Source organism: Capricornis sumatraensis, chromosome 23, assembly GCF_032405125.1.
Source record: "Capricornis sumatraensis isolate serow.1 chromosome 23, serow.2, whole genome shotgun sequence".
Lineage (NCBI taxonomy): Eukaryota > Metazoa > Chordata > Mammalia > Artiodactyla > Bovidae > Capricornis > Capricornis sumatraensis.
In genome coordinates, this window is record NC_091091.1 from 40,274,107 (window position 1) to 40,346,195 (window position 72,089).

A 72,089-nucleotide genomic window follows, 5' to 3' on the forward strand; every position below is an offset into this window, starting at 1 on the left:
CCCTCGTTTTATAAGATCCATCTTCAGCACTCTGAGTGTCAACCAACCTAGCTAGATTATTGTTATTTTAGTTTTTGCTTGCGCTGAGCCTTCGTCGCTGTGCATGAGCTTTATCTAGTTGCAGCAGCACGGCGTCCCTTGTTGGGGAGCATGGGCTCCGGGGCACTTGGGCTTAGTCGTAGTTGTGACGCATGGGCTTAGTTGCTCCGTGGCACATGGGCTGTTCCCAGAGCAGAGATCAAACACGGGTCTCCTGCTTTGGCAGGTGGATTCCCATCCATCGTACCGCCAGGGAAGTCTTCTAGCCAGATTCTTAGCTGAAGAAGTGGTATGGCAATAGGAGATTCTGTGTGTGACGCTACCCTTGGGACTGGTCTATTGCCAGCTACACTCATGGGTTCTCTGCTTTTCTCTGTTGCTCCCCACACTCTCCATCCTTGGAAAGTCTGGAACCAAGAAAGAATCTTCCTTCAATCATAGCTGCAGGATTGTACACTGAGGGGAAGGGAAATGAAGGGTAAGGAAGACTAGCAAGCCCTGGGGCAAACTGATGGGTCTCAAGACAAGTGAGGTGGAGACTGTGGGGCGGTTAGTCTCCCAGGGCTTGTGGAAGTCAGGAAAGTTCTAGTTGACGTGGTACCCTCCCCTTCTCTTTCCTGGATAGAATAAAACATGAAATGTTGGTGAAGGTTGCCTGTTGAGAGGAGGAGGAGGAAGTTTTGATATTTGGCCACTGATAACTCAGCAAAGCCCTCCCTTAAAAGTATGTTAGATTATAGTTTTCGTGAAAAATGGACACTAGGTAAACATCTGGAAACGGAAAAAAATGTAAGTAAACATCTCTTCACCTAAGCATATGTTATCCTGTAGTTTAGATTTCAGAATACTTAGGTGGTCTGATTTTTAAAAATAGTTTATTTATTTACTTGGGTCATGCAAGATCTTTAGTTGCTGCATATGAACTCTTGGTGGCAGCACGCGGGACCTAGTTCCTGGGCCAGGGATCGATCCTAGGCATCCTTCATTGGGAGCATGAAGTCTTAGCTACTGAACCATCAGGGAAGTCCCCTGGGGGTCTGGTTTTCATGAGATTGACCACTCTCTTTCCTCTGCGGTCTGGTTCTCTCTATCTCAGTCTCTCTATCATCTGTCTCTCTGTAAGCTCCTCCTTCCTTTTCCCCCATTCCACTCCTGGGTCATTTCAGAGAGCCTCTGGGATTCCCTGCGTAAGCTTCAGTTTCATAATGTCCAAGGAAAATTTATGTCACTGCATTCTGTGTGTGATATTCTTATTAAGTGGCAGCCCAGGGGGACAGGCAGTAGGGGAAAATGGTTTGGAGGCTGTTACCTTCCCCATTCTCTCCGGTAGAGAGAATGCTGACAGTCATCCATGGAAGCCATCAGAATGAGAGTATCTACAGCCAGCATGTGTGCTAAGTCACTTAGTCGTGTCTGACTCTTTGTGATCTCATGAACTGTAGCCCTCCAGACTCCTCTGTCCATGCGGTTTTCCAGGCAAGGATACTGGAGTGGGTTGTCATGTCCCCCTGCAGGATCCTCCTTACCCAGGGATTGAATCTGTGTCTCCAGCACCTCCTGCATTGGCAGGAGGGTTCCTTACCACTGGGTGCCACCAGGGAAGCCCCATCTACAGCCAGAGAGGAAGTGTTTTCTAAGCAAGTGGCTGCCAGGGTTGCATTTGTGAAGGCAAATGAGAGGAGAGGTCTGATGTAGGGCATGAAACAAAACGGAATAATAAAAGACATTTCACAGTGCTAGTAAGTCTGGGAATGGTTGGTGAAATTATTTTGGTTCTGTAAATTATTTTGAGAACTTATTTTTTGAGATATTTAAAGTTTTTCTTCCTACTTCCTTCCAATTATAATTATCAAATTATTGGGGAAATTGCTTCTACATTGTAATTCATAAAATAAGGCTAGTTTGGTCTCTTTTCTTCGCCTTTATATTTATTTATTTATTTGGCTCAGCCTTGAAGCATGCAGGATCTTAGTTTCCTGACTAGGGATCGAACCCGTGCCCCTGTGTTGAGACCACAGAATGTTAACCTCTGGACTGGCAGGAAGTCCCAGTTTGGTCTCTTGCTGCTGTTGCTAAGTCGCTCCAGCCATGTCTGACTCTGTGTGACCCCATGGAGGGCAGCCCACCAGGCTTCTACATCCCTGGGATTCTCCAGGCAAGAATACTGGAGTGGGTTGCCATTTCCTTCTCCACTGGTCTCGTAAGGAGGTTTTATTTTTTGTGTGTGTGTCTGTGTCACACTTTTCCTCAGGCTTTTTCTTAGGATGGATAGAAAACAAAATCTCTTTTAGGAATAGCAGATGCAAAGAAATGTGTAAAGTTAAATATAACCTATCTTTACGAATTCTGAATGAAAAATCTGACTAATCAGCGTGGGGTTGGTACTTTTAAAACCTCCAAAGGCCTTCAGGCGAGGAAGACATGAGAATCATAGGCTTGAAATATTACCATCAGTAAGTTGGAGTTTAATGAAGTAAAGCTTGATCTTCACGTAATGGTGTCAGTTAATTGAGCTTTGGCATATTCAGTGAATTTAACTACTGCTTAAGTCATGATTTTCTCCTCTGAAAACCAGGACAAAGGTTGACCATCTTGTTCTCTAACTTATCCTTGATTAACAAATACAATCAAGTGGAAAACTTTTATTTTTGCATGTTAGTCATTAATGAAACAGAGGAAGTATTTGCATATGGTAATACACTTATGTATTTAAGAGTTGGTTTGAATGATAACTACTGGTAAAGTGACTGCCAATGTATCATGTAAAGAGTTAACAAGAGTTTTCAATAAAAGTTAAGAGCTACTTTATGTGTTAAAACATGAATCATCAATTCCTTGTAAATGTCAGCTACAGAGTGTAGGGACTGGGCATGTCTTCGTTTCATTACAGGAACTCAGATATAGAGGCATTATTGTCTAAATATTTTTACTCTGAAACTTGTAAAAATTTATAATTTGTCAGATCAGTTCAGTTCAGTCACTCAGTCATGTCTGACTTTGTGCGACCCCATGGACTGCAGCACACCAGGCTTCCCTGTCCGTCACCAACTCCCGGAGCTTACTCAAACTCATGTCCATCGTGTCGGTGATGCCATCCAACCATCTCGTGCTCTGTCGTCCCCTTCTCCTCCTGCCTTCAGTCTTTCCCAGCATCAGAGTCTTTTCCAGTGAGTCAGTTCTTCGAATCAGGTGGCCAAAGTATTGGACTCTCAGCTTCAGCATCAGTCCTTCTAATGACTATACAGGACTGATTTCCTTTAGGATGGACTGGTTGGATCTCCTTGCAGTCCAAGGGACTCTCAAGAGTCTTCTCCAACATCACAGTTAGATAATTTGGGTCTAGCGTACATAATTTGCCTTGGCTTGTTAGAAATGTTTGCTTTTGAAAATCTTCAAATATACAAAATAAAGAAGCCGACCTAAGTTAAAGGGAAGAAAAACAATAAGCAAAAGATGACAAAAAGCTTAAAACTGTTTTTATGTTGTCTGTCTGGTTTCTTTGGACTTTGTCATTTGTCCTCTTCTCCTCTTGCCCTCAATATTTCCCAGCATCAGGGTCTCTTCCAGTGAGTTAGCCTTTGCATCAGTTGGCCGAAGTATTGGAGTTTCAGCTTCCAGTGACTGCTCAGGGTTGATTTCCTTTAGGATTGACTGGTGTTATGGCTGAACTGATTGCTTTCCTAGTGGTAGGAGCGCTCTCTTTGCAGTCTATGCCTCACCTTTTGGATTTCGAGATAGTCTCCTTTGTTCTCTAATCCTCCCCTATGCATTTTGTACCTCAGGAGATTTCTCTGCTTTCCAGAATGCTCTAGGGAGGTTTCTCTCAGCTCTTTCCAGCTAAGAGCCCTATGTGTCTTCCTCAAAGGAATTGCTTCCTCTCAGCTAGCCTGCTCTTCTTCCCACCGTTTCAGACTTGGCCCTGTTGCAGGAGGAGGCTCTGTGTGCCTTGGGAGAAATATCTCTCGTTTCTGGTTGGTCCCCAGCTGCAGTTTGCAGCCCTGAGCACTCTGTGAGGACCTGTGGAAAAGAACGGGCTGGGAGAAGCAAGCCTGCTCTGGGGTCAGGACTCCTGGAGTCCCCATCTGTCCTAGCAGTTCACACGCGCCCATTAGAAGTTCATTTGAGGTTTGGTTGGGTCCTCTTCACTCCCACCCTTGTAGGGTTTATCCTTTTCCTGTTGCTCAGCCAGTGAGGAGAGCAGCCGTGGGTATCTTTTCTCCTCCATATGGCTGGTCATTAACTGGAGTTAAAATTTAGTTTGGTATGCATTCATAGCTTGGCCATCTCATTTGGTTGTAGCTATTCTGAAGGAGATCAGCCCTGGGATTTCTTTGGAAGGAATGATGCTAAAGCTGAAACTCCAGTACTTTGGCCACCTCATGTGAAGAGTTGACTCATTGGAAAGGACTCTGATGCTGGGAGGGATTGGGGGCAGGAGGAGAAGGGGATGACCGAGGATGAGATGGCTGGATGGCATCACTGACTCGATGGACATGAATCTGAGTGAACTCTGGGAGTTGGTGATGGACAGGGAGGCCTGGCATGCTGTGATTCATGGGGTCACAGAGTCGGACACAACTGAGCGACTGAACTGAACTGAACTGAACTGAACTGAACTGAATGGTCTCTTACAACTTTTTGCACGTTATCTTTAAATATATAAAACATTTTCTGTCTTGACTCTTAGAGTGCTCTGTCATCCATGTTGAATATGTCCTCCTCTCTGCCTATTAAAATACTAATGGATTTTTTAGAGCCAGATCAAGTCCATTTCCTCTGTGAAGGCTTTCCCGATTCCCTAGGGCACAGTGTTACTCTTACCTCTGAATTATTTAAGTACTTAATGTCTCTACAATGCCCTTGGCTTTGGAAACAATGCAGCCTACACACGTCCCATCCAACAAATGCCCATTTTGAAAAGTTGGGCGTGTTCACATTAGCAGAACTGATTGACTCATATATTCATTGGCTCAGCTCCAAAATGTAGAGGCGCTCACAACGACTTATAAGAAGTGAAGATGAGCAGCAGGAGTCCAGGGGGCCTGAAAAGGTTACAAACTTTTCCTTTGAAAAATGAACTAACAGGTTGAATCTGGAAAACAAAAGCTACCTATTTTATCATCAGTTGTGCACAGGACCATAGTAAAAAGCAAAGAGAAATTATTAATCAATCTGGAATCAGGAGATCATAGGAGTAATAAAGCTAACAGCCTGCTTCTATAGGAAACAAACGTGGCCAGGTCTGTACCATTTCCTTTGGAAATAATGTACAGTCACAGACACAGGCGAAGAGATGGTATAATCTGAGTTTATAATGCTATTTCCCTTTAATTCTTTGTGAACCTAACCAAGAGGTTATGGAAGAGATTGAGAATGAAAACTCTTCATACCCTTAAAAAGAGACAGATGTTTTATAGGTTGGTAACCAGTAAGAGCCTTTGACTGTGTGGATCACAACAAACTGGAAAATTCTTAAAAGAGTTGGGAATACCAGACCACCTGACCTGCCTCCTGAGAAATCTGTATGCAGGTCAAGAAGCAACAGTTAGAACTGGACATGGAACAACAGACTGGTTCCAAATCAGGAAAGGAGTACGTCAAGGTTGTATATTGTCACCCTGTTTATTTAACTTAAATACAGAGTACATCATGCAAAATGCTGGGCTGGATGAAGCACAAGCTGGAATCAAGATTGCTGGGAGAAATATCAATCACCTCAGATATGCAGATGACACCACCCTTATGGCAGAAAGTGAAGAAGAACTAAAAAGCCTCTTGATGAAAGGGGAGAGTGAAAATGAAAAAGTTGGCTTAAAGCTCAACATTCAGAAAACTAAGATCATGGCATTTTGTCCCATCACTTCATGGCAAATAGATGGGGAAACAGTGGAAACAGTGGCTGACTTTATTTTTTGGGCTCCAAAGTCACTGGAGATGGTGACTGAAGCTAAGAAATTAAAAGACGCTTGCTCCTTGGAAGAAAAGTTATGACCAACCTAGAGAGGATATTGAAAAACAGAGACATTACTTTGCCAACAAAAGTCCACAAAGAATTAAAGGGAAATAACCCTTTAATTAGATTTAGTCAAAGCCATGGTTTTTCAAGTAGTCATGTATGGATGTGAGAGTTGGACTATAAAGAAAGCTGAGCGCTGGAGAATTGATGCTTTTGAACTGTGGTGTTGGAGAAGACTCTTGAGAGTCCCTTGGATGGTCAGGAGACCCATCCAGTCCATTTTAAAGGAAATAATTCCTGAATATTCACTCGGAGGACTGATGCTGAAGCTGAAACTCCAATACTTTGGCCACCTGATGCGAGGAACTGACTCATTTGAAAAGACTCTGATGCCGGCAACGATTGAAGGCGGGAGGAGAAGGGGATGACAGAGCATGAGATGGTTGGATGGCATCACTGACGCATGGACATGAGTTTGAGTAAGCTCCAGGAGTTGATGATGGACAGGGAAGCCTGGTGTGCTGCAGTCCATGGGGCTGCAAAGAGTTGAACACAACTGAGCGACTGAACTGAGCTGAACTGAACTGAACCAGTAAATGGGACTCCCCTGGTGGCTCAGATGGTAAAAAAAATCTGTCTGCAATGCAGGAGACCAGAGTTTGATCCCTGGATTGGGAAGATCCCCTGGAGAAGGGAATGGCTACCCACTCCAGTGTTCTTGCCTGGAGAATTCCATTTTCAGAGGAACCTGACAGGCTACAGTCCATGGGTTCTCAAGGAGCAGGACACCACTGAGTGACTAACACTTTCACTTTCAACCAGTAAACACCTGAACTGACTTTAGGTCAGTCAATGACAGCCTGCTTCAGTGAGCAGAACTCTGAAAGCCAGCCAGTCAGGGATAATATTATGTAATGAAAATTAGTCAACTGGCAGTAGACCTGCTCCAGTGAGCATACTCTTCAGTCAGTTCAGTTGCTCAGTCGTGTCTGACTCTTTGTGACCACATGGACTACAGCACGCCAGGCTTCCCTTTCCATCACCAACTCCTGGAGCTTGCTCAAATTCATGTGCATTGAGTTGGTGATGCCATCCAACCATCTCATTCTCTGTTGTCCCCTTGTCTCCCTGCCTTCAACCTTTTCCAGCATCAGGGTCTTTTCTAATGAGTCGGTTCTTCACATCAGGTGGCCAAAGTATTGGAGCCTCAGTTTCAGCATCAGTCCTTCCAATGAATATTCAGGACTGATCTTTAAGATGGACTGATTGGATCTCCTTGCAGTCCAAGGGACTCTCGAGAGTCTTCTCCAACACCACAGTTCAAAAGCATCAATTCTTTGGCACTCAGCTTTCTTCACAGTCCAACTCTCACATCCATACATGACCACTGGTAAAACCATAGTTTTGACTAGATGGACCTTTTGTAGGCAAAGTAATATTTCCATTTTTAGTATGCTGTCTAGGTTTGTCATAGCTTTTCTTCCAAGGAGCAAGCGTCTTTTAATTTCATGGCTGCAGTCATCATCTGCAGTCATTTTGGAGCCCAAGAAAATAAAGTCTGTCACTGTTTCCATTGTTTTTGCAGCTAGCACAGAAACATTTCTAAGGCTGACATCTTCCCACTCCCTCCTGCCTTTCCCCCTAAATCTTGTAGATAGCAGTTGGCTTTGCTCAATGAAGTTTTGTGGGACCTCCCCCTTATTTAAGCAGGTGCTAAATTCAGCATTTTGGATTCATACTTTAAGTGATGAGTCTCATCCTTTCACATGTTCCACCAAAATAATTTCTAAGGCTTTCACTTGTAGCATTGCATGGGTTCCTTGGGCCTAGGACATGTCTATTGGGCAACTTGGTACAAATATTATTTGTCGTTTGTCTTTGCTGCCAGGTAAGTCTGTCTCTACAATGAGTTGGCTTCCAACAGATTTTAGTGTTCTTGTTGCTTATTTTATTATCCCAGGGTTTGTAACCAAACCATCTCTGGCTCATTTCAGTGACTTTGGCTGCTGAGTTTATTTTCATATTCTGTGCTTTGTATCTTAGAATTTATTTAACAAAATTATTTTAAGGAAATTAGACCTTTTGGTTTGTAGGCACACAATTTTTTTTTTTTTAAAGTATATGTATACAATCATTAGAGGTTTTGGTTTGCAGTTGTACTGCTTGGTAAATATTTTTGCCATTAACCTACTGGAGAATTCCATGGATCACTTTGCTTTTGCAATTGTTTGACTATTTGTACAGTAATGTCTATGGTGTTTTTGTTACTTCCTGGATTGCCCTGTGCCTGTTGAATACATGAAGAAGTACTCCACAGAGAATAGGTGTAGGTGCAGGCTCAATAAATTTCCTGTTCAATCCAAACCCACCTAGAAGACAATTGGTTGGACATCTGTTTGATCTGTGGCCAATTCATGCAGACTTGATGGGTTATATTAATACTTAGCCTTGTATCCCCTTCAGAATCCTCATAAAGACACTGTCAAGTCAACCGGAGGTTGTGTTGTTTCACTCATGGGTGGAGTCAGTCATTATCTGGGATTCTACTGCGTGATCTCTTTCTAGCTAATCTGCGTCAGTGTTTCACTCTCCTCAAGAACTCTTTCCTACATGAGGTTGCTCTGTAATCCTCACTTTTGCACTTACCTTGGTAGGTGGCAAATGTATTTTGATTTAGAATAACAGTGCCCATTTGGGAAAACTTTTGACATGTCAAAATTAACACACTAAAGAAGAATTCTCGAAAAATTAGGAAATAATAACATTCAAAGGTTCAGTGCCAGCTTCTTTAAAACTGTTAAGCCAAGGAACCCACAGAACAAAATGCTGACTCTAAGGTATTTTCTCTCAAAAAACACTCTAGTTCACTATCAGTCAGGCCACATGGAACCCACTCTTCTTGCCTCTCCCATCTCTGTGTTGTCTTCATTACCCACTTTACAGCTCTTCTCTTCCTTCCGTTCCTTCCTCTGACCTCCTAAATGAATTGTCCTTTCTTCAGGATTTTCTTAATAAAAGGACATGCCCTTATTATCACACTATAAATATCTAAAGTGAAAGATTGCAGCATGGAAGCTGAATTTAAGCCAATGGTCTAGAATTGAGTCAAGGACACTAGTTAAAAAAAATTTAAACCTCAGTGAGACGGACAGAAATTTACCGCAGAGCTTGAGATTTTATTAGATATTTATTGTTCTGGACTATCAAATCTGTACCAGCTAGTCCATGTGATTGCTAGCCCTTCAGATGGGGGAAGATGGTTAAAAGCACAGGATGAGAAAGACAAAGAGAGTTTAAACAGCCCAGTGGTCCATAATTTAATAATCGCCTTGAGAGGGCAAGAAAGATAGTGTATTCCATTAAGCTATTTTGGAAGTCTTTCCCAAAGAGAAGATTGGACAAAGGTGCAAAATTGCAAACAAAATGAAGATGAATCAATAGGAGACTTAGAAAATAGACCCTCGGAAACTTTTAAGCAGTATTCTGGCTAGTCCTAGCCGCTTGAGTGAAGGGAGCCTTGTCCTATCTTTTTGTAAGTAGATTTAGACCTGAAATAGAGGTTTTAGTCATAAATAAGTAAATTGGAATGGAAAATTGCCAATTTAAAATATATAGAGAGTAAATAAGCTGGAAATGAAAATAGATTTCTAGATCTCAAGGCAAAACAACTGACCTTTGAAATAAGGACAAAAACAGGACTGAACGTCTGTGAATAAAGATCTCTGTAAATATTTGCAAGGCAGAGGGCCATTAGAAGAAACAGTGTTCCATGTTACCAAAGAAATAAAAACTCAAACATGGTATCATGCGAGAGAAACATTAGCACCCCCCAGTTTCCTCTCCTTCCTCTGAACTTCCAGGAGAAATTGTCTGTAGATATGAAGAAAGCCATCAGCTTTCTTGTTAATATAGTTACCGCTAACTCTCTCTGTCCTCCACTGCCTTAGAATTCAGTTCCCCAGAAGGAAATGGTAAAGTTGTCTGAAAGGTAAAAGGACATGCACATTGACTGGAAGTAAGTACAGAAGAAGGAAAATAGTTCTATTGGTTTATAAAATTATGTAAGTTTCATTATGTAAGCCAGGGAAGCCTGGTGTGTTGCAGTCTATGGGGTTGCAAATGGACACGGCTGAGCCATTGAACAACAACAAGTTTCGTGTGTCTAACATTATATTCTGACTTCAGAACACAGTACAGTGTGCTCGTCACCAAAAGTTTAGTCCCCAGAAACTTGACCCCCTTTACCCATTTTGTGCTCCCCCAACCCCTTTCACCTCCGGTAAACATCACTCTGTTTTCTGTGTCTGCTCTCTGTTTTTATTGGATTATTTATTTGTTTATTTACCTATTTGTGTTCCACATATGAGTGAAATCATCTGGTATTTGTTTTTCTCTGTCTGACTTAGTTCACTTAGCATAACACCCTCACGGCCCATCCATGTTGGTAATAGCTATTCTAATGGGCATACGATGATATCTTATTGTGGTTTTGCTTTACATTTTCCTGATAATTAGTGATGTTGAGCATCTTTTCATGTGCCTGCTGGTATCTGTATATCTTCTTCAGAAAAAAAAAAAAGTCTACTTAGCTCTTCTGTGCATTAAAAATCTGTCGCTGTTGAGTTGTATCAGTTCTTTATATATTTTGGCTGTTAACAGAGTACTTCTATGTGTACGTGTGTGTCTGCTCAGTCACCCAGTCGTGTCCGACTCTTTGCGGCCTCGTGGAGTGTAGTCTGCCGGTCTCCTCTGTCCTTGGAATTTTCCAGGCAAGAGTACTGGAATGGATTGCCATTTCCTTCTCCAGGGGATCTTCCCGACGCAGGGATCGAACCTGCGTCTTTTGTCTCCTGCACTGGGAGGCAGATTCTTTGCCACTAGTGCCCTGTTATGTCACACTGGAATGCAGGCTACATTGTAAGAGGCAAACTTGAAGGCATGCAGTAAATTGTAGAAGGCTAGAGAAGGTATAAATTGTATTTGCCTTGGTTTACTGAAGCCACTGAAACAGTAGGAATTTCTAGTTATTCTGAGGCCTGTCCCATGTTCACAGTAATTTTGGGATCATCATCAGAAGAACGCTCATTTCTCCTTGATGATACAAACACTACAACTTTAATAAAAGCTCTACTTTGTATATGAAAACAACGGATATAATGTACTGAGAAAGGCTTTATTTTGAGAAGCCTCTTAAAATTCACCTATATATGCTTATTGTGGGTGATTTAGACCAAAGAATGCACACAGTCTGTATGATTTGAGAACTAACTGAAGAACGAACTATGGCCTCAGAATTCCTAAGGGCAAAAGACTTTTTGACATAGGCGGAACACTGAACAAAGTCCAGCGCCCAGATTGATGAAATGGGAGGAGCACCCTTCAGCTGTTCTATCAAAGTAGGATGGTTGTCCCAGGAGGAATCCTGTGCCTGGTTGCTGGAGTTGGGAGCTGAGCTTCTGCATTCAGGAAACACCATTTTTAATTGAAAGAAATAACAGATGGGCAAAACTAGTTTTTTAGACTTGGGCATTTGGTACATATTTGCTCAAAAATGAACCATGGGAGTTTGTTTCTTAAAGGAAAACATCTGACTGGATTTGCTATCAGTGATAAAATTTCAGTTTTCAAGTAAAAGGTGAAAGTGGGGAAAACTTGTATCTCTCATGATCTTACCAGTTTCCCCACACTTTAACACTTTTCTGATGGGATCAGGGAAGATGTTAACAAATGTAATTTTGATATTTTGTGATTAAATATGGTAACATTTGTAAGATCCATATTACTCTGGGAACTAATATTTTCCAAATCACCAAAGTATGAAATGGCAAAATCATGTATAGATAAAATATCCATTCAACTGTAGTACAGATCAATTAATTTTAATATAGCAGAATGTGAAAAGGTCATTGATATGATATCAGATTACACTTTGCAGTTAACCTTTAAGAAACTATCAGCTGTCAAGTTTGACATGGTATCAAGAAAGAAATCCACGGGGACATGAAAGGACTATTATAATATTTCTCCTCTTTCTAATTATTTGTGTGAGATTAGATTTTTTTTTAATGAAAGCAACATATTGCTACAGGTTGAATTCAGACACAGGTAGTAGAACCTGGTGTTTTCTTTTAAGTCAGTAATTTAAGAAGTTTGCAAAAGTAAAAAACAATGCCACTCTTCTCCCTAATTATGTTGCTTTGTAAAATATAGTTGCTTTCATTTAAGCATATATTATTTCTGCTAACATGTAATGGATTTTTTACTGTTATTTTAAATCAAGTAAATATTTACAAAATATCTCTGTTTTGATCTATAATACACTAAATATCAGTGAATATAAGCCACATAAGCAAAAGGTCTTTGGAGTCCTCAGTACTTTTGAGTTGAAAAGGTTTGAGGACCAAAAAGTTAGACAAATTCAAGGAAAAGCTTTTGGGTAATTTATTATGTTCAGTTCAGTTCAGTCACTCATGTCTGACCCTTTGCGACCCCATGAACCGCAGCACATCAGGCCTCCCTGTCCATCACCAACTCCCAGAGTCCACCCAAACCCATGTCCGTTTAGTTGGTGATGCCATCCAACCATCTCATCCTCTGTCGTCCCCTTCTCCTCCTGCCCTCAATCTTTCCCAGGAGCAGGGTCTTTTCAAATGAGTCAGCTCTTCGTATCAGGTGGCCAAAGTTTTGGAGTTTCAGCTTCAACATCAGTCCTTCCAATGAACACCCAGGACTGATCTCCTTCAGGATGGACTGGTTGGATCTCCTTGCAGTCCAAGGGACTCTCAAGAGTCTTCTCCAACACCACAGTTCAAAAGCATCAATTCTTCGGCACTCAGCTTTCTTTATAGTCCAACTCTCACATCCATACATGACCACTGGAAAAATGATAGCCTTGACTAGATGGACCTTTGTTGTCAAAGTAATGTCTCTGCTTTTTAATATGCTGTCTAGGTTGGTCATAACTTTCCTTCCAAGGAGTAAATGTCTTTTAATCTCATGGCTGCAATCACCATTTGCAGTGATTTTGGAGCCCAGAGAAATAACGTCTGACACTGTTTCCACTGTTTCCCCATCTATTTGCTATGAAGTGATGAGACTGGATGCCATGATCTTCGTTTTCTGAATGTTGAGCTTTAAGCCAACTTTTCACTCTCCTCTTTCACTTTCATCAAGAGGCTTTTTAGTTCTTCTTCACTTTCTGCCATAAGGGTGGTGTCATCTGCAAATCTGAGGTTATTGATATTTCTCCCAGCAATCTTGATTCCAGCTTGTGGTTCATCCAGCCTGGCATTTCTCATGTTGTACTCTGCATAGAAGTTAAATAAGCAGGGTGACAATATACAGCCTTGACATATTCCTTTCCCAATTTGGAACCAGTCTGTTGTTCCATGTCCAGTTCTAACAGTTGCTTCCTCACCTGCATGCAGGTTTCTCAAGAGGCAGGTTAGGTGGTCTGGTATTCCAGCATTAGATTAAAAAATGCAAGTATATAAATGTCATTCTGGTGAGATGAGTTCCTACTAAACATTTGGCTTGAAGGTTCCGACTAAAGAAAATGAGGACTGGATGGAACCTCAAGAGTCATCTATTCCAGTGGTTATCTGCCTGGATGCAAATTAGAATAACTCATGGAATTAAAAGTAAAGCAAAACTTAGGCTTAGGTTTCACTTCAGACCTATTAAAATGCATTTCTGGAGGGCAGGCATAGTTATTGAAGCATTTATTTATTTATTTATATGTGAGAATAGACTCATGGATATTTATCTTTTGACTATAACCCAGTACTTTTTGTGCTCAGCTTGTTCTAGCTCTAGCCATTGGAAGCTCTTTTAGTTGATTTCTGGGTCCCTTCGGTATAATCTCATCACTGTGGTTTTCTTTCTTTCATTTTTTAAAGCACTTTCTTACTTTCTGGCACAATAAGATACTTCAGGATCATCTTATATATTTCTTGCTCCAATCTTGAGAGTCAGTCATTTATCCAGGGAGCCCTGATTCTTTCTTTCTTTCTTTCTTTTTTTTTTTTTTTTTGAGAATGATATTAGAAACCAAGATTCTTAGGTGTGTTCATTGCTACTTAGGTGTCATTGCTTCCAGGCCCGCTCAGCTGGCAGAACAAGGATATAGTTTTGTGTATACCAACCCAGGTATCTACAAGTATTTCTGTTTGTATCTATATTAAGCTAAATATGCATTCATACTGATGTCTCTAATTCTAAACCATTGCTGCATGAATCATTCCAGCCACTTCCCTGTGTATTTATTTTATTCGGTTCTGCTTTACTGTACTGTGTGGCTTGTAGGATCTTAGTTCCCTGACCATGGATTGAACCTGGGGCACGGCAGTGAAGGTACCAAGTCCTAACTACTGGACTGCCAGGGAATTCCCAACCCTGTGTATTTTAATTTTACAATCTTCACAGGTCTTCAAAACAGGCTGAGACAGTTTTGGTGTCCCCATTTTATTTTTATATTTCTAACTTTATGGATTCATTTACTAACTTTGCTGTATAACTCGTATCACTATCTTTGGCCAAGAATAATAGTATTTTTATTTGAGCAAATAAGACATTGATTAATGCTCATGGTCAACTGAATATAATCTCAGGGTTATCTTTAGAAAGTGATTTGAGCTTTATAAAAGAAGAAACAATGAGTAGATTCTTTGTCTTAAAAGAAACCATAATTTTTGTCCCCAGATGTGCTTTATGAATATATCATTATATGAGTAGGAAATAGAAAAATACCAAGGACAGTCATCTATGTTTGAGATGTGATACCAGTTTAGCGCATCAATTACAATCCTTTTGGCATCTGAGGATCATGAACTTTTACGTATAATAGAACTGGAGGAAAAATTATGAGAAAAACTTTTGAGATATAAAAAGCTGTTAATTTGCTTCAGTACTTTGGATGGATATAATTTTGGAAACAGGATGGAAGGTAACATAAAATGCCTGGATCTTTTGTGAAATATAGTCGCTTTTAACCTTTGGAAGCATATAGTTTTGAACTTATATTACTAAAACTAGAAAGTGCAGTCCATGTCTTAAGCAGGACTATTTAGTGGTTTCCATGTCTTATAATCCTCTTTCCCTGACTGAGAACCTAAAGTGTGTGTTATTGCTTATCTCTGAAAAAAGATACAGATGCATTCTTCTAAGCAAAGAATGTATAAAAGTATAAACTGTTCCCAGTGGGAACTTAACCTCTGTCTCCTTCAATGATCACAAGTACTGGGACAGCAGAGACATCTGGGCCTTAATCTGTTCTCAGGTATTTCTAATAGCTGTTTCCTTCCAGTGGACACTGAGCATTGCTGGTGGTTCATTATTATGAGATGCCTCCTACTGAGGATTTAAGTCATGTTGCCTCTAAAAAAGGGAATAAATATGGGACCTACTCAGGAAGGCTTTGCTTTCTGTGTCTTGGGATACAGCATTAAGTTACTTAGGCCAGGGTCCAGGACTCTTTTCCTCCCCTGTTTGATCCTTCCTGGCATATTCAGGTCCAGCAATTTAGTTCCTGTCCTGGTCTCTGATTTTGTTTTCTGCTTACTGTTCAGTTCAGGTCAGTTGCTCAATCATGTCTGACTCTTTGCAACCACATGGACTGCAGCACACCAGTTCCCTGTCCAACACCAACTCCCAGGGCTTACTCAGAGTCATGTCCATCGCATCAGTGATGCCATCCAACCATCTCATCCTCTTTTGTCCCCTTCTCCTCCTGCCTTCAATCTTTCCCAGCATCAGGGTCTTTTCTAGTGAGTCAGGTCTTCACATCAGGTGGCCAAAGTATTCTAGTTTCAGCTTCAGCGTCAGTCCTTCCAATGAATATTCAGGACTGAATTCCTTTAGGATAGACTGGTTGGATCTCCTTGCAGTCCAAGGGACTCTCAAGAGTCTTCTCCAACACCACAGTTCAAAAGCATCAATTCTTCAATGCTCAGCTTTCTTTAAAGTCCAACTCTAACATCCATACATGACTGTTGGAAAAAGCATAACTTTGACTAGGCGGACCTTTGTTGGCAAAGTAATGTCTCTGCTTTTGAATATGCTGTCTAGGTTGGTCATAACTTTTCTTCCAAGGAGTAAGCATCTTTTAATTTCATGGCTGTAGTCACCATCTGTGGTGATTTTGGACCCTCCAAAATAAAGTGTCTCACTGTTTCCCCATCTATCTGCCATGAAGTGATGGGACCAGATGCCATGATCTTAGTTTTCTGAATGTTGAATTTTAAGCCAGCTTTTTCACTTGCCTCTTTCACTTTCATCAAGAGACTCTTTAGTTGTTTGCTTTCTGCCATAAGGGTGGCATCATCTGCATATCTGAGGTTATTGATATTTCTCCTGGCAATCTTGATTCCAGCTTGTGTTTCATCCAGCCTGGCGTTTCTCATGATGTATTCTACATATAAGTTAAATAAGCAGGGTGACAATATATAGCCTTGACGTACCCCTTTCCCTATTTGGAACCAGTCTGTTGTTCCATGTCCGGTTCTAACTGTTGCTTCATGATCTACATACAGAGTTCTCAGGGGGCAGGTCCGGTGGTCTGGTATTCTTGTCTTGTTAAGAATTTTCCACAGTTTGTTGTGATCCACACAGTCAAAGGCTTTGGCATAGTTAATAAAGCAGAAGTAGAGCTTTTTCTGTAACTCTCTTGCTTTTTCGATGATCTAACGGATGTTAGCAATTTGGTCTCTGGTTCCTCTGCCTTTTCTAAATCCAGCTTGAACATCTGGAAGTTCATGGTTCATGTACTGTTGAAGCCTGGCTTGGAGTATTTTGAGCATTATTTTGCTAGTGTGTGAGATGAGTGTGCAGTAGTTTGAACATTCTTTAGCATTGCCTTTCTTTGGGATTGGAATGAAAACTGACCTTTTCCAGTCCTATGGCCACTGCTGAGTTTTCCAAATTTGCTGGCATATTGAGTGTAGCACTTTCACAGCATCATCTTTTAAGATTTGAAATAGCTCAGCTGGAATTCCATCACCTCTACTACCTTTGTTCTGCTCACTAGTTCTATATAATAGTGCTGTGTGCAGAAGAAGAAGCACAAGCTGGCATTAAGATTGCCAGGAGAAATATCAATAACCTCAGATATGCAGATGACACCACCCTTATGGCAGAAAGTGAAGAAGAACTAAAGAGCCTCTTGATGAAAGTGAAAGAGAGGCTTAAAACTCAACATTCAGAAAACTAAGATCATGGCATCCGGTCCCATCACTTCATAGCAAATAGATGGGGAAACAGTGGAAACAGTGTCAGACTTTATTTTTTTGGGCTCCAAAATTACTGCAAATGGTAACTGCAGCCATGAAATTAAGACGCTTACTCCTTGAAAGGAAAGTATGACCAATCTAGACAGCATATTAAAAAGGAGAGACATTACTTTGACAACAATGGTCTGTCTAGTCAAGGCTATAGTTTTTCCAGTGGTCATGTATGGATGTGAGAGTTGGACTATAAAGAAAGCTGAGCGCTGGAGAATTGATGCTTTTGAACTGTGGTGTTGGAGAAGACTCTCGAGAGTCCTTTGGACTGCAAGGAGATCCAATCAGTCCATTCTAAAGGAGATCAGTCCTGGGTGTTCTTTGGAAGGACTAATGCTGAAGTGGAAGCTCCAATACTTTGGCCACCTGATGCGAAGAGCTGACTCATTTAAAAAGACTCTGATGCTGGGAAGGATTGAAGGCAGGAGGAGAAGGGGACGACAGAGGATGAGATGGTTGGATGACATCACCAGCTCAATGGACATGGGTTTGGGTGGACTCTGGGAGTTGGTGATGGACAGGGAGGCCTGATGTGCTGTGGTTCATGGGGTCGCAAACAGTTGGACATGGCTGAGTGGTAGAACTGAAGTGAACTGATATGCATTGCCTAATTTCACTAACTTGTTATGTATGTAATTTTGAGTTTCATGTACTGAGTTAAAAGGAGGATGGACAAAGAAAATGAGTACAGCGGGGAGTGGGACAGGCATATAAACAGACATACAAACTACCACAATTCAGAAAGTACAGAACTCTAATAGTAGAGGTGAAAACCAATTCAGGCCTTTGTTTTGATTTTAATTATCATCCACTTCCTTAATTTGAGGCTGAGAATGGCTACTTTCCTAAGGCCAGATGTCTTATAAATGTGAGAATTGGGACTTGAACGCAGGGCCTTTGACTTCAGTACTCCATTTTCTCTACAATTAGAGTCCTACTTTTCTCAATCTTCTCTCTCACATGCAACAACTCTTAACTCCAGTTCTTGGGGGTGCCTGGATTTTTGCTTCCAGATTGTTGCTAACTGTAGGGTTCTGCTTATTCCCAGTGTCTTTGCCTCTAGGCTCCCTTGGACTAGCCAGACATACCTTCTTGCTACTGTCAATGGTTCTTAATTCCCCTAAAACTGCAGAGCCAATTGGAAGGCTTCCCATGGAAGCTGGTGATCCCAGCTGCTGTTTCCATAGGGACCTTCCATTTCTTATTCTAGAGCTGAGATGCAGGTCACACGAAGGTTTCTGTTCAGCACCAGGCCCAGGGAACAGCTCCAAGAAGTGTCCCATTGGGAATCTTTAGCATCAGCTTGGTGTTGAACAAAAGCTTGGCAAAAGACAGATCCTCAAGGTTTTCCCAAATTGCTGCGGGAAATACTACTCAGAGTTTCCTGCAACAGTTCTTCCAGGGTCTGTTCTATGGTTTAATGATCAATTTTGTATTTTTGGTTGTAAGTGATGAACTCAAGTTGCTTAAGGACACAAGATAGATATTAGTTCTCAAAACTTGCACGTCTAGGAGTGCATCTGACTTCAGGCCTGGTTGGGTCCAGAGGCTTAAATAATGCTGCCACGAACCATTCTCCCACCTCTTAGACTGGGTCCTCCATGTGAGGGGTGAAATGGCCACCTGCTGCCTCTAGACTCATGTCCTGTTAGCTTGCGTGTGTGCATGCTCAGATGCTTCAGTCATGTCTCTTTGCAACCCTACAGACTGTAGCCCGCCAGGCTCCTCTGTCCATGGGATTCTCCAGGCAAGAATACTGGAGTGGGTTGCCATGCCCCGCTCCAGGGGATCTTTCTGACCCAGGGATTGAACATAGGCCTCCTGCACTGCAGGCTGATTCTTTACTGCTGAGCCACCAGAGAAGGGAAGCCTGTTTTGTTAGCATGGTGACTGCCCCCCCCCCCCCCCCCCCCCCCCAAACAGCACTAGCAGCAAAATCCCAGAGAAGACTGATTGTCTGGCATGAGTCTTTGACAACTTCCTGATGAGGGTGGTTGGGAGGGGCTGTATCAGGGTTGGTTCTTCACAGGAAAGGGAATTTAGTACCAGAAGGAGGAGGCAGTCATACTGGAGCCACAGAAGTAACAGGAATACCCTGTAGTTGGCATCCAGGGGAGCTCTCATAACCCACAAATTCTCTGAGGGCTGTTATGGGTTAGAACCATCATTCCCCTTGGTAGCACTTGAACTCGACTTTCCAGAAGGCTCGACAAAAGCCCCAGATTATAGTTCACCTACTTCCTCACTGTCCGTCTTCCTCAAGAAATAGGTGCCGGAGCTCAGATGTATACTGAGTCCAGGAATAGCCGGGCTATGCCTGAGAACCCCCCAGGATTGATACCCACATGAAATTCAGCGCCGAATCCAGGTTACATTTGTAACCTTATCTTGACCATGCTCATACTGAAGCCTAGTCAATAACAGGTTCACAGAATGTGAAATAAATGAATATTAAAAAAATACCTTGACTGTGATAAAATGGACACTTCCCTTCTTTTGCAAAGAGGTAAGATCCTGTCATTTACTCGATCCATCCAGGAGGAATTCCCTTCTGTGCCATTGTGCAAGACACTAGCTGCACTTGGCTTTTAAAATTCATGCACTTTTTCTAGCATTCATTTTGCAGCAGAACAAGTACCTTTCTTGTGATTGCAAACTTGGTCAGCAATTTCTTCTTCCGTTGTTTGTTATTAACTTGATGCTTTAAAGGCGAAGCTGCTGAACCTGTTCCTCTGTGATTTAGTTCAGCAGCGACAGGTAATACTGGAGGTCTCAACAGGGGCCTGATGGTTCCTACCTGCTCAGGACCCACACAGGGAAAACCCAGGGGCTGTCAGGAGCTGTTTTCCAAATCAGTTAGCCCCAGTGCCTAGTGGAGCGAACTGAGTTATGAAGTTGTATGTCTAGTGCCTGAGGCTGCCTGACGTCTATGAAAGAAAAAATGCAGCCCCGTTTTCTGATGGGAAGAAGTCTCTGTGGCCTTCCCTCTGCCAGGATCAGATTGTATAAACTGGCCTCCAGCTTCCGAATTAAGGGGTTGGAAGATTTCTCGAGAGTTCTAAGAAGTGAGGGAAATAGAAAGTAAGGGGGCCAGTAGTGTAATTCAGAATGGCCTGTTCCCATGAAGAAAGTTCTGTTTTGGTCTTAGAGATGGGCTTCTTGACTATCAGATCAAATTTAAGATGTTTTCAGCGGGGAGAAGCGCTCTTGGTGATCTGACATCTTGCTTCTGTATTAGTCCTTCAGCGCCAGTGCTGGAGACAACAAAGACCATCACCGCTTGCCGGAGTTCCTCTGGGCTGGGCAGGCTGCTAGGCATACAGAGTAAATTATTTTTCAACCTTGTTTTGTGTAGCAGTGCCAGGGTGTCTATGCCCTTCACCTGTGTGGCTCAGCTCAAAATGTCTACAGAAAGAGGAAAAGAACAGGCTACCTTAAAGAACTGCCAATGATCCCAGCTGAAAGAAAGGGAGGCAACTTTAATGATCTAGTATATGTGCCCGGTTGGAGAAGGCAATGGCACCCCACTACTGGCACCCCAGTACTCTTGCCTGGAAAGTCCCATGGATGGAGGAGCCTGGTAGGCAGCTGTCCATGGGGTCGCGAAGAGTTGGACACGACTGAGCGACTTCACTTTCACTTTTCACTTTCACGCATTGGAGAAGGAAATGGCAACCCACTCCAGTGTTCTTGCCTGGAGAATCGCAGGGACGGGGGAGCCTGGTGGGCTGCCGTCTATGGGATCGCACAGAGTTGGACACGACTGAAGCGACTTAGCAGCAGCAGCAGCATATGTGCCTGGTACCATGCTCAGGGTTTGCATACATCATCCACTCCACGTGGCAGCTCTAAGAGCTGATGTTTTTATCCCCTTTTAAGAAGATGAACCCAGAGCTCAGCCAGGTGGAGTAACTTGCCCAAGGTCAAACAGCTTTCAAGTTTGGTGTTCAAACCCAAGCCTATCTGAGTGCATAGCCTGCCTTCCTTCTGCTGCTGCATGTCCTGCAAGAGGTTCACAGGTCAAGTACTGCTGTACCCATGAACAAGTTACAGCACTGCGGTTGTGACAGCTCTCGTTCAGGTGTGGAGACATGCATTCTTTTATGATATTAAATCAAGAGCAAATGGCTATTTTTTGGGGGGGCACTGTCATTCCTTCTGTCCTTTGGGAAAAGTGTTTTTGGTAGTCAAGGAGCAGTGCTAATGTGGGGGCATCTTTGGACTTCTCTCTGCAGTGGTTTCTCTCCTATGCTGACCCCACTGCATGTGCGCATGCTCAGTTGCTTCAGTTGTGTCCGACTCTGCAATCCCATGGACTGTAGCCTGCCAGGCTCCTCTATCCATGGGATTTCCCAGGCAAGAATACTGGAGTGGGTTGCATTTCCTTCTCCAGGGGACCTTCCAAACCCTGGGATCAAACCCATGTCTCTGCCTTGGCAGGCAGATTCTTTACCACTGAGCCATGTAGGAAGCCCCATTCTGACCCCATTAAAGGAAACTAGAAGAGGCTGAAGGGGACTCTGGAGCTTTGGAACTGAGGGGGTTAGAATCCAGGGTATTTGGGTCAGAGCCTGGCTCAAGAAGGGGGCTAAAAAAGCATCCAGAGTGCTGGCTGCTTCTTCCAAACTCTCCTCCCTACTCTCGACCCAGGCTTCTTGGAGTAGCTGCGTCATCATGTCCTTCTCAAACCAGGTTTTCACCTCATGCAGAGCCACCTCGGGTCAGTGATTGAACTCAGGTCTGTAGACTTTCTCTTAAAAATTTTTTTAATTAAAAATTTTTTTAATTAAAATTTTTTTATTGGAGTACAATTACTTTACAATGTTGTATTAGTTTCTGCTGTATAGCAAAGTGAATCAGCTATACGTATACGTACACCCCCTCTTGTTTGGATTTCTCTCCCCTTGGGTCCCCACAGAGCACTGGGTGGAGCTCCCTGCGCTGTGCAGTCGGTTCTCATTAGTTGCCTGTTTTATGCGTAGTTCTCAGTCGTGCATATGTGTCGATCCCAATCTCCCAGCTCATCCCGCCCCTCCCACTTTCACCCTTGGTATCCATGTTCGTTCTCCACGTCTGTGTTTCTATTTTTGCTTTGCAAATAAGATCACGTGGACCGACTCTTCCTTCCTGAAGAGGCAGCCGCTCTGCTGTCTTCTCCCAGCCCTTTCCCAAGACCTTTGCACCCTTTCTGCTCAGGTTTGAGGTGATCTCCTCTCTCCACTCTGTTTTTAGGTGTGTCCCTCTTCCTGTTTTCAGGTTCAAGGCCTCTCTACAGTTTTTCATGAAATCCCAAGTGAAGGGGATAGTGAGATCCTCTGCTCAGAATCTTCTCCTGGCTGCCCATCTAACTTAGAATGGAGTCTGCACCCCTTACCACAACCTGCACATCCGTCTAACCTGACTCCCATACCTGCTCACACTTCATCTTATTCTCCTTATATCTGGCCACCCTGGTCTTCTTACAACCCTCTTTTGTTCCTACCTCAGAGCTTTGAACTTGCTCTTTCTTCCTCTTGCTTCTGCTTTTCAGATGTTCACTTCTTCTCATATTTTACCTCTTAACCCCAAGACAGCTATTTCAGGGAAGCCTGCTCTTAATCCAAAAGAGGCCCCCCCAACCCCCCTAATCACTGGCTTCCATCCTCATTGTCCTATTTTATTTATTTATAATACTTAAAAATTTTTGTATCTTACTCATGTATTTGTCTTATCCCCATGAACAGCACTGTATCGCTAAGGCCAAGTACAGTGTCTGGCATACAGCAAACCTTCAGTAAATATTTGTTGAATCAACAGTTTGAACAATAGTACCTGGAAGATAGTATGTCCTCAACACATCTTGGTTGAATGGCTACATCCTTTCTAAAAGTACAGCCCTAGATTCCCAGAGGGCCAGAGATTCCTCAACAAGTGGTCATAGATCAAAATAATTTTGAGAGCCACCATTTAAGATCCCTTTCTCCTAGAGTCAGAGAAGGTCTGTGATGCAAGCCTCTCCAATGCAGATGGTGATTGCAGCCATGAAATTAAAAGACGCTTACTCCTTGGAAGAAAAGTTATGACCAACCTAGATAGCATATTCAAAAGCAGAGACATTACTTTGCTGACTAAGGTCCGTCTAGTCAAGGCTATGGTTTTTCCTGTGGTCATGTATGGATGTGAGAGTTGGACTGTGAAGAAGGCAGAGCACCAAAGAATTGATGCTTTCGAACTGTGGTGTTGGAGAAGACTTGAGAGTCCCTTGGACTGCAAGGAGATCCAACCAGTCCATTCTGAAGGAGATCAGCCCTGGGATTTCTTTGGAAGGACTGATGCTCTAGCTGAAACTCCAGTACTTTGGCCACCTCATGCGAAGAGTTGACTCATTGGAAAAGACTGATGCTGGGAGGGATTGGGGGCAGGAGGAGAAGGGAATGACAGAGGATGAGATGGCTGGATGGCATCACTGACTCGATGGACATGAGTCTGAGTGAACTCCGGGAGTTGGTGATGGACAGGGAGGCCTGGCGTGCTACGATTCATGGGGTCGCAAAGAGTCGGACACGACTGAGCGACTGAACTGAACTGAGAGAAAGTTTGATGAGCCTGAACACTAGCAGTGGGAGAAAATTTTCTAGTCCCCAGGTTGTTGTTGTTTAGTTGCTAAGTCGTGCCCAACTCTTTGTGACCCCATGGACTGCAGCCTGCCAGGTTCCTCTGTCCATGGGATGTTCCAGGCAAGAAAACTGGAATGGGTTGCCATTTCCTTCTCGAGGGGAACTTCCTGAGCCAGGGATTAAACCCATGCCTCCTGCATTGGCAGGCAGATTAGTGCTGAGCCACCAGGGAAGCCCAAAGGAAGCTCCCTTAATCTTTGGGCAACTTCGTTAGAAAGCTGAAATCATACTCTGACCCACTTGTTCTATTCTGATTCAGAGGATTATGTCAGTGATCATTGGGCCTATGAATGGATAAATCCATGTTCTCTCATCCTGCACACTTTAGTCATCACATTATTTCATCTGAATTTTACTCTATACCTCCTTTCACTTAATTTTGTCTAACATGAGGTAAGTAGAGATGAGCTAGTTGACATTAAAGGCGTACAAGTCATCTGTTAAATGCAGGACACTTAGATTCATAAATCTTTCTAACTGCTTGAATATAACAGAATCTCCTTTGAAAAACATTTGTTTCCCTTTGAAGTCTTTTTCCTTAAGTCAACATGTTTTGAAGTCACTGTCATGCTATTATGTTAGTTAGCTGTTTCTGATCTGTTGTCCACATGGGAATTATTTAGAACATATGTTCTTATTACTAATCTAAATGAATGACATTTTTTTTAAAAGAACCTGAGGGAATACAAATACAAAATCTTGCATTTGGTGTAAAACTTTATCCTTGCTAAATTCAAGGCAACAGAGAATAGCTTGCAAGCCCATCAATGCCAGACTGTTATCGTCCTTGTAGAATTTTTATGGTCTTATTCTTTAAGAAACAGCTTTATTGGAAGAGCAGTGCAGAGTCTGAAGCACCTGTTGTCATCAGCAGTCACATGATAGCACCTGACCCTCCTTTCAGCACTCAGGTGCTTAGTCTTTCTCATTGATCCTTGGAGCTGACTTGGAAATTCTGGCACCGAGGAAGGGACAGAATACAAGGTCACCTTGGGGAGCCACACAGAGACTCTTCATCTCAGTTTATTTATTATTTATTACTAAACCGGAATGATGCCCATATTCACCCTTACAGGCGGAGTCTCACAAGGATAGGCTGAGATGACAAGTTTCCATGCATGTTGATATAAGTGAAACATGCTAAACACTTTGTTACTAACTTTAAAATCATGATCCAGCCATAGACCTATCAGTGAATCATCCTGTCTGAGCAGGGCAGTTGTTTTACCATATGCACAAAAGAGCTAGTGCAGAAAAACGATCCTCTGTGGAGAATATATTTGATTCCAGAATCGCAGCAGCCAATTGCGAGGACTGAACTGTGCTTCTGGTGGGGGAAGGGACAGTCAGGGGCCTGGGTGGGACACAGAGAAGGCAGCACTGAAAGAGGAGCTGTTGGTTTTACTCTCACAAGGCCTCATGGACTTACTGAGGATTCTGAGTAAGCGGGGGCTTCCCTGGCAGCTCAGCGGTAAGGAATCCACCTGCCAGTGCAGGAAAGGCTGGAGACTTGGGGTCAATCCCTGGATCAGGGAGATCCCCTGGAGGCGGGCACGGCAACCCACTCCAGTATTCTTGCCTGGAAAGTCTCATGGACAGAGGAGCCTGGTGGGCTACAGTTCATGGGGTTGCAAAGAGTCAGATGAGACTATGTGGCTGAGCGCACATGCTGAGTCTTGGCTCTCCTGAAAGATGTTATATGCTGGGAGTCTCTACTCCTGAGATCAAAGATGCTGCTGGTGAGGACCCACAGAGTCCGTGTACCTTTGCAGATCTCACAGAGAATGACACCCAGAGACCTTGTCCAGGTCCACAGTTCCAGCCATGACCTCCACACACAGCCCTCTCCACCTAGTGCTCTGTCTAATGCAAGGATGTCCCTTGAACTCTATTTCTGAATCTTCAGCTTCTGCTAGTGTACCTACCTAGACATGATGCTAGAATCCCGCATACAGCAGAACCAAAGCCAAAATAACTGTCAGCTACTCTCTACAACCAGTTTTTTCTCATCTCCTTGAAAAAAAAGTGTTTTTAATTTTTAAAAATATTGATTGATTGACTGACTGATTTGGCTGTGCTGGGTCATAGTTGAGGCACACAGGATCTTCACTGTGGCATGTGGAATCTTCTGTTGCGACGCGCAGGCTCTTCTCTAGTTGTGGTGTGTGGGTTGAGTAATTGCAGGGTGCAGTCTTAGCTGTCTTGGGGCATGTGGGATCTTAGTTCCCTGCCCAGGGATTGACCAGTGTTCCCTGCATTGGGAGCTCAAAGTCTTAGCCACTGGACCACCAGCAAAGTCCCTCATCTCTTTTCTATCCACGGCATCACCCCTTTCACCTAGCGTCCAGCTCAGAGATCCCTGTCTGCCTTTGTCTTCCTTGACCTTTTCTTTCCTGTGACCCTCCTGTGATTCTTCTTTAACCAAGTGCCTTTTTCCTTCTCCTTCTGTTTCTTCCACCATCACCTTATTTCTCTTTTCATAGATGATGATAGATAAGCTCCAACTTGAAATTCTTTTCTGTCCTCAGATAAAGTCCCATCCTATCACTTGACATTTAAGATCCAAATACTTTGGTTCTCCCATCAATTCAGTCCAACCTCCACTGCTCTCTTGTTGAAGTTCTCAACTCCAGCCTCCTCACCAGTCACCAAACATACTGACTTTTTTTTTTTTTTCACCTCCAAGATTTCTTTCTTGCTATCCATTTCCCTGAAATACCCTATTCTTCAGCCTCAGCTCTGCAGCTCAAAATCTCATTTATTCTTCAAATCCCAACTCACACATAACTGGCCAGGCAGCCTCCCTTGTTTCTGACCCTGTAAGGGTGGTTCCCCTTGAGTGATGCAGTGTATCACTGCATGTTAGGAGAGCAGACATTCTGGAGTCAGACAGACCTGGGCCTGAACCTTATCTCTGCTATGACCAGCAGTAGGACTGTAAGCCTCAGTTTCTACATCTCTAAAATGAGGACAATATTACCTATGTCCTAAGTTGCTCAGTTGTGTCTGATGGTTTTGTGACCCCGTGGACTATAGCATGCCAGGCTCCTCTGTCCATCAGATTTTTCAGGCAAGAATACTGGAGTGGGTTGCCATTTTCTCCTCCAGGGGATCTTCCCAACCCAGGGATAGAACCTGCATCTTTTACGTCTCCTGCATTGGCAGGTAGATTCTTTACCAGTAGTGCCACCTGGGAAACCCAATAATACGTATGTAGGATTCTTATGGGAGAAGGCAATGGCAACCCACTCCAGTACTCTTGCCTGGAAAATCCCATGGACGGAGGAGCCTGGTAGGCTGCAGTCCATGGGGTCGCTAAGAGTCGGGCAGGATTGAGCGACTTCACGTTCACTTTTCACTTTCATGCATTGGAGAAGGAAATGGCAGCCCACTCCAGTATTCCTGCCTGGAGAATCCCAGGGACAGAGGAGCCTAGTGGGCTGCCATCTATGGGGTCACACAGAGTTGGACACGACTGAAGCGACTTAGCAGCAGCAGCAGCAGCAGCAGAATTCTTATGAGACAGTGTTTGGGTCTTTATTGTATAGTTATTTCAGAGAGTCAACCCTGAATATTCGTTGCTGAAGCTGATGCTGATGCTGAAGCTGAAGCTTCAATACTTTGGCCACCTGATGGTATAATAAGACAGCTGACTGCAAAATGTTATTTAATGAGCTGATAACATAGGTTTGGCAAGTTTTTCTCCTGTGAAGGGCCATAGTGAATATTTAAGGCTTGTGGGTCATAATTCTGTTACAACTACTGTTGTAGTGAGAAAACAGCCAAAGATGGTATATAAACAAGTGGTGTGCCTGTGTTCCAATAAAACTTTATTTACAAAAACAGGTAATGAGTTGTAGTTTTCTAACCCCATGGTTACTAGATAAGCTGCTCAGGACAGAGCATGGTGCTCAGTAACTGGTCGTGGCTGTTATTATTGGGGAATGGGGAACATTTCCTTTACTTACATATAGGCGTCATAAAAGCAAGGTTTGTGGCTCATTTAACATAATCCCTATGGGTGGCAGAATACTGGCTCCCCTCAAAGATGCCCATGTCTTAGTCCCTATATCCTGTAATATGTTAAATTCCATGGTTCTTGGGAAGTTCAGGCTGCAATAACAAAAATGCTGTTCACTGGGTGGCTTAACCAGCAAGCATTTCTCACAGTTTAAGATTGGGGTATGTCAGCATGGTTGTGTTACAGAGAAGGCCTGCTTCAGGGTTGCAGATGACTGACTTTTTAAAAATTGATTAATTAATTAATTTTACTTTACAATATTATATTGGTTTTGCCATACACTGACTTGAATTCGCCATGAGTATACATGTGTTCCCCATCCTGAACCTCCCTCCCACCTCCCTCCCCATCCCATCCCTCTGGGTTCAGATGACTGACTTTTTGTGATATCCTTCTATAGTGGGGAGGGCCACAGAGCTCTCTAGCCTCTTGGTGGTGGTGGTGGTGGTGGTAGGTTAGTAGCTAAGTCGTGTCCGACTCTTGTGACCCCATGGACTGTAGCCTGCCAGGCTCCTTTGTCCATGGGATTTTCCAGGCAAGAATATTGGAGTAGATTGCCATTCCCTTCCCCAGGAATCCACCCAGGAATAGACCCCAGGTCTCCTGCATCGCAGGCACATTCTTTACTGACTGAGCTACAAGGGAAGCTCAGCCTCTTCTTATCAGGGCACTAATTCCATTCACGAGGGCTCCACCCTTATGACCTAATCACCTTCCAAAGGTGCTGGCTCCAAACACCATCACAGTGTGAGGGGTTAGGTGTTCAGCTTATGCATTTTGAGGGGATGCATTCAGTCCATAACACATGGCCAGAAGGAATTAAGGTTGCAAATGGAGTTAGGTTGCTAATCAGCTGACTTTAAACCAGGGAGATAATCCTGAGTTACCCTGGTGGGCCAGTGTAATCAGGAGACCTTAAAAGTGAGAGAGAGACTCACAGGAGGGAATCACAGAGACGAGAAGGCAGCTGGAGGACTCAGCTTGCTGCCACCGGCTTTGCAGACAGAGGAGTGGGGTCATGAGACAAGGAATGTGGACACTTGTGGAAACTGGAAAAGACAAAGGTTGTGGGTTCTCTCTGGAGTCCCCGGATGGGGAGGCACCCTGCTGACAATTTGGCCTCAATCATGGGAGACCTGTGTTTGACCTATATGCAGGACTGTAAGATGACAACTTTGTGCTGCTCTGAGTCACGTTTGTGGTAATTTGTTACAGCAGGAATAGAAAACTGATACACTCTCCCATGCACTTGGTGCAGAGGACAGACCCCAGTTCTTTGTCCGAGAGCTACACTCTCTCATGTCTGCATCAGAAAATGATTTGATAGCATGTTTTCATATTATAAATACTCGTTTGCTTATAAAGCCTGTGTGTTAGTTGCTCAGCTGTGTCCAACTCTCTGTAACCGCATGGATTATAGTCTGCCAGGCTCCTCTGTCCATGGGATTTCCCAGGCAAGAATACTGGAGCAGGGAGCCATATCCTTCTCCAGTGTATGTTCTCAACCCAGAGATCAAACCCAGGTCTCCTGCATTGCAGGCAGGTTCTTTACGACCTGAGCCACCAGCACAGCTATATAAAGCCTGTATCACCAGCTATTTATCATTGTGCAAGTGCTGAACTGTCAATAATTATTGACTCTTTAAAGTGCTGCTGACAGTGTCTGCTTTGGGGTGTTCGTTTCCTTTTCAGTTCAGTTCAGTTCAGTTGCTCAATTGTGTCCGACTCATTGCAACCCCATGAATTGCAGCACTCCAGGCCTCCCTGTCCACCACCAACTCCCAGAGTCCACCCAAACCCATGTCCATTGTGTCGGTGATGCCATCCAACCATCTCATCCTCTGTTGTCCCTTTCTCCTCCTGCCCTCAATCTTTCCTGGCATCAGAGTCTTTTCCAGTGAGTCAGCCCTTCACATCAGGTGGCCAAAGTATTGGAATTTCAGCTTCAACATCAGTCCTTCCAGTGAACACCCAGGACTGATCTCCTTTAGGACGGACTGGTTGGATCTCCTTGCAGTCCAAGGGACTCTCAAGAGTCTTCTCCAACACCACAGTTCAAAAGCATCAATTCTTCACTGCTCAGCTTTCTTTATAGTCCAACTCTCACATCCATACATGACCACTGGAAAAACCATAGCCTTGACTAGATGGACCTTTGTTGGCAAAGTAATGTCTCTGCTTTTTAATATGCTGTCTAGGTTGGTCATAAATTTTCTTCCAAGGAGTAAATGCCTTTTAATTTCATGGCTGCAATCACCATCTGCAGTGATTTTGGCGCCCCCCCCCGCCCAAAGTAAAGTCTGACACTGTTTCCACTGTTTCTCCATTTATTTGCCATGAAGTGATGGGACCAGATGCCATGGTCTTCATTTTCTGAATGTTGAGCTTTAAGCCAACTTTTTCCACTCTTCTCTTTCACTTTCATCAGGAGGCTCTTTAGTTCTTCTTCACTTTCTGCCATAAGGGTGGTGTCATCTGCATATCTCAGGTTATTGATATTTCTCCCGGCAATTTTGATTCCAGCTTGTGCTTCCTCCAGCCCAGCGTTTCTCATGATGTACTCTGCATATAAGTTAAATAAGCAGGGTGACAACATATAGCCCTGATGTACTCCTTTTCCTATTTGGAACCAGTCTGTTATTCCATGTCCAGTTCTAACTGTTGCTTCCTGACCTGCATACAGATTTCTCAGGAGGCACGTCAGGTGGTCTGGTATTCCATTCTCTTTCAGAATTTTGCACAGTTTATTGTGATCCACACAGGCAAAGGCTTTGGCATAGTCAATACAGCAGAAATAGATGTTTTTCTGGAACTCTCTTACTTTTTCCATGATCCAGTGGATGTTGGCAATTTGATCTCTGGTTCCTCTGTCTTTTCTAAAACCAGCTTGAACATCAGGAATTTCACTGTTCACTTACTGCTGAAGCCTGGGTTGGAGAATTTTAAGCATTACTTTACTAGCGTGTGAGATGAGTGCAATTGTTGAGCATTCTTTGGCATTGCCTTTCTTTGGGATTGGAATGAAAACTGACCTTTTCCAGTCCTGTGGCCACTGCTGAGTTTTCCAAATTTGCTGGCATATTGAGTGCAGCACTTTCACAGCATCATCTGTCAGGATTTGAAACAGCTCAACTGGAATTCCATCATGTCCACTAGCTTTGTTCATAGTGATGCTTCCTAAGGCCCACCTGACTTCACATTCCAGGATGTCTGGCTCTAGGTGAGTGATCAGACCATCATGATTATCTGGGTCATGAAGATCTTTTTTGTACAGTTCTTCTGTGTATTCTTGCCACCTCTTCTTAATATTGTCTGCTTCTGTTAGGTCCCTACCATTTCTGTTCTTTATTGAGCCCATCTTTGCATAAAATGTTCTCTTGGTAGCTCTAATTGTTTTGAAGAGATCTCTAGTCTTTTCCATTCTATTGTTTTCCTCTATTTCTTTGCATTGATCACTGAGGAAGGCTTTCTTTTCTCTCCTTGCTGTTCTTTGGAACTGCATTAAAATGGATATATCTTTCTTTTTCTCCTTTGCTTTTCGCTTCTCTTCTTTTCACAGCTATTTGTAAGGCCTCCTCAGACAGCCATTTTACTTTTTTGCATTTCTTTTTCTTGGGGATGGTCTTGATTCCTGTCTCCTGTACAATGTCATGAACTTCTGTCCACAGTTCATCAGGTACTCTGTCTATCAGATATAGTCCCTTAAATCTATTTCTCACTTCCACTGTATAGTCATAAGGGATTTGATTTAGGTCATACCTGAATGGTCTAGTGATTTTCTCCACTTTCTTCATTTCCTTTTATCTCTCCTCAATTTCATTTTTATAAATTATTTTCACTGACTTCTTCCCAGGACACCAATTGAAATGTGATAGTGTGATACATCATCACCTTCTAGAGTTTGTGATTTACAAGAAAATTGCTCTTTCTCTGCCATTTCTACTGAGTTTTAATTGTGCAAAAAGAGAAATTTGTTGATTTTAGAAGGTCCCTTTTATATTCTAAATCCATTCATCTCGGTTCTTTTCTGTTGCCAAGTGGAAGCATTTTTCTATTCTTCCAGAGGTTTTCTTGATCTTTTTCCCCGCTGATGCCCAGAAGAAGATCTCTAGCATCATCCCCTCTGTGCTTCTGGAGATCATCGGTGACAGTGTCTCTTAATTCTGCTTTGGTTTAAGAAAGACTAAGTTTCCCCATTAGATAGAATCTGGTCTTACATGGAGCTCTCTCGTGTTAATGGTTCCTTCTGTTTCCCACTAAATTGGCTCTTGTAACTAAACAAGATGGTTTGGAACAACATCTTGCCTGCTGTTTACTGGAATGTTGCTGTCCTGAAAAGATTGTTCTGTTGACTGTGGAATGAATACTTATTTAGCCACACCGTCAGGAATCGTGAGCGAGTACAGGGATGTAAAGTCTCTTCTTGACTTCAGACTGCCCAGACACTAGTAAGGAATAGATGTATATGTAATGGGCCGTAACACAGCTTAGAGTTTTTTCTTTTTCTCCTGTAACTTAGCTATACCCTCTCTCCCAGCCTCTCTGGAAGGTGTAACACAGGGCTGGAATCTAGCCTAGGAAATTGAGTGGACATGAAGGGCACCCCCTTCTGGCTTGGCCATGGCAACCGTGCATGCCCTCCTATGTTCTTTTCTCCCACAGGCTGGCTGGAGTGGACGTGACTCATAGGGTGACCTCTGCAGCCTTGTGTTAAAGAGGGCACAGCTGGGCTGTGTGGAGGAACTTGGTCCTGCTGTTCAGTTCACCTGCCCAGGACTGCCACGAGAGCAAGAAGTAAACATCGACTGTGTTGGAGTCACTATGTTTTTGGTTATTTATTATAATTGTTGACATTACCCTAACAAATATGTTAGACAAGACAATTTGAGATGGTATAAGTGACATTTAAAGATTTTAGAAGGTTTATGTTTATCTCAGTGTTTAACAGGAAAATTAAACTGGCACTCTGAAACCATGATTTCATCCATGTTATTATTTAAAGCGTAGCTAAAGTAGGTATTTAAAATTTCCCTGGTGGCTCAGTGATAAAAAATCCCCTTGCCAATGCAGGAGATTCGGGGTTCAACCCCAGGGTTGGGACGATCCCCTGGAACAGGAAATGGCAACCCACTCCAGTATGCTTGCCTGGAGAATCCCATGGGCAGAGGAGCCTTGTGGGGTTGCAGAGTTGGACACGACTGAAGTGACTTGGCATGCACACATGTATGGTTGTTTTACAATGCTGAGTTAGTTTCTACTGTAAAGCAAAGTGAACCAGCTATATGTATACACATAGCCCCTCTTTTCTGGATTTCCTTCCCATTTAGGTCCCCACAGAGCACTGAGTAGAGGTCCCTGAGCCATACAGTCTGCTCTCATTAGTTATCTATTTTATGCTGCTGCTGAGTCGCTTCAGTCGTGGCCGACTCTGTGCGACCCCACAGACGGCAGCCCACCAGGCTCCCCCGTCCCTGGGATTCTCCAGGCAAGAACACTGGAGTGGGTTGCCATTTCCTTCTCCAATGCATGGAAAGTGAAAAGTGAAAGCGAAGTCAGTCAGTCATGTCTGACTCTTCGCGACCCCATGGACTGCAGCCTACCAGGCTCCCCCGTCAATGGGATTTTCCAGGCAAAAGTACTGGAGTGGGGTGCCATCGCCTTCTCCCTGTCTATTTTATACATGGTATCAATAGTGTATCTATGTCAATCCCAGTCTCCCAGTCAATCCTCCCTGCTGCACCCCTGCCACTGCCTTTGTACTTGGCCTGTTTAGAAAAGGCAGCCACTGTTCGGTTCTGGCCAGTACTTCCCAGGTGAGAGTGTGGGCCCAGGCTGGCCAGATCCTTTGTTTTTTTTTTTCAAGAAAAACTAGAAATTCCTGTTTTCGTAGGAAATCTCATTTTATCATCCTCATCCAGCCCCCAAATGAACATATTCATAGGACAAACACTGCTCAGGGGACACCAGTTTCTGCCCTGAACAGGGGAAGAAATTTCTACTTTGGACTAAACTAGGATCCCTAAGAACTTCAGAACATGGATGTGCTTAGAAGGACAATGAATTCCCATGAGGGGTCTTATGCATTGACACTCAGATCCAGCTTCTCAGAGTGAAGGGGAATGCAGCTGGGTTCTCTGTGTCTGCCACAGACATCGTCAGAAGGGGGACTCCTCATAGTCTGGCTGCTTGTCTGCAGTCAGTTTTTGCTGTCCGACTGGACATGGGAATAGTGACAATTTGTGCCAATGCCTCCCAGGCAGAGGTTAAGTCCCTGAGAACATAGAGTGCCCACCCCAGCATCTCTGCAGCCCCTGGGGCCTGTCTGCACTTGGATCGAAGGTCAGGAACTCCCTGCTTTGCTCTGAGGTGAAGGCTGCCCTGCTGTTGCCTCCAGAGTTCCATGAGAGGTCATCCCTAAGCAGTGCAGGAATCCCTAAGTTTTTGTGGGAAATGCAAAGAAACCAACTCACTCTAAGCGAGACTCTGCTTCTTCCCTCCTTCTCTTATTTATCTGTGTAGTAGAAATAACAGCCTGCCCTAACTTGGGGCCCCTAAAGCAGATCCTGAAGCAAGCACTGAGTGCAGGTGGTTTATTTGGGAGTTAATATCAGGAAGCACAAGGGAGGAAGTAGGGAAAGTGAGGCAGGGAAGGAGATGAGCTCATTAAGTGTGGGAATGAATGGGTACCCTAGGTGAGCACCAGGGTCTCAATCCCACTAGGACCCTCTGCAGGACCTCTGAAAGATCAGCCTGGCAGAGGACAGGACCTGGGGCGTTTGTCCTTGGATTCCCCTCCCTTTGGTTGTCCAGGGGAGGGGCAGTGGCAAGGTTAAGCCCCTCATCCTTCTGAGTTGTGCCTGCTTACAATGGAGCCAGCGCCCAGGGGGCCAGATTACAAAAGATGCTTCCTGTGATGTTTCCCGCAGCTGCAGGTAAGATGCTTCCTGTGATGTTTCCCGCAGCTGCAGGTGAACTCCCAGGGCCTCCCCCCACCCCCACCCCGAGGAGCTGGGGTTGAGCTTCAGGAACATCTGTCTCTTCTGCAGCCCCAGGATAAACTGAGCGAGGTGGGGAATAAACAAGATTGTCTGGAGACAGATGCGAGCTGCGTGTGTGATTTGCTGCCTGTGGTGAGATGCTGTCTCCACCTCTGGGTTTTCATCTCTGCCTCTTGTTTTTCTATTTTCTCCTCTGTATTCTCTGTGGATGACCCTGAGTCCTTCCTAGTGTTCACTAGGAGGGGGTGCATTCACTTCAGTGGCCTCTAGGGGACCTACGAGAGGAGGGGATGCCCCATTTCCACAGGCTTCGAGTGACACACTTCGGTATTGAGTGGTTCATTTATTATTCAGCGGTGAGTTGTTTAGTCCTTATGAAATGTCAGGCACTGTGCTAAGTGTTGGGAGTTCATTAGGGAGGAAAACAGATGCATTCCCGCTCCCCTGGAGGTTACCATTTAGTAGGGAAGGAAACAAAACAAGGAAAGAAACGAATTGCTGGGCCATTTTTGACTGTGATAGAAATGATAGCTGGGGGCGGTTAAATGTGTGTCGGTGGAGGACTATGAGAAGAGGAAAGGCTTTCCTAGAAGACACCAGTTTAAGCGGGAATATACATGAAGAGGGCTTCCCTGATGGCTCCGATGGTAAAGAATCTGCCTTCAAGGCAGGAGGCCTGGGTTCAATCCCTGGGTCGAGAAGATCCCTTGGAGAAGGGAATGGCTACCCACTCCAGTATTCTTGCCTGGGAGATCCCGTGGACAGAGGAACGAGGGAGGCTAAAGTCCACGGGGTCTCAAAGAGTTGGACATGACTAAGCGACTACCACTTTTACTTTCTTTCCTAGTATGAAGAAGCTGGCGAGGATAAGAGCCAGATAAAAAACACATGGCAAGTTTGCAAATCATTTATAAGAAAACTCGTGACTTTGAACAACTCTAGATAAAGTTATGGAGGTAGCGGTCTTTGTAGACCGACAGACTTTTAATCCACCTTGGCTCTTTATTTGCTGTGAGGTCTCAGAAAAAGACAGTTTCTCAGAGCTTCATTTTATCATCCTGTAGAAGGGTGAGGGATTAGAGATAATGATGTAAAGGATTTAACCTGGTCCCCGGAGCTGTGGTACTCAGCTTTGGATGCTCACAGAACACTCGTGAGCCTTTGAAAATCTGATGCCAAGGCTGCTGCCCAGGCTAGTTACACCACAATCCTTAAGGGCAGGGCCCAGGCACAGGGGACTGTTAAAGCTCCCCAGGGGATTCCGATATGCACCAGGGTTGAGAACATCTGGCTGAGCACGTGGGGTCCAGCTCTATGGCTCAGAAGCACATGTACCAGTTGTTTGGAAATCTGAAAGTGACTGAATCTCCCAAGCCTAAATTCTGCTTTGTCTCTCAATCCCTCCTGGCTTCTGGTCAGTTGATCCACTGTGGCTGTAGCTTGAAGTTTTGCATTCACTTTGGGAATTTCTGAAAAAGCTTTTAATTGAATTATAATACCCATATTTACATATCCTCAGTCTCCTAAGCTTGAAAAATTGTCTTGAAGTAAACACACCTGTGTAACCAGCACTCAAGGCAAGAATCAAAGCAATATCGTTTCCCCAGAAGCCCTTGCGTGGCCCTGGTAGTTATTACTTCCATTCCTCCATTCCAGCCAGTCTTTAGGGTTCATCCATGTTGCAGCGTGTGTCAGATTCTCTTCCTTTTAAAGTCTGGATAATACTCCATTGAAGGTACTGACCATATTCTGTTTATCCATCCACCTGTTGAGAGGCACTTGAGTGGCTTCTACCTCTTGACTGTTGTGAGTGATGCTGCCATAAATTTGGATGTACGAATACCTCTGTGAGACCTGGCTTTCAATTCATTAGGATGCATATACCCAGAAGTAGGATTGCTGGATCATATGGTAGTTGTATTTTTAATTTTTTTATTTTAAATATTACCCTGTGTTTACTTATTTCATTTGTGGATGTTCTTTCATTGCAGTGGCAGCAAGGGGTTGAAACAAAACAAAACAAAACAAAATTTTCTTCATGCATGTATAAATGTTGGGATATTGACCCAAGATGTTGGTGAAAATTTCTCAACACATTTGAGCCAACTGAGGGTGGCCTCATGAACCTTGGAAGCCACTGATGCTAGGAACTGGCCCAGCATTGAGAGGGAGCAATCTGTCCTCTCCCCAGCAGGCGTACTTTGCCCAGGGATGTTGGAGAAAAATGTTGCTAGGTCTGGTCCTGGTCCCCATTCCCTGGTCTGTTGTTTTTTGGCCCTGAACAGACAAATGAGCACCAGCAGGAATGAGTGGGTAGAGAGTGCCATCCCCAGTGACCCTGACATGTCCCACTCACTGAGCTACCCATTGTCACTATTTTTAATTTTTTAAGTAACTGCTGTTGCTGAAACTCAGCCTCTGTTCACCAGTGCTGAATAGAAGCAGAGCTTTAGACGAACTGGAAAAGAGTGGCTGTTATTGCTTTGCCAGGCAAAGGGGGCCACAGTGGGCTAACGCCCTGAAGACCGTGTGACCCACCCTGGAAGGGGTAGTGAGGGGCTTTACAGTGTCCAAGGAGCAGGACGTGATCAGGTTGTGGACACTTCTTGGATTGGTTGGCGTCAAGGTGAAGTTTCAAGCATCATCAGCCTTCTGGTTTCAACTAGTTTAGAGTCTATGTTCTTGCCATCAGCAGTTTTCACCTGGAGAGGGGTCTGCTTCCTGTAAAAACAACTTAGGAATGTGTGTCAGGCCTCTATCTATCTATCTATCAGGAAACTGGAGTTTGGTGATTCTGTTATGTGGCAGAATTATAGTCTAAATTGTTACCAGTTCCTTAGCCCAATAGCTATTTGTTTCCACGTCTTCATACTTCCCAAGTCAGCATTCTACTTCAAAAGACGAGGACCCAGAGGGTTGTACATGGTTTCACGGCCATACTGCTTTCCACAGTGACTGCACCATTTTCACGTTCCCATCAACAGGGCACACGCGTTCCAGTTTCCCCACCTCCTTGCTAACACGTGTTATTTTCCAGTTGTTGATAGTAGTCATTTTAATGGGTGTGGTGCATTGGTTTCTTTTGAAAAGTATGCGTTTGCTGCCTGGTTCCAAAGTTCCCAGGCCTTACTTAGATGCCAGCCTGGTTGGAAGAGGAGGGCAGCTGATGGTCTTTGCAGAGATTTCCAGAGTGGCCACTGGAGTGGGTTATGGTAGAACTGAAATTCTGCCTGTGGGATGTCTTCAAGGGTGATAGAATACACAGAAAACTATGTGAGTTGTTTGGAATTGATTTGATTACATGTTTGAGTTCAGTTTTCACAAAATATGCCCTAGGGAAGAACACTGTCAAGCAAAACAGAAATGATCAAGCTCAGGGGCTTTTCACTTCTGTATAGATGCTACCTTTCAATGTTTAATGACATATTTCAAATAGTTCATTGGGATCACGCGTTTGCTAAATACAAAACAAAAACTTCAGCTGGGTCAGCACTGAGCGTGTTTGTCTGAGCTCTGCAAATGGGTGTGTGTTTAATTATTAAATGTATCTTTTCTCCCCCTGCTTACAAAGATGTATTAATCAGCTCCAGCTGTCATAACAAAATTCCACTGACTGGGTGGCTTAAACAAAGCACATTTATTTTCTTACAGTTCTGGAGGCCAGGAAGTCTTAAGATCAAGGTGCCAGTTGATTTGGTGAGAACTTACTTCCTGGCTTGCAGACAGCTTCTTTTTTTTGAGTCTTTCAAACAAAATTTTATTGAAATGTAGTTAATTTTTGCAATATTGTGTTAATTTCTCCTGTACAGCAAAGTGGTTCAGTTATACATTATACATATATTGTCTTTCATTTTCTTTTCTATTATGAGTTATCACAAGATATTGAATGTAGTTCCCTATTGCAGACAGCTTCTTGCTGTGTTCTTACATGGCAGAAAAAGAGTGAGTACTGGGGTCTGTTCATCTTTTTATAAGGACATCAGCCCTGCTGGACTAAGGCTCCATCCTTATCACACCCATTAACCTTTATCCCCTCCTCTTAGCCCTATCTCAAAATGCAGTCACACTGGAGGTTAGAGGTTCAACATTTTTTAAGGGGGAAAATAATTCAATCCATAGCCAAAGGTAATAGACGCTTTTCACAAAGAACCGAAACATTGCAGAAATAAATAATGGACAAAGTGAAAGTCCCTAGTAATTCTGTCCTCCATAAAAAAACCATTGCTGATGGTTGGTATATGTTCTTCCAAACATGGTGTGTGGGTCTAACATTGTTTTGGAAACGTGCACTTAAATGCTGAGTATCAGTGGAGCTCTTTAAAACCATAATTTTCACTGTGACTTCGCAGGAGGCAGCTTCTCAATCTGCTTTTCTTGCAAGAATCAAAGAGTAGAGCCGCTGTCAGGGTCATGGGAGACTCAGCTAAAAGAAAGCCTGGAGTGAATCCCAGTAGCCTTTGTGGGAGAGAGTGTCTGAGGCAGAGAGGCTAATGTACACATCAGCTGCGATTTTGCTCTCTTGAATTTCTATGCTTGCTACTCTGCTCTCAGGAATCATCACAGATCACTCATTTCCTAATAGAGGCACCTCACATGCTCAGTAATAGGTACATGATGCTAGTACACGATGCTCAATTGAGGGACCTGGTTCTGCCCCATAAATACTTATAAACCAAGAACCACTGATAAGAGTGGGCACCCACAGGAGTCTGCCTCATCTCCCAGATGCACCTGCCCATGACCTTGGGATTGTCCTACCTTTCCTGTATTGTTTTAACATTTTTGAGCCATCATCTGAAAGTGAAAGTCACGTAGTCGTGTCTGACTCTTTGTGATCCAATGGACTATACAGCCCATGGAATTCTGCAGGCCAGAACACTGGAGTGGGTAGCCTTTCCCTTCTCCAGGGGATCTTCCCAAGACAGGGATCAAACCCAGGTCCCCCACATTGCAGGCAGATTCTTTACCAGCTGAACCTTCAAGGAAGCCCAAGAATACAGGAGTGGGTAGTCTATCCCTTCTCCAGCGGATCTTGCCGACCCAGGAATCAAACTGGGGTCTCTTGCACTGCAGGCAGGTTCTTTACCAACTGAGCTGTCAGGGAAGCCCTCATCATCTGATGGCCTATTCAGATATATGGGTGATTCTTACTATTCATGGTGCGTGCATACGTGCTAAGTCACTTCAGTTGTGTCTGACTTTTTGGGACCCTATGGGCTTGTAGCCCTGCCAGGATCTTCTGTCCATGGGCTCTTCTGTCCAGGAAAATACTGGAGTGGGTTGCCATGCTCTCCTCTAGGGGATCTTCCCGACCCAGGGATGGAACCTCCATCTCTTATGTCTCCTACGCTGGCAGGAGGGCTCTTTACCACCAGTGCCACCTGGGAAGCTCTGTTCATGGTAGTTACGGTCTGTAAAGTTGCCTTGAACACTGAATGAGCAAATTCTGAGCCATTGCTGCGAGAGGAAGTGCAGGGTTCAGTTCAGTCGCTCAGCTGTGTCTGACTGTTTGCGACCCCATGAATCGCAGCGCGCCAGGCCTCCCTGTCCATCACCAACTCCCGGAGTTCATTCAGACTCACGTCCATCGAGTTGGTGATGCCATCCAGCCATCTCATCCTCTGTTGTCCCCTTCTCCTCCTGCCCCCAGTCTCTCCCAGCATTGGCCTTTTCCAATGAGTCAACTCTATGCATGAGGTGGCCAAAGTACTGGACTTTGAGCTTCAGCATCATTCCTTCCAAAGAAATCCCAGGGATGATCTCCTTCAGAATGGTTAGCTTCCTGCAAACCTCTGGTCAGAAGAACTTTGTCAGCCAGTTAATACATAACCTTGTTTTATGTATGTTTCTGTTTAATGGCATCTTATTTAATATAGACTGTGGATTAAGTAATACTGAATTCAGTGAACAGCACTATAACTCATGCCCAGAAGGAAGCATGTCTAACACGTGTGTTTTCTCTGTGTCTCCTCACAACCTTCTTATACTTAGAAATGCTAGACAGTGCTTCAGCACTGTGTCATTTTAAACAGTGAAATCACCAAGCAAAAACACAAAGTATAAAAAAGTGGAATGAAATAGGCCACATAAAGGACATTTGTTTAGTGTAAGAGCTGCAACAAGGAGGCAGAGGGTATCTTTGTTAGACATTGGCTGAGATGACCTGGCATGCCAGGTGGCTCAAACATTTTTCTGCTCTGTGTGCATGTTCATGAGTGATTATGAAGGTGCTGCGGGTATTGATTTTGGGGTTCCAAATGCATTTTAGCAAGTAGGAGAATTTGCAAATATGAAATCTGCAAATAATGAAACTTGCACTTTATCTCCAGCTTGGGGAGGGAGAAACCTTTGAAAGAGCAGCAGGTAGGCACAAGAAGCACTGGACCCAGAACCAGGTGATGACCTGGGATCTAGGCTGGCTTGCCTCTAGGTAGCTGTGTGCTGATGGGCAAAACCTGTTTACTATGAGTCTTTTTTTTAGTTGGAGTATAATTGCTTTACAATGTTGTGTTAGTTTCTGCTGTACAATGAAGAGAGTCAGTTATATGTATACAAAATCCCCTCCCTCTTGGGCCTCCCTTCCCCACCCTCTCCCACTTCTCTAGGTCATCACAAAGCACTGAGCTGAGCTCCCAGTGCGGTGCGGCTACTTCTTACTAGCTCTCTGTTTCACACGTGGTGGTGTATATACATGAGTCCTACTCTCCCAATTTGTCCTGCCCACTCCTTCCCCACCGCCATGTCCATGTGTCTGTCCTCTACGTCTGTGTCTCTATTCCTGCCCTGCACATAGGTTCATCTGTACCATTTTTCTAGATTCCACATATATGCATTAATAGTCTTTGTCTCATCATTTATAAGTAAGGTGGTTTAAGCTTAATTACATCTGAGGTCCTTTTTACTTCTGCAGTTTTGGTGATTCTGAGTTGCACTCTCAGGTGGGAGCCCCGTGGGTATACCATGAATCACTGTGTTCATCTGCTGCTTTGTGTCAAAGAGATCATTACCTTTGTCTCCATGCCAACTCCCCACTCTCCCCCCGCCCCCGTGGCACTGTGCCTTCTCATGTCAAAATCTTCGGCCTCACCATAAAGTGCAGAAAAAAGGTTTTCCTACTTTGACTTGTGAAGAAGTAACCTAGATTGCAATTGCATCAAGACTGCGGTGACAAAAGAGACTTTAGCATATAAGAGAAATATACAGTTCTTGAGCCGAGGGTACCTTTTCCAAGAGAAGCGGCAATGGAAGGTGCTTAGCGTGACTGCAGGTTAATAGAGGTGAGTGGTCTGGTTAGCTCTTCATGGTGGAATCTGTGTAGTTTTGCTCAGCAGGTAAAATGGCAAGAATAACTTGGCAACATTTTTAGATGGAAAATATCCAAGACTGGGACTACAATGCCATGTTTACTGTAAAGTGAAATTATTTGTTAGAGGAATTAATGAACACTCAGCGTGTGTATCTTCAGCCAGTAATTTTTAATTAGAGTGGGAAATGTTGTCACGACAAACATAGGTTTACCAGGTCATCCAGTAATTAAATAAAATACTATGCATGAGGAATCCCCATTTTTCCTTCTCATAATTATGAGGGAAGGTGCTGAGGATGGGCTGAAGAGGAAGGTGACCCTTCCAGGTAGGCAGGTGAGAAAGCCACCCAGGAACATCCTGAAATTCCTGCTCTCTACCATATTTTTAATTAACTTGGCTCAGTTCCCATTGGAAGGTGAAGAAAATCCATAGTGTGTTAGAGGGCTTTATTTTTCTTCTCAAATCAGAACCCAATTTATCACTGCCAGGTAAGAAGTGAAAAGGTCATCTCCTCACTTTGAAATTTTGGAATCACTTAATAGCTAATTTGTACTGCTGATTACTACCTTTCACTTCTGTAATTATTTTGAAATATTGTCCTCCTGCTACTGTTAATGAGTAAGACAGGCAACAATAAAACATGGCTGTAAGTTCCATTTGGTTAGCCTGGCAGCTGTGCCACGTTGAAGTGACTGGCAGAGAAAGATTTGCTATTTCACTCAGCTTTGCTGGGTTGGTGACAGAAAATCAGCAGCTGAAACATTATTTGCATTTTCCTGTTCTGGAACGGCTTTTCATTAATATTGTGTATGGCAACTCTCTTCTTGGCTGAGCACCAGCAATAATGAAGTTAATCAGACTTCCCCCGCTGTTCTAATTGCTTTTGTGGTCCCCAGATAAATCTGCAACACCTGTTGGCTTAATCAAATATCTATGGCCCTTCTGGAGTCAACTCACCAGCCGTGTGGCCAGAGAGCTTAGGAGAAATCTTGGTCAAAATAGAACTAATTTGATGACACCTTAGGAAGATTTTCAGTGCTATGGTTCTGGAATGAAATTTTTGTGAACCTAGCTATGGTGGCTTGGGCTTTTAAGACATTTTGGTGAAATTTTACACATTGACCTTAGACAGACAATCATGTTGGCAGGATGTAGAAAATACCAGAAAAGTTTTCTTGTCCCAGATTTTTCCCAAGCAGGAGCTAAAGAGCTAGATTCCTTAAAATCCTTAATAATTCCCTTAAAATCCAAGGGCTCCTCTGGTTTTTAAGAATGCCCTATTTATGAGCAGATATCTCCAGAAAGCCCAGCGTTTTAAACATTTATCAGCTACCACCTCACCAAGGGATCTAGCCTTGATAGGGCTCTGGTGAGGGAGAGGGCCCCCGAAAAAGGGACAAGTTGAGAACAAACTTACCTTTGCAAAAAAAAATTATCTGTCATTTTGCTCGGGGTAAACACTTCTCATAACATTTGAGGGGGTTATCGTAGTTGTCTTTTATTGATGCACTTTATACATTATATAAATTTACTGATTTTATTCAAATAGATTGAGGTGGCGACTACAAGGTATAAGGGAAATTAAAAGATGCTTGCTCCTTTTTATGACAAACCTAGATATTGTATGAAAAAGCAAAGACATCATTTTGCTGATGAAAGTCCATATAGTCAAAGCTATGACTTGTAGTCATGTATGGATGTGAAAGGTGGACCATAAAGAAGGCTGAGCACCAGAGAATTGATGCTTTTGAATTGTAGTGCTAGAGAAGACCCTTGAAAGTCCCTTGGACAGCAAGGAGATCAAGCCAGTAAATCCTAAAGGAAATTACCCTGAATATACATTGGAAGGACTGATGCTGAAGCTGAAGCTCCAGTACTTTGGCCACCTGATGTGAAGAACTGACTCATTGGAAAAGACCCTGATGCTGGGAAAGATTGAAGGCAAAAGGAAAAGAGGGTGGCAGAGGATAGATAGTATCACTGACTCAATCTGGTGTTGGAGAAGACTCTTGAGAGTCCCTTGGACTGCAAGGAGATCCAACCAGTCCATAATAAAGGAAATCAGTCCTGGTTGTTCATTGGAGGGACTGATGTTGCAGCTGAAACTCCAATACTTTGGCCACCTGATGTGAAGAGCTGACTCATTGGAAAAGACCCTGATGCTGGGAAAGATTGAGGGCAGGAGGAGAAGAGGACGACAGAGGATGAGATGGTTGGATGGCATCATTGACTCAATGGACATGGGTTTGGGTAGACTTTGGGAGTTGGTGATGGACAGGGAGGCCTGGCATGCTGCATTTCATGGGGTTGCAAAGAGTTGGACATGACTGACTGACTGAACTGAACTGAACTGAACTGAACTGACTCAATGGACATGAGTTTGAGCAAACTCCAGGAGATGCTGAAGGGCAGGGAAGCCTGGCGTGCTGCAGTCCATGGGGTCACAAAGAGTTGGACATGACTTAACGACTGAATAACAACTACTAGGTATAAGTGGGAAGACAGATTTGATATAGATTTTGCCAGATGGAGGTTTGAATATGGAATATATAGCAGTATAGAATTTGAGAAGTGTAGTTTGGGGTAACTTAGAAGTGATGGACTGAAGGGTTAGCATAGTATGGGATTCATTTGCTGTGAGACAGAAGTGACAGCATCAGAGACCATAATATCTTTGATTGTTTTCCAGCATTAATCATTACCATCTGTCAGCTGCAGAGAGGCTTCATGGCACTGGGGAACAAGTATAGGATTTGGAATAATAAATATAATAGCTTCTGCTTATTATGCTGTTGCTTCTAAGCTGTTATTGGACTCAGTTTTTTACATGCATTATCTCATTTCCCTCCTCTGATGGAGGCACCATGATGAATCCATCTTACAGGCAAGGTAGTTAAGTAAATTCTACATGGTTGCACAACTAGAAAATGGCAGAGTTACTGAGCTCTAGTTTCAGACTCAAGTTTATTAAGTTATTTATTTGACTGCTCTGGCCCTTGGTTCCAGCATGCAGGATCTTTAGCTGTGGCTTTTGGGATCTAGTTCCCTGACCAGGAATCTAACCTAGGCCCCCTGCCTTGGTAGCATGGAGTCTTAGCCACTGGACCACTAGGGAAGTCCCCATACTCAAGTTTCTTTGTCTCCAGGGCCCACATCCCTAACTAGTATGCTGCTGTTTTGAGGAATCCAGAAAGTTCTTTCTCTAGGTAACAGGAAAAGGAATAGTCATATTGTAAGTAATAAAAGGAAGGCTTATATGTATTAGAGGGCTACCTAGGCGGCACTGGTGATAAAGAACCTGCCTGTCAACGCAGGAGTTGTAAGAGATGCAGATTCAATCCCTGGGTCAGGAAGATCCCCTGGAGGAGGAAATGGCAACCTTCTCCAGTACTCTTGCCTGGAGAATCCCATGACAGAGGAGCCTGGCAAGCTGCAGTCCATGGGGTCACAAAGAGCTGGACATGACTGAAGCGATTAAATACACACACACACATGCACACATATGTATTAGAAAAGCCAAAAAGAAAAAAAAAATGCTGAGGAATAAAGGGCTTGAATTTGTTGCCGTTGTCTTAGAATAGATACAGGTCTTCCAAGTATCCTACCCTGGCACTTCTAGCCACAACATGAGTAGCCATTTCATTCTCCATCCTGCTCACTCAAGGCATTCAGTCCCACCTGGCTCTGGGGAGACCCCTCCCAGGAGGGCTTAGTTATTGAAGGTAGAGAAGGACACCCTAAAGTAACTCCCTTCCACTTGGCCTTCTAATACTTTTCTCCAACTCTGTGATGTGGTCATGAGTGTGTACAGGTACATTGGGAAGAGTCTAGCTCAGTGGATGACGGCCTTTGATAACACAGCTTCTCTGGTCCTGAAAGTGAAAGTGAAGTCGCTCAGTCGTGTCCGACTCTTTGCGACCCCGTGGACTGTAGTCTACCACATTCCTCCATCCATGGGATTTTCCAGGCAAGGGTACTGGAGTGGGTTGCCATTTCCTTCTCCAGAGGATCTTCCCAACCCAGGGATCAAACCCAGGTCTCCTGCATTGTAGACAGATGCTTTACCATCTGAGCCACCAGGGAAGTCCCAGTCTCTGGTCCTACTCCTTTAAAAAAATTATTGAATAAACTTTATTTTTTAGAGAAGTTCTGGACTTAGAGAAAAATTCGAGCTGAAGGTCAGAGTTCCTGTATTATGCTCTCCTGCACTGCCCGCCTATGCCCCAGTTTCCCTTATTACTAACCTCTTGTGTTAATGTGGTACATTATAACAGTTGGTGAACCAGTATTGATATGTTATTATTAGCTCAAGTCTGAATTTTACATCAGGACTCACTCTTTGTTTTATAATTCTGATGGTTTTGATGAATGTAAAGTGACACATAGCTACTATTACAGCATCATATAGCATAGTTTCACCGCCTTAAAAATCCTTTGTGCTCCATCTTTTCATCACTCTTTCTTCCTCTTGAACTGTTAACCACTGTTTCTATAGTTTGGCTTTTAACAGAATGTAGTTAAAAGTTGGAACCATATAACATGTAGGCTTTCCAATCTGTCTTTTTAACTTAGCAATATACATTTTAAGGTCCCTCCATGTCTTTTTGTGGCTTGACAGTTCATTTCCTTTTATCACTGGTATTATTCAGTGTATCACAGCATATCTATTAACTATTGAAGGACATCTTTGTTGCACCAATTATTGGCAATTATGAATTAGGCTGCTACAAACATTTGAGTGCAAGTTTTTGTGTGGACATGTTTTCAACTCATTTGGATAAATACCAAGGAGCAAGACTGTTGGATTGTGTGGTAAGAGTAAGGAACTGCCCAACTGTCTTCCAAATTGTCTGTGTCATTTTGCATTCCCACCAGTAATGGGTGAGAGAGTTCCTGTTGCTCCACACCCTTGTCAGCATTTGGTGTTGTCAGTGTGTTGGATTTCGGTCCTTCTGATTGCTGTGTAGCTGAATTGCATTGTTGTTTTAATTTGCATTTCCCCAATGACATACAATGTGGAACATCTTTTTATATGCTTATTTGCCATCTGTATAGTTTCTCTGGTGAGATATCTAGATCTTTTGCCCATTTCTAAATTGTTTACTTTTGTTTTCTTATTGTTGAATTTTACAAGTTCTTTGTATATTTTGGATACTTGTCCTTTATCAGATATGTGTATTGCAAGTATTTTCTCCCAGTCTCTGGTTTGCCTTTTCTTTCTTTTAATGGTTCCACTTTTTAAAGATGCTTAGATTTCCATTTCTGGGTGAAGTAGTCTGGAATTGTTTCCAAGAAAGCACTGGCTTTAACTTTCTTTACTCTACCCTCTCTTTTTGCAGAGCTGTGTCCGCTTTGAGATTTCTAGTAGGCAGCTTGTGTTATAGTTCATATCCAATATTGTGGTCATTTTCTCCTTTGGAGAAGGAAAGTTTAGGAATCAAGTTTAATCGAACAAATGTTTGTTAGATTTCTGTTATATGTGCGGCACCCAGGAGGGTGCTGGGGTGATGATGGTAGGGGGAAGTTCCTTGTCCTTGGGGAGCTTACAGTTGAGTGGAAGAGACATAAGGAACCAACTGCAGCCTGTGTGGAAACGAAAATGGAAAGGGAAAGGGGAAAGTTCTAGTAGGCAGTTAAATATTTGGATCTGAAGGTTGAAACTTTAGGTCTGGAAATGGGATTTTTATCTCTTTTATAGGTAGTTTAAATGTAAATAGAGAATGGCAAGGAAGAGTGATATATTTCGATTAGTGTCTTTTAAAGCCATGAATTCAGCCGCATCATCATGAAAACTCAGAAGTCTTTATTTAGGTAGCAAGTAAGGGTGTTACACAAAAGAGTCAGGCACGACTTGGCAACTAAACAACAACAACAAGGGTGATACACAGATGGCTTTACATACGGCCAATCTGAACAAACTCCCAGCTCTAACAATGTATGGGCAGGCAGTTACTGTCTGCCCATACTTTTCAGATATAACTTTTAAGGTTATATCAAGGTATTCTTGACTCACCTTGATCAAAGGATGTGACTACTGATGTCATGTTGCTCACAGTTTTCAAGGAAGTCTATATGTTTTTGTATTATTTTATATTGGTGTTTAAATAATAAATAGGAAATCAGTACATAGATCAGTCCCTTAGGATTAACAAAGAATATGCTATCCATTCTTATGTCCAAAATATTTATATTTGAGGTTTGAATCTTTAGGTGGGGTTGATCCATGTGAAATGTCTAAATTATGAAATTTGTTGCTTCAGGTGTTGGTGATGGGTAATATCAGATACCACCATGGTTTCCAGGTTAGCATTAAGTAGGTGAGTCTGTGTTGAGCAAGAATGTTTGTACCTGTACATACATGTATACTGTGTGTGTGTGTGTGTGTGTGTGTGTGTGTGTGTGTGTGTGTGTGCATGCTCAGTCTTGTCTGACACTTTGCCACCCCATGGACTGTAGCCTACCAGGCTCCTCAGTCCATGGAGTTTTCCAGGCAAGAATATTGGAGTAAGTTGCCATTTCCTTCTCTAGGGGATCTTCCTGACCCAGGGGTTGAAACTATGTCTCCTATGTATCCTGCATTGGCAGGATTCTTTATCGCTGAGCCACCTGAGAAGCCCTACAAACATATACATAGTGAATACGGAGGAATATATAGCACATATAATAGTGCATTATGTATTATATTATGAAATAATTGTATATTACAGAATGAAAGCTTATAAAATTGATATAAATATAATTACAACATCTTTATATAGTATAAAAATTTTATGTACATATATTATATATGCTAGAATATATACAATACACATATATCCAGTTACAGCTCCCTCTCCTTGATCCTTCAGCTCAGTTGCTATTCAGTTCAGTTCAGTCGCTCAGTCATGTTCGACTCTTTGCGACCCCATGAATCGCAGCACGCCAGGCCTCCCTGTCCATCATCAACTCCTGGAGTTCACTCAAACTCACATCCATTGAGTCGGTGATGCCACCCAGCCATCTCATCCTCTGTCGTCCCCTTCTCCTCCTGCCCCCAATCCCTCCCAGCATCAGAGTCTTTCCCAATGAGTCAGCTCTTCACATGAGGTGGCCAAAGTACTGGAGTTTCAGCTTTAGCATCATTCCTTCCAAAGAACACCCAGGGCTGATCTCCTTGACTGGTTGGATCTCCTTGCAGTCCAAGGGACTCTCAAGAGTCTTCTCTAACACCACAGTTCCAAAGCATCAATTTTTCGGTGCTCAGCTTTCTTCACAGTCCAACTCTCACATCTATACATGACCACTGGAAAAACCATAGCCTTGACTAGCGGACCTTTGTTGGCAAAGTAATGTCTCTGCTTTTCAAGTTGCTATTACACTACCCCTTTTGGTTGCCTTAGCCACATGTTTGCATAAGTAGCACCTTTGTAAATAAGCTCTCCTCAGATCATCCTATTTTGAGAGTACTATTTCCTTGTGGGACATTTTCCTTGTGAGCTGATAGTTTGGGCCAGTTCCGTTCCTAGTGCTGAGTTTTCCCAAGAAAAGACAGAAGACGATCATATCTTCGTGTGAACTCAGTAATGCCATGTGCGCTGTTGCTCTTTTCAAGACCTTGTGATAAGTTAGAGACCAGCATGATTTTTCAAAGTTTTAGCACTGAGGGATTCTGGAAGATAACAGTTGTATGGGATCAGGGGCATGGTATTGGGCAGGAGAGGGAAACCTGCGAGAAATCAAGAATACTGTTTGCAACCTGGGGTCATTCTAGGAAAAGGAGGAACCACTGGGATGGTCTGAGCTGGGGGACTGGTCAGGGCAGTAGCCAAGGCATTTCCAGGCTTATTTTCTCTGTCTTGTCCTGCAGACCACTTGGGCAGACCAATTCACCGAGCCTCTGCTATGTGACATGAAGGCAGCCACTTCTGTTTCTGCATTTGATGCTGCTTGGAAGGTCTTTTTTTTGTTCTCGCATCTTCTTTCAAGAGAGCTGTCTTTAATCTGGGTCATTATGACAAACTTTCTTTTCCCAGATCTTTTTGAACAATGAATTCAATAAATCAAGAATCAGTCAAGCTTCTGCTGTCAGAGCTAGGAAAGCCTGCGCTGACTCTTCCATGCCACGGTTCTCAGTCTTGGCCAGTTAGCCGAACTACAGGAGGTACCTTCAGAAATCCCCATCAGGGCTGATCTGGTGCAGAAGCTCCAAGCCAGAGGTGACCCCAGGAATATGACCCCCAAATTCCCACCACTCCGAAAATTTGTGGAAATCTTAGGCATAGCTTTGGACTTGCCACAATTTGTAAGTAGAAAAAAAAAAAAAATCCCAGTTAGCATCTGGATCGTGTCCCCTCCTTTGACAGATAAGAAAACCGACACCCACAGAACAAGATCACATCCTTGGACACATGCCCCAGCTTGGACCAGAGACCAGGTCTCCCAGCTCCTATCTGCCTCCCCCAGGTGTCGCTGAGTTAACAAATTTTGAGGCGAGAGCTGGTGAAGAGGACGTCAGGCACATTCCAGTGTCAGCTTAGTTTACCCTGGTCGGTTGTGCAGAATCCACTCTCGAGTTTGCTCGCGAGAAGTGGGAAACTCCAGCTCCTCCCACTTCCGGTGCAGGTGTCTCCTCCTCGCAGAAGCCAAGCATGTGGTGGAACGCAGTGCAAAGACCATATAGTACAGATGGGTGGAAATGAGGGGGAAGCCGTCTCTCTTGCTTTCCTCCCCTCTTTTTTATTTATGTTGCTGCTGTCTAATAATTCTCCTTTCTAGCAACCTATCAAGCATGTTACCAAGCAAGGCAGCAGCACCTTTTTGGGAGAAAAAAAAACTCACCTTTGAATTAAATCCTTTGTATATATATGGCTTTTCAAAAAGGATAGTAGTTCACTGGCTAATGATATGTATTTGACCAGTGAATTTTACACTGTTAATGAGGTGGGTCAGAAGAGCCATTTAAAAAAATGCTTTAGTTATGAATATGATATGCATATTTTTGGAGATAAAAGAGCTTTATGTTGATAAATTGAAATGGGAAGAGCCTCGGCAGAAACACTGATAACCCTGAAAGAACTCCTGAATGTGGTATAAATGTTACTGCTGGTGACAGAAAATTAAGTGAGTTTGAAATAAAAATAATTAATTTTATTGCTTCCTGGTTAAAGAGACCGAGAGCACAGATGCTCCCTGACCACTGTGAGGTTTGTAATTTAGTTGTGACAGATTTCCATAAATGGGGTTTTAGAGCTGGATTTTATATATTAAAAATTGAGTGCCATGGATAAAAAGCCATTCCAGTTTCAATTACTTGGGCCTTTATGGTCCATGTGGTGAATATTTAACGGCCAGGAGTGGAGAGCTGTTTTCACAGGTACTATATATTCACTTAACTTGACTGGCTGGTTCTCTGGGGGATCTTTTTCTTCCAGTTGGAAATCTTATTGAGAGCACAGACTCTTTTGTTGTCCCCAAAGTCTGGTGTTTCCATGAATCGGTTATGGCAAAGGCATCTTTTGCTTGCCAGAAAAGAGGAGAGGGATATGGCACCTCTGGGTATTGGTGCTTTAGACTACATAGTGGACTCTTACTCTCTGAGTGTAGTTCTTCCAGGAATGTGTGTGCTGTTGGCTGTTGTCCATCTTGAAAATTTTTTTTTAATTAAAAAATATTCCAGTGCAAATAGTTTTAGAATTTTTGGATCATAAAAACACCTGTCAGCTCTCCATCCAAAGATATCTGCTTTTAATATTTTATTTATTTATTGGCTACACTGGGTCTTCATTTCTGTGTGTGGGCATTTTCTAATTGTGACAAGCAGGGGCTACTCTCTCATTGAGGTGGACAGGCTTCTCATTGCTGTGCCTTCTCTTGTTGCAGAACACGGCACTAGGCATGTGGGCTCAGTTGTTGCTGCGAGTGGGCTTTGTTGCTCTGAGGCATGTGAGATCTCCCTGGACCAAGGATCGAACCCGTGTCTTCTGCACTGGTAGGCAGATTCCTAACCACTGGACCAACAGGGAAGTCCCTGCTGTTGATATTTTTATGTATAATCATTCAAGATTCTTTTTTATGCTTAAAGATATCTGAATCTACACACATATATTTAAACACAAACATTGTACCATGTAATATACATACTTTTGACACATGCTTTTTGTGGACATACTTTGTTAATGCTATGATTTTTTTAATGCTTGCATTGCATTTCATTGTATGGACTGTCTGTAATTTATAAAATCAACATCTGGGTAAATGTTTGGGTTATTTTCAGTTTTTTATAAATTGTATATCCTTAGACCTGTATCTTTACAGATTTCCTTAGGACAGGAATTTCTGGAAAATTAGTGTGCAATCTTTCAAGGTTCTAAAACATTTTATTCTACTGCCCTCTACAAAATATTTTAATCTTTGCCAAGAGAAGTGGGAAGTCATTATAATTTACATTCCCTTAATTGCTTAGGTTTTTGTTTTCCCACTTGTATTTTTTCTGTGTTTACTAGAAGAGCAGCTCATACAGGTTGAGATGTTCATCTGTTTTGTTTCTTTTCTATCTTCCATTCCTGGAAGAGTGCTTGACACACAGAAGAAGGAGCTCAAATATTTGTTGGATGTTGAGTGAATTACCTTTCCTGTTCTTTGCTCATTTTTTCCCTAAAAGGTGCTCATCTTTTTATCATTGCTTTTGTAGAGCATTTTATATACTAAATTATCTCTTTCTCATTTGTAGGGCAGATATTTTTTCCCAGTTTGCTTTTTATATTTTTAAAAATTAATTTATTTTAATTGGAGGCTGATTACAATATGGTAGTGGTTTGACTTTGAGAATTTAAAGTTGTGCCTGTGGAAATAACCCAGGTCTCCTGCATTGCAGTTGGATTCTTTACCAGCTGAGCCACCAGGGAAGCCCAAGAATACCTGAATGGGTAGCCTATCCCTTCTCCAGTGGATCTTCCCAATCTAGGAATCTAACTGGGGTCTCCTGCATTGCAGGTGACTTCTTCACCAGCTGAGCTACATGGTAAGCCCAATATTTATTTTTACAGTGTCGATTGTATACATTTTTTTTTTTTAGTTTTACTCTTCCTATTCAGCTTGAGGAAAGACTTCTTAATTCCAGAATGATAAGATCATTCTAAATCAAGAATGATTGCAGCCTTGATTTTTAAAAAATTTTTTTCTAGTTACTTTTAGTGACTTCATTTCAAACCTTTAAGTAGTTAAATTGCCTGAACATGTTTTGACAAAAGGTAGAGATTTACCTGAAGATTTTTCTCTCTATCTATCATAATCTTTCCTTCCCCCATGGTTGTAAGACCTTTCAAGACAGGGAGCTGGAAGGAGGGAACTAACATTAAATTGGGGAGCTGTTTTCCAGATGTGTGATGTTTGCTGTATAGATTTCCTGACCTAGCTGTACAAGGTAGATGTGAGCTTCAGCTTGCAGATGAGGAGACGAGGCAGGAGGTAAGATGTTTGTAAATGTAGTAACGTGAGTTCACTTAATAAACTCAGGCTCTCGGCTCTGAGCCCCTACTCTTCCCGAAGCATTCAGCTGCCTCATCTGTGCTTCCTCCCTCAGTCTCTGTGTGTCACAGTACCCAAGTATTCTGCCCAGTAGTGGGGCCACAGTCACACAACAGTGCTATAGCTGACCTGCTAAGCCATTAAAAACTGAAATTCTCAAGAAGTTTAGAGAAAAGTAGTATTTTGGTGGAGGAAGCAAAGATGTATTTATAGCCTCCCTTTCTATCCCTAAAACCTGGCTGAGTCCTTCAAATATATTTTTCTTGGCTTCTAGACTTGATGTTGCCAAAGACAAGTGCAGTAATTGGCAGCAGAGAGTTTGAATTTTAAAGTACTTAACATGGAATGAAGGTTATCGTGTAGAAAATAAGGATAATGATTATTATTTCAGATGTGTAAAATGCATTCAAAGTCATAAATGTTTGGCAATTCTCAGATGGCAGACATTATTATTTTATTGTTAAAACACAATTTGCTCCATTGAGTTGAGTCCCAGCACTTAAGGTGATGCTATTAAAGAGCGATGTTTTGTTCAATAGTTGTGCTTTATGTGTATTTTTTTGTGCAACAGCAGTATTTGATCATAATGCTTTTTTCTAAACTGTGAGCTAAAGGTGAACAATCACTTGAGTATACTTTTAATGAAGCTTAGAATTTAAATTCTGCAGCAGTGTTAATCTGACAAGGCAACACCCTAACACCTAAAGCAATGAAAAGCAATCATACATTTTTAGAGGCTTGTATTCATGCATATTGGCACATGAATTTGCATTTTTATATTCATTTATCTTAATGATTGGGCGCAGTTAATTTGAGACATAAACTGGTACAAAAATAATTTTGGCTTTATAAGAATAAAATATGTTATCAGTTCACTTCAGTTCAGTTGCTCAGTCGTGTCCTACCCTTTGCAACCCCATGAATCGCAGCACGCCAGGCCTCCCTGTCCATCACCAACTCCCGGAGTTCACTCAAACTCATGTGCATCGAGTTGGTGATGCCATCCAGCCATCTCATCCTCTGTCATCCCCTTCTCCTCCTGCCCCCAATCCCTCCCAGCATCAGAGTCTTTTCCAATGAGTCAAACTCTTCGCATGAGGTGGCCAAAGTATTGGAGTTTCAGCTTTAGCATCAGTCCTTCCAATGAACACCCAGGACTGGTCTCCTTTAAAATGAACTGGTTAGATCTCCTTGCAGTCCAAGGGACTCTCAAGAGTCTTCTCCAACACCACAGTTCAAAAGCATCAATTCTTCAGCGCTCAGCTTTCTTCACAGTCCAACTCTTACATCTATACATGACCACAGGAAAAATCATAGCCTTGACTAGATGGACCTTTGTTGGCAAAGTAATGTCTCTGCTTTTCAATATGCCATCTAGGTTGGTCATAACTTTCCTTCCAAGGAGAAAATGTCTTTTAATTTCATGGCTGCAATCACCATCTGCAGTGATTTTGGAGCCCCCCCCAAAAAAAGTCTGACACTGTTTCCACTCTTTCCCCATCTCTTTGCCATGAAGTGATGGGACCAGATGCCATGATCTTCGTTTTCTGAATGTTGAGCTTTAAGCCAACTTTTTCACTCTCCTTTTCACTTTCATCAACAGGCTTTTTAGTTCCTCTTCACTTATAAGTATCTTATTTTTGTAATTATAAATAATATATCATAAATATAAAATAAATCATATATAATGGATATTAGAAAACAAATACTACATCAATATCTATATTATATATTGTATAATATCTATATATCTATAATATACTTATATATATAATATATATATAATCTTGGTATAAACAACCAATTCCAAAAAAACATAAATACAAAGAAAAAAATGATAAACTGACTTCATCAAAATTAAAATATATACTTTTAGAAAGATGCTGTCAAGAAAATGGAAAACTATTCATGCAAGGAGAAAATATTTGCAAAAAATGACACCATATCATCTTTTAATTCTAAAATATAATTATTATTGATAGTCTACCTGACATAATTTATAATTATTAACATAAATTTAGAATGTTAAATTTGTAACATTTAAAAATGTTAAATAAATTATAAAAAATTTAAAAATTATAAAAATAATTATTACTACTCTTGAGAGTAACAATCATTGCCACAAAACCTCCAACACAGTTGGTACACTCCTATAATCTCAGGGGAATCCACTTCATCTTTAAGATTTTTTAAAAATATTTTTAAAGTATGGCAAAACCAATATAATTGTAAAGTAATTAGCCACCAATTAAAATAAATAAATTTAAATTAAAAAAACAAAAAAAACATTTATTGGGGTATGGTTAATTTACAATGTTGTGCAAGTTACTGCTGCACAGCAAACTGAATCAGTTATGCATATAATATATCCACTCTTTTTTAAATTATTTTCCCGTATAGGTCATTACAGAGCTTCCCTGGTGGCTCAGAGGTTAAAGCATCTGCCTCCAATCCGGGAGACCTGGGTTTGATGCCTGGGTCAGGAAGATCCCCTGGAGAAGCAAATGGTAACCCACTCCAGTATTCTTGCCTGGAGAATCCCATGGACGGAGAAGCCTGGTAGGCTACATACAGTCCATGGGGTCGCAAAGAGTTGGACATGACTGAGCGACTTTACTATTCACTATAGGTCATTACAGAATATTGGGTAGAATTTCCTGTACTATACAGTAGGTCTTTACTGATTTTCATATTTTATATATGGTAGTGTGCATCTGTCAATCCTTCTTTAAGATTGATAACAACAGTGTTACAGACCTGGGACAGAGAGACGTCTGAACAGACACTAAGTGATTTATGTAAATGCATGTTTATGAGCACACAACATTTTTGCACTGATGAACCAGGTAGCATACGGGATTCATCCTCAGACATTTTGTATCAGTTCGCTTATCTTTTTTATCAGTTTTGTTTTGCAACCTTTATTTATTTTCATTACTTTCTTCTGGATGCTTTCCATATCTCTTAAACATCTCCCTCTAAACTTTGTTGGTATTCCGCTGATAATAGTCTAAATTCAATGAGAAGAGAAACGTTCCACATTCAAAGGGGGAAAAAAAAGCAATTTCTTGGGATGCGATTGGCACCTGAGCAAAATACTGGATCATTTCTTCAGAAGTGTGAAGGTAAACAAGTCACTTAATAACTCCGGGTAGAAAGCTCAGCTCGCCATTAAGCAGGCCGTGCGTGTGAAGTGGGAGATAAGGGCACTACCTAGAGCGTAAATCTCAAGATGTGTCAATGATGGGAGTTAAACGGAGTGGAGCGATGCTGTTTATCCATATAGTAAAGGAGGCAGCAGGGTGAATACAGGACTGTTTAGAGCTCCTGAGCAGTTTATGAGTTTTTCTACAACAGGAGGTAAGGCAGGTAGTTAAAATTACTGAGGTATATCCTAACCAATTATGGAATCCTCGAGTGAGAAGCTCTGATCAGTTGCATTTGGAAGAAGAGCTGACAATTAAACTGTCAGGCCAGGCAAACAAAAGACAGAAGCTTAGAGCTACATCAGTCAAGAGTATAATACTCACACCAACCAGCTTTGAAAGAACGTTGTCCTAATATAAAATATCTGAATATAAAATGTCTCTCTCAGCACAGAGAACAGACCCAATAGAATCTCCTCACTTGAAAGCTAATGAATATTTTAAAAGCTAGAGTAGGACATGGAGAATGGTCAGTGGTGACTTGAACATAAGTTGAAATATGGTAAGGAGGGCTCAGGGAAGCCAAGGTCTAGAGAAACAGCAGCTGCATATATTAAGAGTGCCAATGATGTTTCCTTGAAGTGTAATATGTCATCAGGCTTCCCAGGTGGCACTAGTGGTAAAGAACCCCCCTGCCATGCAGGAGGCATAAGAGATGTGGGTTTGATCCCTGGGTCAGGAAGATCCCCTGGAGGAGGGCATCGCAACCCACTCCAGTATTCTTGCCTAGAGAATCCCATGGACAGAGGAGCCTGGTGGGCTACAGTCCATGAGATTGCAAAGAGATGGACATGATTGGAGCAACTTAGCATGCAGCATGCATCAGGGGTCCTTTTCAAGCTGCTTCTTGCAAGATTTCATCCAGCATAGAGGAGAGGAGTAGTCCTTTCTACCTGGACTTTAAATTCTATGAAGAATACGTTGATCAACCTTCTCTAAATGCATGATCAATTTTTTCTTTTCAATCTTCTAGAGCTGTCACTCTTGTTTTTCCTGTCTCTGACGTGTGCATTTTGCCTGACTACACTGAGACTCTCCTTGAATTACAATGGCAAAGATGTTTAAATCCTCAACAAATGTCATTTGAGCACGTGGGTCAGTTTTCCATGGATTATTTATAATAGCTTACATTTTGGAACAAGTGCTGCAAGCTTAAGGAGATTTATGGTGCACTTGACCTCTGAAGAGCTCTCATTTTATGAAGTCTCCAGGTCCCCGAGATGCCTGAAGATAATATTACAGTGTTCGTAGTTTCAGCCAAAGAGGTTTATAATCTAGCCTGGAGTAGCCGTAAGTTCTGGATCTCAGAGCTAATTACTCCACTCCCAGGAAAGACCCTTGGAAACTCATTCTGCTGCACTAGGAAACCAGCGATGGTTGTGACTTTCGTTGGCTGTTGTCCTATTTTTCCAGTGACATCAAGGATACTGGGGGCAGATGGCCAAACACATTCTGAAAAAGTGTACGAGAAACAAGCAGTCATTTTATTTCATGGTGTTTCATTACTGTGTACAGCTTGAAATTATATCTGTAGCTTTTGTATTAGCTCAGAGAATTACTATCACCTTGCAATTGAACAGGTTTGTGGTGGTATTGTTTTATAGATTCCCTTACATATCTCTTAGTAGGTACCCTAGCAATGACATTCTTTTTATAAAAAAATTATTTATTTATGGCTGTGCTGGGTCTTCTTACTATGCTTGAGCTCTCTTTAGTTGCGAGGAACTCTTCATTGCACAGCGTGATTCTCATGGCTCCCAGGCTCTAGAGCGCAGGCTGAGTTGTGGTACATGGGTTGAGCAGTCCTGTGGCATGTGGGATCTTCCTGGACCAGAGATGAAACCCATGTCTCCTGCATCAGTCGGTGGATTCTTAGCCTCTGGACCATGAGGGAAGTCCTCAATGGAATTCTTATTTGAAAAATAATCTCAATTGCAGTCTGGAGATTAATGTGTATTGGATTTATTTATTGATTTTTACTATATATGGACCCTGTTTTGTCTACTTTTTAAGTAATAAATCTAAATGCAATTGTTTGAAGTTCCTTCTCTCACTGTAGGCATAACTTTTAAGTTTCCTAATATTTGCATCTATAAAATCAATAATTTTCACCATTTCTTCAGTTTACCTGGCTGCTAGTAGTCTATCTCTGTGTGTGTTGCATGAAGGCTTTCTGGCCTCATGTCTGACTTGGGGTTGACAAAGAACAGGAGTTTGGTAACCACAGCAGAGTGGGTTTATGGAAAATTCTGGACATTGTGATAGGCAGGACCTATTTCATTTTATTCTTGTTTACATTCCAGAGACTGCAGTTGGGTATTTTTCTTAAAAATGAAGTTGTTGTTGTTCAGTCACTCAGTTGTGTCTAAATCTTTGCAACCCCATGGACTGCAGCACTCCAGGCTTCCCTGTCCTTCACCATCTCCTGAAGCTTGCTCAAACTCATGTCTGTTTGAGTTGGTGAACCATTTTGTCCTCTGTCGTCCCCTTCTCTGCCTGCATTCAATCTTTCCCACCATCATGGTCTTTTCCAAGGAGTCAGTTCTTCGCATCAGGTGGCCAGAGTATTGGAGCTTCAGCTTCAGCTTCAGCATCAGTCCTTCCAATGAATATTCAGGACTGATTTCCTTTAGGATTGACTGGTTTGATTTCCTTGCAGTCCAAGGGACTCTCCAGAGTCTTCTCCAACACCACAGTTCAAAGGTATCAATTCTTCGGTGCTCAGCTTTCTCTATAGTCCAACTCTCACATCCATACATGACCACTGGAAAAACCATAGCTTTGATTAGACTGGCTTTTGTCGGCAAAGTAATGTCTCTGCTTTTTAACATGCTGTCTAGGTTGGTCATAGCTTTTCTTCCAAGGAGCAAGCGTCTTTCACTTTCATGGCTGCAGTCACCATCTGTAGTGATTTTGGAGCCCAAGAAAATAAAGTCAGCCACTGTTTCCACTGTTCCCCCATCTATTTGCCATTAAGTGATGGGACTGGATGCCATAATCTTTGTTTTTTGAATGCTGAGTTTTAAGCCAACTTTTCACTCTCCTCTTTCACTTTTATCCAGAGGCTCTTCAGTTTCTCTTCATTTTCTGCCATAAGGGTGGTGTCATCTGCATATCTGAGATTATTGATATTTCTCCTGGCAATCTTGATTCCAGCTTGTGCTTCATCCAACCTGGCATTTCACATGCTGTACTATGCATAGAAGTTAAATAAACAGGGTGACAATATACAGCCTTGAAGTACTCCTTTCCCAATTTGAAACCAGTCTGTTGTTCCATGTCTAGTTCTAACTGCTGCTTCTTGACCTGCATACAAGTTTCTAGGAGGCAGGTGAGATGGTCTGGTATTCCCATCTCTTTAAGTATTTTCCACAGTTTGTTGTGTTCTACACAGTCAAAGGCTTTGATGTAGTCAATAAAACAGAAGTAGATATTTTTCTGGAACTCTCTTGCTTTTTCTGTGATCCAGCAGATGTTGGCAATATGGTCTCTGGTCTCATCTGGAAATACCTTCACAAACTTACCCGGAAATATTGTTTAACCTGAACACCCCATGGCCAGTGAGGTTAACACAGAAAATTAGCCATCACATCTTTTTGATGGTCTAAAGAATGGATGTGGGATATTCATTTTTTGGGGTGGGGTTGCATTTACCAGTCTAAGAATCATGTTGATGTATGTTATCCATCACTTGCTTTCTGACTGTAATATAACTTGTTTCAGAATGAAAATACATACTTGTGAGGGTTAATATTTATTGACTATTAAACATTTTACTGCAAAAAAAAATAAAGTAGTGTTTTGATTTCAGCTTAATTTTTTAGAGGAAGTTTTCTTTTGTAAGCCTCTCTTGGTGCTGAATTTTCATTGCCTGGTAATTGGCAATGGTAACTACAGTAGCTGTGAAAGAAGAGAGGCGAAAAACAAAGGAGAAAAGGAAAGATATAAGCATCTGAATGCAGAGTTCCAAAGAATAGCAAGAAGAGATAAGAAAGCCTTCTTCAGCGATCAATGCAAAGAAATAGAGGAAAAGAACAGAATGGGAAAGACTAGAGATCTCTTCAAGAATATTAGAGATACCAAGGGAACATTTCATGTACAGATGGGCTTGATAAAGGACAGAAATGGTATGGACCTAACAGAAGCAGAAGATATTAAAAAGAGGTGGCAAGAATACACAGAAGAACTGTACAAAAAAGATCTTCATGACCCAGATAATCACGATGGTGTGATCACTCATCTAGAGCCAGACATCCTGGAATGTGAAGTCAAGTGGGCCTTAGAAAGCATCACTACAAACAGCTAGTGGAGGTCATGGAATTCCAGTTGAGCTATTTCAAATCCTGAAAGATGATGCTGTGAAAGTGCTGCACTTAATATGCCAGCAAATTTGGAAAACTCAGCAGTGGCCACAGGACTGGAAAAGGTCAGTTTTCATTCCAATCCCAAAGAAAGGCAATGCCAAAGAATGCTCAAACTACCGCACAATTGTACTCATCTCACACGCTAGCAAAGTAATGCGCAAAATTCTCCAGGCCAGGCTTCAGCAATACGTGAACCGTGAACTTCCTGATGTTCAAGCTGGTTTTAGAAAAGGCAGAGGAACCAGAGATCAAATTGCCAACATCTGCTGGATCATGGAAAAAGCAAGAGAGTTCCAGAAAAACATCTATTTCTGCTTTATTGATTATGCCAAAGCCTTTGACTGTGTGGATCACAAGGAACTGTGGAAAATTCTGAGAGAGATGGGAATACCAGACCACCTGACCTGTCTCTTGAGAAATCTGTATGCAGGTCAGGAAGCAACAGTTAGAACTGGACATGGAACAACAGACTGGTTCCAAATAGGAAATGGAGTACGTCAAGGCTGTATATTGTCACCCTGCTTATTTAACTTATATGCAGAGTACATCATGAGAAACGCTGGACTGGAAGAAACACAAGCTGGAATCAAGATTGCTGGGAGAAATATCAATAAGTTCAGATATGCAGATGACACCACCCTTATGGCAGAAAGTGAAGAGGAGCTAAAAAGCCTCTTGATGAAAGTGATAGAGGAGAGTGAAAAAGTTGGCTTAAAGCTCAACATTCAGAAAACGAAGATCATGGCATCCGGTCTCATCACTTCATGGGAAATAGATGGGGTAACAGTATCAGACTTTATTTTTTGGGGCTCCAGAATCACTGCAGATGGTGACTGCACCCATGAAATTAAAAGACACTTACTCCTTGGAAGAAAAGTTATGACCAACCTAGATAGCATATTCAAAAGCAGAGACATTACTTTGCCGACTAAGGTCCATCTAGTCAAGGCTATGGTTTTTCCAGTAGTCATGTATGGATGTGAGAGTTGGACTGTGAAGAAAGCTGAGCGCCGGAGAATTGATGCTTTTGAACTGTGATGTTGGAGAAGACTCTTGAGAGTCCCTTGGACTGCAAGGAGATCCAACCAATCCATTCTGAAGGAGATCAACCCTGGTATTTCTTTAGAAGGACTGATGCTAAAGCTGAAACTCCAGTACTTTGGCCAGCTCATGCGATGAGTTGACTCATAGGAAAAGACTCTGATGTTGGGAGGGATTGCGGCAGGAGGAGAAGGGGGCGACCAAGGATGAGATGGCTGGATGGCATCACTAACTCGATGGACATAAGTCTGCGTGAACTCCGGAAGTTGGTGATGGATAGGGAGGCCTGGCGTGCTGCGATTCATGGGGTTGCAAAGAGTCGGACATGACTGAGCAACTGAACTGAACTGAAGTGAACTGCTAGTTATTTCAGGTAGATCATAATGAAAACCTTCTTCAGGCTAAAAATTTGATCTAAACTGTGTACACCTGGCATGTAGAGAAGTAAGGTGCAGAATACTTACTCAGTTAAACAGGTCACTGTAGATAGCTAGTGTGAATAATGGAGTATAGTGCTGAGGGAGAGAGGGGAAAGGATTGAAGTGTCCCTGGGATCAAGAAAGGGGCAGTAAATGCAAAGTAATCTTAGTGTAAGGCCATGCTTTAAATCTCTCAGACTCTTCACTTCAGCAGGTCTGTCTGTCTGCAGATCTAGGTCAGCCATGTCCTAGGAAGTAAGAGATTTTTAGACCAGGATGGATTTCTTTAAAAGTGTTGCCCTCCTCCGTGCTGGTGACCCACTCTGGCTCTCCAAGTATTTTGTCTTACTCCTGAAGCCCATGGGAACTGTCACCATCGCCTTCCTGCCTGTTTCTGATTTCATGTGCCTTTGCTATTTCACACCCATTGCCCTGGGCTGTTGCCCAACTTCATTTTGCTTACTTGGGCTCTGACTTATTTCCTCTGGGAGGCACAAGTGTGCACATGTGCATGCCCATTAGGGCCACTTATTGACTATTCGATAACTACCCAATTTAATCTGAACAACCAGTTTTTCATATTTCCTGGTACCCTGTTTTGTGCCTTTCAGGCACCCCAAGATTCCAGTGCAGAGATGTCAGTGGTGAGCAGTTTCCTGTAGTTATGACATCTCTCCCAGGCCAATGTCCTTTCCAAGTTCTTGCATTATTTGCAAGACTTGTGTCGGAAACATCTCCCTCTCCTTCCTAATTGGACCTAGTTCCTTCTCTGTCAATAGTCTACAACTTCACTCTTAACCACTGGACATCTGAGTAAAGTGAGACACTCCAAATCACATGTTGTTTGCCTTCTGGTGACAAGCCAGGTAGTTCCTATCCTGTCCGACAAGAAGCAGCTGTAGGGAAAGCTTCTCTGATCAAAGCTAAGTGCACACGTCTTACTAAAACCCTAGTGGGCCGTGCTTTATAATACCATGGTTTGATGGTAAGTACAAATAATAAAAGAAAATATTGTATGTACTCGTTAAAAATGTGGGGTAGCTCACTTTTAACTAGTGATAATGAAGTGTCAGCTGAACACCAAGTGCTAATACCTGATTGAACTGGAATGCCTCCAGCTGTGTCCATGATATCCTGGCTACAATTAAAAAAAGAGATGAGAATTTCCCCAAACAGTGCTAGAACTCCATATTAGGAATGCTTTGTTGAGATATATGTGATAATATTCCTGGAATGGTATAAGTTACACCTTGGTTTGATATGTTAATACTGAAATGTGCATGACTGTTAATTTTGATAATGTTTTCTGAGGTATGAATGGTATGGGGGTTTACCTTTTTCCTACCAATCATTTCTTGGTATAGTTAATTTTTAAGTGATTAGAAGATTCCATTGTGGTTGGATTAGATAATTATGAAAAAAGATTATAGTACTATATCCTAAAGGAAATCAACCCTGAATATTCATTGGAAGGACTCATACTGAAGCTGAAGCTCCAATACTTTGGCCTCCTGATGCAAAGAATTGACTCACTGGAAAAGACCCTGATGCTGGGAAAGATTGAAGGCAGGAGGAGAAGGGGGAGACAGAGGATGAGATGGTGGGATTGCATCACCAACTCAATGGACGTGAGTTTGAGCAAACTCTGGGAGACAGTGGAGGACAGAGGAGCCTGGAGTGCTGCAGCCTATGGGATTGCAAAGAGTTGGAGACGACTGAGTGACTGAACGTCAGCAACTGTAGGGTAGAGGCTGAGATATGGAGGGTGGGAATGTCTTCCTTGTTAGTATAGTGGTAAGTGTGCCTGCTTGTCAGCTAGGAGCCCAGGGTTTAATTTCCCCAATGGTAAGGCTGAATTCCTAATTTCTAATATAACATTGTAAACAAACTCTACTTCAGTGAGGAAAAAATATGGAGGATGGGGATCAGAACTGCTGGAGTGTGAAATGTAGCCCTACCACTTTTTGGTTGTGTGATTTGAAGCCTTAGTGTCCCCTTCTGTAAAATTGGGATAATAACAAAACCTTCCTTCTCCAGCTGTCATGAAGATTAAATCAGACAGTGCATCATTGCTGGAATGACCTCAGTAGAACTGTACCTCCCAAACTGGGTTATTCTGGTATATCTAAATATGACCTGAGGTAAATAAACCAGAAAATTCTGCATTGGACATTTAAATCTGGGATGACTTTGCGAATGGTATTAATGCCCCCCATTGAAGTCCATTCCCCATGGCTCAGACGGTGAAGCATCTGCCTACAATGCAGGAGACCCGGGTTCAATCCCTGGGTTGGGAAGATCTCCTGGAGAAGGAAATGGCAACCCACTCTGGTACTCTTGCCTGGAAAATCCCATGAATGGTGGAACCTGGTAGGCTACAGTCCATGGGGTTGCAAAGAGTCAGACATAACTGAGTGACTTCACTAAGAGTCAATTAGTTCTTTAGACTCTTGACTCCACTGTTTTTGCTTGTGTTGCCTTCTTAAGACCTAGCATAGTACTTGAAAGTGAAAACTGCACAGTTGTGTCCTACTCTTTGTGACCCGCCAGGCTCCTCTGTCCCTGGGTATTCTCAAGGCAAGAATATTGGAGTGGGTAGCCATTCCATTCTCCAGGGAGTCTTCCAAAACGAGGGACTGAGTCCAGGTCTCCCACATTGCAGGCGGATTCTTTACCATCTGAGCCACCAGGGAAGCCCTGTAGCATAGAACTGAGCCTGTGTGAAAGTGTGAATGATTCAGTTATGTCTGACTCTTTGTGACCCCATGAACTGTTATAGCCCTCTAGGCTCCTCTGTCCATGGAATTCTCCTGGTAAGACTACTGAAATGGGTAGCCATTCCCTTCTCCAGGGGGTCTTCCCAACCCTTACAGGCAGATTCTCATCTCATCTACCAAGGAAGCCGACTTGGCCTGTAGCCGTGGGAAAAAAAAAAAAACAAAACCCAAAACTAGTCCTTCTGTCTCTAGTTTTGTCTTCTTAATCTTCCTATACTTTCTTTTTTTTTTTTTAATTTTTATTTTTACTTTATTTTGCTTTACAATACTGTATTGGTTTTGCTATATATTGACATGAATTAGCCATGGGTGTACATGAGTTCCCAGTCCTGAACCCCCCTCCCACCTCCCACCCCATATCATCTCTCTGGATCATCCCTGTGCACTAGCCCCAAGCATCCTGTATCCTGTATCGAACATAGACTGGTGATTTGTTTCTTACCTGATAGTATACATGTTTCAATGCCATTCTCCCAAATCATCCCACCCACTCCCTCTCCCACAGAGTCTAAAAGTCCGTTCTATACATCTGTGTCTCTTTTGCTGTCTTGCATAGAGGGTTATCATTACCATCTTTCTAAATTCCATATATATGTGTTAGTATACTGTATTGGTGTTTTTCTTTTTGGCTTACTTCACTCTGTATAGTCGGCTCCAGTTTCATCCATCTCATTAGAACTGATTCAAATGTATTCTTTTCAATGGCTGAGTAATACTCCATTGTGTATATGTACCACAGATTTCTTATCCATTCGTCTGCTGATAGACATCTAGGTTGTTTCCATGTCCTGGCTATTATAAACAGTGCTGCGATGAACATTGGGGTACACGTGTCTCTTTGAATTCTGGTTTCCTCGGTGTGTATGCCCAGCAGTGGGATTGCTGGGTCATAAGGCAGTTCTATTTCCAGTTTTTTAAGGAATCTCCACAGTGTTCTCCATAGTGGCTGTACTAGTTTGCATTCCCACCAACAGTGTAAGAGGGTTCCCTTTTCTCCACACCCTCTCCAGCATTTATTGCTTCTAGTCTTTTGGATCGCAGCCATTCTGACTGGTGTGAAATGGTACCTCATTAACAAATTGAAAAATAAAAGCCATATGGTTATCTCAATAGATGCAGAGAAGGCCTTTGACAAAATTCAACATCCATTTATGATAAAAACTCTCCAGAAAGCAGGAATAGAAGGAACATACCTCAACATAATAAAAGCAAACATTATCCTCAATGGTGAAAAATTGAAAGCATTTCCCCTAAAGTCAGGAACAAGACAAGGGTGCCCACTTTCACCGCTACTATTCAACATAGTTCTGGAAGATTTGGCCACGGCAATTAGAGCAGAAAAAGAAATAAAAGGAATCCAAATTGGAAAAGAAGTAAAACTCTCACTGTTTGCAGACGACATGATCCTCTACATAGAAAACCCTAAAGACTACACCAGAAAATTACTAGAGCTAATCAATGAATACAGTAAAGTTGCAGGATATACAATCAACACACAGAAATCTCTTGCATTCCTATACACTAATAATGAGAAAGTAGAAAAAGAAATTAAGGAAACAATTCCATTCACCATTGCAACGAAAAGAACAAAATACTTAGGAATATACCTACCTAAAGAAACTAAAGACCTATATATAGAAAATTATAAAACACTGATGAAAGAAATCAAAGAGGATACTGATAGATGGAGAAATATACCATGTTCATGGATTGGAAGAATCAATATAGTGCAAATGAGTGTACTACCCAAAGCAATCTACAGATTCAATGCAATCCCTATGAAGCTACCAACGGTATTTTTCACAGAGCTAGAACAAATAATTTCACAGTTTGTATGGAAATACAAAAACCCTCGAATAGCCAAAGCAATCTTGAGAAAGAATAATGGAACTGGAGGAATCAACCTGCCTGACTTCAGGCTCTACTACAAAGCCACAGTCATCAAGACAGTATGGTACTGGCACAAAGAGAGAAATATAGATCAATGGAACAAAAGAGAAAGCCCAGAGACAAATCCACACACCTATGGACACCTTATCTTCGACAAAGGAGGCAAGAATATACAATGGATTAAAGATAATCTCTTTAACACGTGGTGCTGGGAAAACTGGTCAACCACTTGTAAAAGAATGAAACTAGATCACTTTCTAACACCATACACAAAAATAAACTCAAAATGGATTAAAGATCTAAATGTAAGACCAGAAACTATAAAACTCCTAGAGGAGAACATAGGCAAAACACTCTCTGACATAAATCACAGCAGGATCCTCTATGACCCACCTCCCAGAATACTGGAAATAAAAGCAAAAATAAACAAATGGGATCTAATTAAAATTAAAATCTTCTGCACAACAAAGGAAACTATAAGGTGAAAAGACAGCCTTCAGAATGGAAGAAAATAATAGCAAATGAAGCAACTGACAAATAACTAATCTCAAAAATATATAAGCAACTTATGCAGCTCAATTCCAGAAAAATAAATGACCCAATCAAAAAATGGGCCAAAGAACTAAATAGACATTTCTCCAAAGAAGACATATGGATGGCTAACAAACACATGAAAATATGCTCAACATCACTCATTTATCAGAGAAATGCAAATCAAAACCACAATGAGGTACCATTCCTATACTTTCTTACTAGAGTTTTCTTCCAAAATGTGACCCAAACCTGTTTATTGCTTCTTACAGCAGTCAAGAGAGAGTCTGTCTCTTTACTAGGAGCCCCAACTGTTGGGATGATCTTGATCTAGAACTTCCAGGGCTTAGTCTGCTGGTGAAGCTGGAAGGGGAGGATCAAGGATGTTAGCCAGGGACCTGGCAGGAAATGGATGGCTTATCAATGGATCATTTGTGGTGGTATAGAGCAGGGTGTAGGGAAGCCAGCAAGGGATGACACAGTACCCCTGGCTGCTGTCCTTGTCCGTATGCCTGCAGAGCAAGGAGAGGGCACTTTTTGGAAGCTGGGAGCACCTCCTGATAGGAGATGAGGACTTTGGTTCTGGCACCTGGTGGAGAATAAACTCTTCGGCTTCACTTTCCTCCTGCCTTTTTTCTCCTACTAATGACTCCTGTGGGGCCTGGCCAACTGGAAGCCACAGTGCTGGGGAGCTGTTAACACAGGCGAGACTAGTCAGCTTCCCAGGGCTCAGGGCAGGGTGGGGAAGGTTGGAGATGAGAATTGGATGGCCCAGTGTGTGATACCCAGTATCTTATGCAAGTAAGCGTTCACTTTACTTGAACCCCATGGATGGACTTCTCTCAAGGGGGAGTCAGAATAGCATGCTGGGCAAACAAAAAGCTGTCCAGTGTCCTTCTGAAGTTTCCTGAGGTTTAGAACTTGTCCTGTGACACTGATGTCATATTTTATCAGAGACTCATCAAAACTTACATCTGAAATTTTGTGTAAGTCTGGCTTTTGTGTGTGCTCAGAAGCTATAAAAAATTCAGCTTTTAAAATTTAAAGTGCCATATATATCTCAGAGTATATTTTTAGCTATTTTTTCCATGTCTTCCACCTCCTATAAGTAATTTATAGTACTTAGTATTAAAAAATTACCTATTGAACACTATGGTTCTTTGATCAATCTCAGATAAACCTCTGGGTATAATTTTATGTCTCTGATGTTAGATTTATATATTTCTCTTTGGGTCCTTGTGTGCCCTCTTCTATAAAGTTTTCAGGTCACAACTGATGGATTTTTATAGATATCCAGTTCACTCAATCATTTCTCCTTGTATAGAGAGAATTAATCTGCTGAGTTTTCTAGACATTAGCAATACATAAGAATCCTATAATAAAACATGCTATCATCTCTTTTTGAAAATGAGTAATGAGGCATGACAGTTTCTTTCTAAAGCAATAATCAAGAAAGAGAGCCCTGCATTTAATTCATTATGTGAACCCAATAGAAAGAGCAAAGGAAAAATAAATATTTTCGCCCAGTGGAGTCAACCTCAAGCCTAAAATTATAGGTTCTTGCTACTTGCACTTAATTTCCATCATAAAGAAATGCACATTTCTGTGATCAGGTATCTCATGGGATACAAAAGCACAAATCTTTGACATTTTGGAAAGTAATAGAATTACCTTTAACTCAACCTGAGCTGATTTGTATTCACAGTGAATTTTTTCTTTTTTTAAATATCAGAAATGGAGGCAAACCCAACCTCAGGAAATTTAAATGAAATTTAAATTCCTCTTGTTTCTGGAGGGCAGTCTGTAATGAATGATAACGACTTAGGTCATGCCCTTTCCAAGTGTCCGCATTTATCGTAAGTAATGAATATGCTTATTAACATCAGGACTTGATTAATGTGAAGGTGACACATTAATACCCAAAAGTTTAAACTTCAGTCTTTCTGGCCTGTTGTCAGAGTCAGTGTAGTTGGAACATGAGTTGTGGGTCCCCAAGCTGGCCCCATACTGGGCAGGAGAAAGGCCCCCTTACAAGGTCATGAATAACCCAGGGAATGAAGCAAGGTACAGGGCCGCTGGAGTGGGGAGGGGAGGCTGACTCCTCCCACTGCTACCCAGGTCTGTGCCCCAAGCGAATTGTTTTTGCACCCTGGTGTCCTCTTCTGACTTCATCCTTGTTTTTAATGTCGTCATTTCATTCATTTTTCATCATTTATGAGCTCTATAAAAATTGTAAAATGTTTCAAGCATGCAAAAAAGAAAAAATTCAGAAAGTAACATACATGTGCCCACCACACAAGTTTCTTAAATATTATATTTTACCACGGCTGCTTCAGGCTTCCCAGGTGGAACTAGTGGTAAAGAACCTACCTATTAATGCAGGATAGAGACCTGGGTTCAATCCCTGGGATGCAGTCCATGCGGTTGCAAAGAGTCGGAAACGACTGAAGGGACTTATCGTGCACCATGGCTGGTCAGATTTTTTTTTCTGTTTAAAAGAAAGAAAATCTCATTATATGCTTGAAGAGGTATCTGGGGGGAGTAGGGAGGCCCTTGCTTCCCACACTTCCTGAGATTATACGTAAGCGTGAGAGGGGGCGTATCTCCTGCTCAGTCTGTTGTTATTATTTCTGGGGCTTAGCCCACACAAGTTCTCAACCACCCTCTACCTCCTGATATCATTTGCTGACCGCTTGAGTATTAAAGGGCCTGAGCATCACTTCATGTATTTTTTGGTACTTCTGGGTTGTGTGAGTGGGTGTGTTTAAATCATGGATTTGTAAGGATAAAGATTTTATAAAGGATAAAAATTTTTTAAGGGTAAAATCTTTATCCTTACCAATCACCATCTATAAGCAATAGATATTGATCGTTTGTCAGTGAAATAAGTTGCAATTATCTTTAGCTGTGGCTTGCTTTCTAGCTATATTTATAGTCTCTTTTTTCATAGAGACGTTTAAAGTTGTAATGTATTGGGTTGGCCAAAAAGTTCATTTTGGTCTTTGAGCTTTGGTCTTTGAACTTCAGTCAGGTGAACTTATTGGTCAACTCAGTATTTAACTATATAGTCTTTCCTCTTCTGACTTATTGTCTCTTTTAATTACGTGCTCGTGAGGGAAATGCTGCAGAAATGCTGAGTCCACGGTCTGGATCTTTCTGGCTGGGAGATGGTCACTGAGGTGCCAGGCTCCTCTGGACAGCACTGCAGGCTGTCCCATGCCACCTTCAGAGCTCCAGGACAGGCAGAGATGGCAGGTGCCCAGCCGTCTAACTTCAGCTCAGAGCTCTTGAATGAGGGGCCTGCCCGCCTGAGCAGCTTTGGACCACTCACCTCCTCCTCTGCACCCCTCCTCCTGTGTCCCCATTGTCCCCCGGTTCCCCAGAACCCTAACAGGAGTTCAAAGCCACTGAATGACCCAGAATTGTAATCCCAGTCTGCTTCAGCACGCAGGGGTGGGCAGGGATTAGGGATCAAACTTGTCTTTTGTGGGCTCCTGTAGTCCTCAGCCAGTAAAAGACAAGGCACACTTCACTTTTTGGAAGCAGTAAGGTAGAACCAAGTGTCCTGGGGAGAAAGCCTTTATAAAAAAACAAGCCATGAATCTCTACTGATAATATGACTTTGCAAGGCAGTCCTAAGAAATACATTAATGTGATCAGCAGACAACACCCAGTTGTGGATATGACTGGTGATGGACGTAAAGTCTGATGCTGTAAAGAGCAATACTGCACAGGAACCTGCAATGTTAGGTCCATGAATCAAGGCAAATTGGAAGTGGTCAAACAGGAGATGGCAAGAGTGAACGACGACATTTTCAGGAATCAGTGAACTAAAATGGACTGGAATGGGTGAATTTAACTCAAATGACCATCATATCTACTACTGTGGGCAAGAATCCCTTAGAAGAAGTGGAGTAGCCCTCACAGTCAACAAAAGAGTCCAAAATGCAATACTTGGATGCAATCTCAAAAATGACAGAATGATCTCGGTTCATTTCCAAGGCAAACTGTTCAATATCACAGTAATCCAAGTCTATGCCCTGACCAGTAATGCTGAAGAGGCTGAAGTTGAATGGTTCTGAGAAGACCTACAAGACCTTTTA